This window comes from Lindgomyces ingoldianus (genome assembly GCF_010093535.1).
Source record: "Lindgomyces ingoldianus strain ATCC 200398 unplaced genomic scaffold BDR25scaffold_37, whole genome shotgun sequence".
Classification (NCBI taxonomy): domain Eukaryota; kingdom Fungi; phylum Ascomycota; class Dothideomycetes; order Pleosporales; family Lindgomycetaceae; genus Lindgomyces; species Lindgomyces ingoldianus.
The window spans coordinates 1,524-73,612 of NW_022985198.1; the positions used below are offsets into that span (position 1 = coordinate 1,524).

Sequence of the window (72,089 nt, forward strand, 5' to 3'; positions counted from 1 at the left end):
AATTTTGTTATATAAAAGCGCGCTGTTTTTTAATGTTACCTGTTTTCTAAAGTTAATAAAGGTATAACTTTTACTGTAAAATTATAAATTAGTAACTTTAAACTAGCATTTTTTCTAGTGTCTATATGCTAAAGTTAGGCTGGCATCTATATGCTCTAGTTTAGTATTCTTTATGTGCATAAAAAGCGTTACGCTTTTAAATTAGCTAAGGCTAAAATTTTTTGTAATACTTTTAAGAATGCAGTTTTAAAGCAAGTCTAAATACTAAAGCTGCAGCGCATACTTTAGAAGCTGCTTTTTTGTAGAGACTTTTTAAAAAAAGCTTTTTACAGACTTTACAGTTAAGTCTAGGTTAGCAATGTAAGTAGAAGCAGAGTAGTGCTGTAAGATATTTAAGCATCTAATTATCTTCTTTAAGAAAAAGCTAAGGACTGTGTTATACTAAAGCTGCTAGGTCTTATTACTAAGGTATGTAGTATGCTTGTAGTTGCTTTCTGTATAAAAAGAAGAAAAAAAAATGTAGATAAAAAGTAACTTAAATCTAATAATAAAGCTAAAGTAATAATAAAAAATTTTATATAAAGAGACATACTTCTTAGTTAGCTCTTTACTATTGTTGTATGTAGGCACTTTTAAGCTAAAATATATGTCTACAGCTAGGTTTAAAAATAAATAGCATTATAGAAACTAATTAATTCCTTACTAAGCAATAGCTAGGCTGTTAAAAAATAAGTAGACACTATTAATATTAAATGTTATCTTTGCAGAACAGTCTTTGTTGCTGCAGGAGTAGTGTTATAATAGGCAAAAGTTTTTTAGCAGGCGCTTATTACTAGTTCTAATATTATTAAAAAAAGCTATAGTACTTGTCTTTTTAAAGGCGCCTTAGCAGTTAATGCTGCAGAAGTTTAAAAAATTTATAAATTTAAAGCTGCTAAGCATGTTTAAAAGAGATGTTCCTTTATTACATTCTCTATAAAGAAAAGTAGTAATTTAGTAGATAAAAGAGCATACAAAACAAACATTAAAGTGTTAATAGTGCTTTTAGTGTAGTCTATTTTTCTTGTTATAGTCTTTATAAGTGCAGCTTTAGAAATGCTAAAGCTGCTTAGCTAGCTTAAACAAAATTTGTTCTAACAGGTCTAGAGATGTAGAGAGGTTAGTAGCTATAGATAGTGCCGTGGATGGTGCTGTAGATGGTGCTGTGGGCGGTGCTGTGGATGCAGTATTAGGGTTACATTAGGCGGGATTAGAGGCTGCAAGGCGGGGTGCAGGTGTATAGATAGGTAAAGGCAAGGTAGTGTTTAAAGATCTTAGCACAACTAGCTAAAATAAAATACTATTAGCAAATAAGCTTTCTAGTAAAGGTTGTATTTAAAATAAAAAAGTATTACTCTAAGCTAAGAATTAAGTTCTATATTATCTACTTTTTTAATTTAATTGCTGTAAGGACTGTAAGCTTTGCTTATTAAGTGTCTACTATAACTTACTACCTGTAAAGTGCTTTGTACCTATTAATGTCCTTGCTAAAGCATAAGAGTTGTAAATACTATTATTATCCTTTATAATTATCTCTTTAACAAAAGCAACTAGCAGGTAGCAAAAATGTTGTAACTTATTATTACTTTTTTTACCTTTTTTGCCTACTTTGCTAGTAACTTTTAAACCCTTTCTAGTTGTTAGCTTAACTATATTACTTACTTCTACAACTTTTTCTACTTCTTTACTTAGCTGCATCTTAAGCAGAATTTTTGCAGTTGTTTTATTTATTTTATTTAATTATTTTAAAATTGTAATTTTATATTTATTTTACTTAATATTTGCTTTTTTTTTGCCTGCTTAAATCTGTTAAATCTGTCTAGCAACTTTAGCATTTTTACTAGTTATTAGATGTGCAGCTAGCAGTAGACAGTTTGTTTGCAGATTTTGTTGCTAAGTAGTTTATTAAAGTTTGTCTTTTTAAAAAATTAAAACCTAAACAGTTGTTTAAAGGCTAATTTTTATAAGTGTTTTAGTAAGTACATCTGCAGAAATTTAGAGCTTATATGCAATAAAATTAGCAAGCCCCTAAGGATAGTGTTGCTGCAGGTATTATTGTTAATTGCGTTTCTTTCTAGCATCTGCTGCTGCTGCTGTTGTAGGAAATTTCTTTAGCCTACTTAAAGGCTTTTTAGAGAGATTAATAAATAGCATAATGCAAATAATATTATAATAGTTAATAATTAAAAGGCTTTTACTACTTATTAACACTTTTAAATTCTAAAACTGCTTAAATCTAGTTAGTGTAGTAACAGCACACCCCTTATTACATTATCTTATGCGCTAATGCTTACACCCTTTGCTTAAATAGTAGGCTGTAATAGCTTAGCGCAGCAGGCAAATGCCTAATAACATAGTAAATTTAATAAAAAGAAAGAACAATCTTCTTGCTGTTAGATAAAGTTTAAAAGTACTTAACTAACTTATGTATAGTCTAAAAGCAGGGCTATTAATATTCTAGCATAGCGCTACTAGGTCTTACTCTGTTAGAAGAGGGGCCTAGAAAAAGGTTACTACAACCTTTTTCTAAACTACCTCTTCCCTAATTATCCTAGCTGCGTACTACAGTTTGCAGAGATATACTGTAGTTTGCAGTAATATGCTTCTACTTATACTACTAGTTAATTCTAGCTAACAATTTTAGGCACTAGCCTATTACACATGCATTCTATCTACGCTTATGTTCTAGGTATAGTATTCTATGCAATTATGTCACTCTAACAAGCAGCCTTAGCGTAAAATATAGCATATTATAGTTTTTACAGCTATAGATAAAGACTGTCTAATTTTATAAAAGGCCTTAATGCAGCTAGCACGCCTTACTAAGTGTGCAATGCTATTCCTAACTACCTACTATATATATGTATACTATATAACAGAATTTAGCTTGCAGGGCCTTTGTTAAATGTTTTTGTCTATTATCTATGTACTACTAACTGCTAGAGGTGGGTGCTGTTTAATTCTACTAAAAACCTAAATGCAGTAAGCGCTTAATGCTAGCTAAGTACTATAATGCTATTCCTAACTACCTACAAACTATATGTATGCATACTATATTACAGAATCTAGCTTACAGAGCCTTTATAAAACAGTTCTATCTATTATCTATGTACTACTAACTGCTAAAGGTGGATAGTGTTTAATTCTACTAAAAACCTAAATGCAGCTAGCGCCTAATACTAGCTAAGTACTACAATGCTATTCTCAACTACCCACAAACTATATGTATGCATACTATATTACAGAATCTAGCTTTTAAAGCCTTTGCAAAACATTTCTGTCTATTATCTATGTACTACTAACAGCTAGAGGTGGATAGTGTTTAATTCTACTAAAAACCTAAATGCAGCTAGCGCCTAATGCTAGCTAAGTACTACAATGCTATTCCTAACTACCCACAAACTATACAGATGCATACAATATTACAGAATCTAGCTTGTAGAGCCTTTGCAAAACGTTTCTGTCTATTATCTACCTACTACTAACTGCTAGAGGTGGATGGTGTTCAATTCCACTAAAAACCTAAATGCAGCTAGCGCCTAATGCCAGCCAAGTACCATAATGCTATTCCCAACTACCCACAAACTATATAGATGCATACTATATTACAGAATCTAGCTTTTAGAGCCTTTGTAAAACGTTTCTGTCTATTATCTATGTACTACTAACAGCTAGAGGTGGATGGTGTTTAATTCCACTAAAAACCTAAATGCAGCTAGCGCCTAATGCCAGCCAAGTACTACAATGCTATTCTCGACTACCCACAAACCATATGGATGCATACAATATTACAGCATCTAGCTTGCAGAGCCTTTGCGAAACGTTTCTGTCTATTATCTATGTACTACTAACCGCTGGAGGTGGGTGCTGTTCAATTCCACCAAAAACCCGAATGCGGCTAGCACCTAATGCCAGCCAAGTACCATCCATAATGCTATTCCCAACTACCAACAAACTATATAGATGCATACAATATTACAGAATCTAGCCTACAAAGCCTTTGCAAAACGTTTTTATCTATTATCTATGTACTACTAACAGCTAGAGGTGGATGGTGTTCGATTCCACCAAAAACCCAAATGCGGCTAGCGCTCAATGCCAGCCAAGTACCATAATGCTATTCCCGACTACCCACAAACTATATAGATGCATACAAAATTACAGAATCTGGCTTGCAGAGCCTTTGCAAAACGTTTCTGTCTATTATCTACGTACTACTGACAGCTAGAGGTGGATGGCGTTTAATTCCACCAAAAACCCAAATGCGGCTAGCGCTCAATGCCAGCCAAGTACTACAATGCCATTCCCGACTACCCACAAACTGTATGGAAGCATACAAAATTACAGAATCTAGCTTGTAGAGCCTTTACAAAACGTTTCTGTCTATTATCTATGTACTACTAACAGCTAGAGGTGGATGGTGTTCAATTCCACTAAAACCCCAAATGCAGCTAGCGCCCCTTGCTGCCTCGCTAAACAATCCTCTTACCAAAAACGGTCAAGACCTCTCCGATGCCTACCTTTCAACCACTCTCTCTTCTGCCACAACGCCTATATAGCTTAACCGCTGCCTGCCTGTAGCTTTTGAACCTGTTTTCGTCCCTTTGCGCGAAAAAAACCCTACTGTCCCAGGTCTAACCTTATGCCTGTTTCTGCGGTTCATTTATTACTCTTACTAATTTATAGTTAATTAAATTAACTACTAATTAGTGTTAAATAGGCTCTTCTAGCTAGCTGCCTATAGAATAAGCACCTAAGTAGTAAGAGTAAGAGTAGTGTATAGTGTGCACAGTGTACAGGGTAGGTAAGGTAAGAGCAACATGTTTCTAGTTCTATTACTCTTGTCTTTCCTTTATATAGAGGAAAAAGGGGATATCTAGATGTTCGCGCACAGAGGTTTGCGCACAGGCATTATGTGACATAGATACGTGATCCTGCTTGTGCGCGAGGGAATTTGGGTTGTGTAGTACAAAGTTCAAAAGTGAAAAGCGAAAAATCTATCAACTTTTGGCGAATTGAGGAAGACCGGAGCTGCGGCGACTGAGGGGGTTGCAAGATAAGTACCGGTACCTAACCCTAAACCCCCCCTCTCTCCTAGAGAACTGGGGATAAGTACTGGAGGACAAGACAACTGCGCGGGACCCAGGGGAGTCGTGAATTGATGGAATTGGAGGTGGAGGACACGCGTCAGGGGCGGCAATTAACCTGCACACGCGTTAGAACGCGCAAGGCAACTAAGGCAAAGAATACAAGGAGACAACAGGGAAACTTAAGTAATAAAAGCAGAACAGATAAAGTAATTAATATTAACTAAAAGGCCCCTAAAGCCCTACAACTAACCTGCACTTAAGGCTAACTAAGAATAAGACATAACAAAGGAACAGGTATACCTAAAAGAAGCGCAGAAGTAAGATAAAAGAAAGACCTATTAGCTGTAGTGCTTATAGCACTTAAAAAGACCTAAGACAAGATAGTAGCTATAATAAAGTAGATAAAAAGAGAACATGTAACCTAGATTAAGACAATAAGAGCACTTACCTAAAAGGTAGAGGCACTAAAGGCAGAGAACAAAGTAATAGTAGACAAATTTAAGACCCTTCTAGCTAGATCTTATACGCTGCCTAGTAGATTGCTATCCTACGCTGCTGTGGCATAATTGCCCCTAAGTAGCTAGCCTAGTAACTTACAGACCCTTTTTACTAACACAGCACCCTTAACAATAATAGACACACTCTACTGCACAATTAACACATCTAGGATTAAGAAGGTAGACAAGGAGAAGGTAAAACTAGGCAAGATTAAATAAGCTATTAAAAAGAAGATGTAGACAAACTATAAGCGCATAGAATAGTAATGTGCAGTAGTAGTTAAAGACCTAAGGAACACTAATTAAATTAGAGTTACACATAGGGACAAAAGTAAGCTCTAGGCAGTTAAAGAGGCAGCCTGTAAGACAGCAGCTAGGGGAGTTAGAATACTGCGCAACTAGCTCTTCCTAATTAGAGTAGATAACGCTAACTAGCTAGTAGTGCTGTTAGAGAAAGAACAAATCTAACTAGAAGCCCTAAAGGCCCTTAGGGCTAAAAATAGAGTGCAGGTAGTAAAAGTTAGCTAGCTAAGTAAAAAGAATTTAGAAAAAGCATATAAATTAATAGTAGTGTATGTTACTAAAGGCAGCAATGCAGCTTAGCTGCTATAAGAATAGTACTTCTACATTAACAGAGAGTCTGCATACACAAGACTATTTAAACTGCAAAATAGACTATTATAGTGCTACTAATGCTAACAGCTAGAGCACAAGGCATTTACATGCACAAGGCAGCAGGTTTGTGCTAGGTGCGCTAGCAAAGGACACCACTATAGCAAATGCTAAGTAATAGTCCCTAAATGTGTACTTTGTAGGGGCCTCTATAAATCTTTTTTTAAAAACTATTAAGTGCTATATCTTAGTTAGAATGCCTAGGACGCTTAAGATATTCTAACTTAATGCAGAAAAGAGACATAAAGTACTACACAGTGTAATAAATTGTTACGGTCTACGGTTGGACCAGCGTAACTCCACCAGCAGTGCTCCACAAACTAGCTGGATTGGGACAGGGCTCGCTTATGGACCAGTCGGACGACACGGAGGCAGCACAGCTGCCTGCAGCAATGGAGGAATGCGTCGTCCAATAAGGAAGTAGGACGCGAGTCTGAGGAAGTCTTGGCGAGTTCAGCGAGTTTGAACGAGTTGGCAGTACAGCCAGTACAGCCAAACTCGGAGAACTCGCCCAAACTCGCCTTGGCACTCCCCGCACATGTATATAGTTCCCGCATTGAACAACCTTTAGAAGGCGTGTTCAACGTTTAGTTTATTCTCTACATAGACTGAGTAGCATTGAGCTTTCCGAAGAGCTGCAATACTATTTGTATATCTTGCACCATATATACCTCCAATCCTGTCCAACAGGACCGTTTGACCCGGCCTCCCTACTGCCGCATTAAGGGCAAACCACGATCCGGTCACTCTACTCCCCTCCAATAGCCCATTAGCCTGTACGTAGGACTGTACACCCTACCGGTTGGCCCCTATCATCCGCCCTACTTCCCCCGTAGGAATATCACAAGACCCGAGTGCTTCTAGGAAGCAAGGATTGTAACATTGAACACCACCCCTCTGAAAAGTATGGATACCTCTCGACACGATTTGGATTCCAACATGGCCCACGCGGCCCCGTCGGGATCCACGGAAGTTCCCACCCAAAGCGAAGCCGTCTTGGCAGAACAGATCAATTCGATCCAGGACGACATTAAGGAACTCCAGCGGATCGGCAAGGAACTCGGCGAACTAACAAGCCTTCGACAAGAAGTCGCAAGCCTTCGCCAGAAAGCAATGGAATCACAAACACCCCCTAGACCCTCGAGCCTCCAGGAAGCCACCAACCACGCCCATCAAATTCACGAACTACGAGTAGAGTTAGCAAAAGTACAAAACATCTCCACTGAGAAAGCAAGCATTGCAGCCAAGAAAGCTTTGAGGCTGGCCCCCCCAAGGCCTTTCGGAGGATCACCAAAGGACCTCCGCCCGTTTTTTACAAGATGTCACCTCTACATGCAATACAACAAAGGAGCATTTCAGACCGACGCAGAAATGATATCCTAGATGGGACTACACCTGGAAGGCCCCCCCGCGATTTGGTTCCAGCCCCACGCAGACAACTGGATGGACTTTAGAGCGAACGGCGCAACACTCACCCCCAAAACAGAAGAAGTGTTTAGCAGCGTCGAAAACTTCAAGGAAGCCCTAACAGCCATCTATAGGACCCTAGATGAGAAGAAGATCGCGGCCGACAAATTAGACACCATGAAACAGGGCAGTGGCCCAGTCCAGAACTATGCAGCACGCTTCAGGGAGCAGCTGGCCATCTGTGGATGGACAGACCCGAAAGCCCTCTGCCGCATGTTCTATAACGGACTAAGCGAATTGGTAAAAGATGAGTTCATGCACAGTGACAAGCCGACCACCCTCGAAAACTTTATCACGCAAGCGACAACCTATGATAACCGTCACAGGGAGCGTGAAAGAGAAAAGAAACGAAAAGGAACTCCATGGAGACCGGAGTTCGTTCCTAAAAAGAAAGAGCTTCCACGATATGACGGGGAACCGATGGACCTCAGTCATGCGAAGCATACACGGAGCCCCCCCTCTAAGAAGAGCCAAGTTCCGGGACGCGATAGGCCGCCCCTGACAAAGGAACAACGAAAGTGGCTAGAGGACAAGGCCTGCCTAAACTGTGGAAAAGTGGGACATTTCCGCCGAAATTGCCCAGACTCCCAGAAGGGGGAGAATAAAGATACCACTGCAACAATAAAAGCCATCACCACTGAATGTGGCCTCACGAACGAGGACATATCGGAAAGACTGGACGACGGACTCTGCTGGCGATGCGGAGGAAACCATTCTTCAAACAGCTGTCCCAAAGCATACTGGGAAGTAGCTATTCAAAACTTCAGGGGCCTAGATACAGTGTTGCAGGACCTCGCGATCCTTGAGGGATATAGAGAAGAGACTCAGATCCAAGGATATATTATGAACGTTCGAAAGGGAGAAGAACGGTTCCCCCTTCGAGATCAAACCCCCGGCACTTCAGCAAGAGAGCTTTCCCGACGGTTTTGGGAATGCAAATGCTGGAAATGCGGCCTGCGCCACGACTATCCAAGTCACTGTATAGTCTTACTCCACCAGATGAATATTGGTAACGACTATCTCACATTCGACATAATACGGCGAATAGCCAGAGTCAAGTACGACATCATGGACGAAGAAGAGCAATGGCAATTCTTCGTTAAAATCAGAGATCAAAAACTAGAAGGACTAGGTAGACCCGCCAGATTCGAGGTACCAGAGCCAGTACCCGGAAAACCCGAAACACCACTACCAAGCCTAGCGATCTCTAGAAAAGCTTTAGCAATGCGACAGAACCACGGACAGTGCGTTCTCTGCGGAAACAGCGCCCATGGCACCGACGACTGCCAATGGAAAGGGCACCCTGTACAGTTGGTACGAACACGAGAATACCCACGGTGGACCCAAGAAAGTCCCCTCAACACGTTACATGGACCCGACGATTGTCCATACCCCTGGTACCAATGTACACGGCGTTACTGTGTAAAACATTGGGACGACAAACACCAGACAGGCTGGTGGCCCACATGGGAGAAAAACCACGATGGATGCCCATGGCAAGGGACGGCCTCCGCCTGCGAAACCACGAACTGCTACACTTGTCAGACAGCCCCCCCCCCATGAACAGGAAGGGTGGACGAAGTGTGAAGAACGAGACAACTGCCGGTTCCACTATTTCCAATGGAAGGCAGCAAGGAAGGAAGACCATCTGACGTCACACCACTTGGTTGAAGATTATGAGTGCGAAGCAGCCGACTGCTGCGATCGGGAACACCAAATCTACAAAGAAGGGAAGGACGAGTTTGACGACGACCTATGGGACATTGACCTATACCCCCTTCCGGATGAAGAAGTCCTCTATAACATATCAGCTCTAGTCGCAGTAGGACAAGGGGCTGGGCACAGCCTAACCACCGCCTTTACGTACAAAGGACGATCAGGGCTAGCCCTCGTAGATAGCGGATGCACCTTCACCGCAATAGACAAAGACTGGGTGGAACAACAAGACATTCTGTTCTGAATCAAGACAGACCTCTTTAAGGTAACCCTAGCCGACGCATCCTCAATCGAGTACGGCAAAGGATGGATTAACCTGGAAACATATGAGGAAGACCTCAAAACCCCAAATACCAGAGATTGGAGGTCTATGAACATACTACCACTAGGAGGCAAGTACGACGCAATCCTAGGCTACGACTGGCTCAGAACACACAACCCTGCCATCAATTGGAGAACGATGACGATAGAAAGCCCAGAAGACCATGCGCGCATAACCTGGTCGGCATGCCACAACGATAGATGTTTAGTCCATGAACAAGCAAAACAGGGTAGCAGTTACTACCCTAAGAAAAGAAAACCTAAGAAGTTTCCTTGCTAAGAGCTAGAAGCTTAGGCTATTAGGATGATGAAGGAAGAACTTGAAGAAGTCCCCTACAAAGAAATGGAGGCTGACAGCGATGTAGAATGGATCAGGATTTTCAGGATACAGGACAAAGGCGGCATCCCCGCCGAATACAAGGATTATAAGGATATGTTTAAAACACCAGAAGATCCAGGAGAACTACCGCCACACCAACCTTAGGACCATGCTATCAACCTAGTAAAGGACCACAACCTAAAGACCCACAGACTTCGCCCCCTAACAAGGACACAAAAGGAAGCCTTACAGGAGTACGTTAACTAAATGCTGGCACAAGGCCACATCTAGGAAAGCCACAGCCTAGTTGCCTCAGCTGTAGTCTTTACAAAAAAGAAAGGGGGAAAGATCTGTGTATGCTAGGACTATAGAACCCTGAACAACAACACAATCTAAGACTAATTTCCCCTGCTAATTATACAAGACATTATAAATTAATTAAAAGGAACCTAGTACTTTACAACGTTTAATGTACAGGATAGATTTAACAAAATAAGGATAAGGGAAGGAGACAAGTGGCTCACAGTGTTTAGAACCCTATAGGGACTCTACAAATTATTAGTGATGCTGTTTAGCTTAACAAATGCCCTGGCAACGTTCCAGCAAATCATCAGCACAGCTCTCAACCTATACCTCAATGTCTTCACCCTGGTATACCTAGATGACGTCCTCATCTACTTAAAAGATACCCTGGAAGACCACGTACAGAAGGTACAAAAAGTCCTAGAGCAGCTAAGAAAGTACAGACTTTATCTACAGCTCTCTAAATGCAAATTCTACGTTACTAAAATAGAATATCTAGGATTTATAATTAACAGAGAAGAAATAAAAATTAACCTAGCTAAAGTACAGAAAGTACTTAAATAGCTAGAACCTATAACAGTTAAGGAAGTTAAAGGATTCCTTAGACTATTAGGATACGTTAGACAAATAATTAAGGACTACTTAAAGATTACTATACCTCTAACTAACGCTACTACTAAGGAGCAGGCAATAGCAAAATTTGTCTAGACCCTATAAATAAACAAGGCATTTGTAGCGCTAAAGCAGGCTATAACAGCAAAACTAGTGCTAAGAATGTATAACCCACAGTTAGATACTAAAATGCACACAGACGCATTCCTAGGAGCTAGCAGAGCCGCATTTTACTAAAAACAAGAAGACAAGAAGTGGCACCTAGTAGCATACTACTCAGCTAAGTTCTTAGGACCTGAAGCTGGCTACAGCATACCTAATAAAGAACTAAAGACTATACTAAACGCAGTAAAGGTATAGGCTATAGAACTACATAGGATAGCAAAACCCTTCTACATTATAACAGACTATGTAAACTTAGTTACGTTTCTAACTGTAAAGAAACTTTTGCTAATGCACGTAAGATAGGCTATAGAACTTGCGCAATTTAACTATGTTATTAAGCACATTCTAGGAGCACAAAACTAGCAGGCTAACGCTCTTAGCTACAGACTAGATTACTTTAACAAAGAAAAGGAAAGAACTAAGAAGTTTACTCTTTTTAAGAAAACTAATAAAGGATAGATCTATAATAGGCCTTAACCTATAGAAGAACTCTGCATGCTCATAGCTATTAAGCAAGGATAGAAGAACCTAATCTAAGAATACTACAAATCTCTAATGTTTAGACATCTAGGAATAGGCACCCTCTAGAAGAAACTAAGGGCTGCTATACTATAAAGAATACTAAAGATAAAACAACTATGCACTAAGGTGCTTAGAGAATGCAATATCTGCAATAAGAATAACCTGCAAAGGCATAAGACTTATAGACACCTTTAACTAATTAAAGCACTAAAGTTACTATAGATAATAATTACAATAGACTTTATTACAGGACTGCCTCTGTCTAAGAAACTAGGCACAGAAAGAATGTGCAATATAATTATAGTAGCCCTTAACAAAACTACTAAATATTTGTACACCTAGCTATTAGAAAAAATAATAACAGCTAAGGAATTTATCTATAAATTAGAATAAAATGTAATATTAGTACACAGGTGCCCTAAGATTATTATATCTAACTAAGACAAACTGTTTACTAGCAGATTCTAGAAAGCAGCTATGCGGCATCTTAGTATAACACATAAGCTGTCTACAGCATACTATCTGTAGACAGACAGCTAGATAGAAAGAGTAAACGCTAAAGTAGAAAAGTATCTTAGAAAGTACATCTCCCACACCTAGTGTAATTAGGCAGAATAGCTTCTAATAGCATAGCTAGCTATTAACAACGTAGAATTAGCTATAATAAAAGAAACACTATATAAAGCCAATTTTAGGTACAACCCCTACTTTGTGCTATAAAGAAATTAACCTACAGACCTGCAAGAATTAATAGACTAGTTATTAAGCCTATAAAGCATACATAAAAAATTAGCACCAGAAGCTAAATCTAGCAGAGAAACAATAAAAAGGTATGCAAACAAATTACAACAACTAGAACTAAGAATCTACCTAAGAGACTACATATATCTTAATACTAAGAACCTAAAAATATCTAGACCCTTAAGGAAGCTAGCAGAAAAAAGAATAAGACTATATAAAGTCTTGTAAGCTTAACAAGATAATTACAAACTTAAGCTTCCCCTATAAATAAAGATACACCTGTAGTTCTACATTTCTAGATTAGAAAAAGCACCTAAAGAGATTCCCTTATCTACACAAAGATAAAAGGATAAAGAAATAGAATATAAAGTTAAACACATTATTAGTAATTAAAAAAACAAAAAAGAGTTCTTAGTAAAATAAAAAAAGTAGCTTACTAGTAAAAACACATAGAAACTAGCTAAGAATTTGCAGAACGCGCAGCTGTTAGTACAAAGGTACCTTTAGACTTGCCTAAAAGAAACTAGCTAGGCAACAAGGCACCTATATTAAAAGGAACAGCTATGTTATTACTAGATAGCAGCAGCCTTTAGAGACAAGTTCTAGCTAACAAAGGTTGTAGTAGAGAACAACTCTCTACTTTAGCTTCTAGAGCTTCTATTTTGTCTAAAGAGAAGAGGTCCCTTTTTAAGTATTTTACGCGCTAAACCTTTAGTAGATCTATTAATTTTTAGATATAATCTTATTTAGAACGCTTTTTATCTCTTACCTCTAGAGTTTCTTAGCTCTAATGTAACATTTTTTCTTATAAATAGAGTTGCTTTTAATTTTAAATTAGTTGTTTATCTAATAACACGCAGTCCTAGGCCTAGAAGGCTTTAGTAGACTAAAGGAGCTCTTCTCTCTCTCTCTTTAAGCGCTTCTATGCAGCATTAGATATAAAGGTGTTGCATTTATTATTCTTTTTTACACACTTAACACACTTGTCTAATAATAAAGTTAACACATAAGACAACCTTAATAATTAGTAAGTGCTATAGAGTTTTATCTTTGTCTAGTAAAGAAGATTAAAGCGCAAAGCAGTATAAGGATAATAAGATAAGTAAAACTAACAAGCTATTTAGCTTAAGAAAGATAAATGTTAAGAACACCTTCTAGTAAGTAGGCGCTTACTTTATAAATAAACCTTTACTAACACAGTTGTGTAAGCAGAGCGGCAAGGACGCTACTAGGGAGAAGGGGCAGCGTGTTATAGTCTACAGTTAGACTAGCGTAACTCCACCAGCAGTGCTCCACAAACTAGCTAGATTGGGACAGGGCTCGCTTATAGACTAGTTAGACGACACAGAGGCAGCACAGCTGCCTGCAGTAATAAAGGAATGTGTTGTCTAATAAGAAAGTAAAACGCAAGTCTAAGAAAGTCTTAGCAAGTTTAGCAAGTTTAAATAAGTTAGCAGTACAGCTAGTATAGCTAAACTTAGAGAACTTGCCTAAACTTGCCTTAGCACTCCCTGCATATGTATATAGTTCCTGCATTAAATAACTTTTAAAAGGTGTGTTTAACATTTAGTTTATTCTCTATATAGACTAAGTAGCATTAAGCTTTCTAAAGAGCTATAATACTATTTATATATCTTACACTATATATACCTCTTATCCTGTCTAACAGGACTGTTTAACCTAGCCTCCCTACTGCTGCATTAAGGGCAAACTACAATCTAGTTACTCTACTCCCCTCTAATAGCCTATTAGCCTGTACGTAGGACTGTACACCCTACCGGTTGGCCCCTATCATCCGCCCTACTTCCCCTGTAGGAATATCACAAGACCCGAGTGCTTCTAGGAAGCAAGGATTGTAACATAAATAATAAGTAACTATAAGACTTTGCTATATTAGCTATTTAAAAACTTTATGCATAAAGGAATAAAAAAGAGAGGATTATTACAACACTAGCTAGACACGCTTACTAGGCTAAATTTACGCTAACTGCATGTAGAGACAGGAGGTGGCCCTTCTAGAGTATGCTCTAGATATAGAAAGACATTAAGGCTAAACAGCTGCTAGTACAGTTGCTAGACCTTACAGCAGCAACGCTACAACTACCTAGTTAAACAGTCCTAGTAGTGTTAGTCTATGTTAAGATAAGAGATAAGTAAGCACTAAAAAAGATAATAAATTACATCTAAACTCTAATCTAAACTACACACAACTAAACTAAGACGCAGGTAGATGTAGTCTTAGCAGGTAATTTTAACTAACATAACTAATTATAAGAAGAAGAAAATGTGTTAAACACTTACTAAAGTAAAGTAGACTCTATTATACACCTTATAGTAGACTATTTACTCTATAGCCTACTTTCTAAGGGCATAAAAACATAGCAGTAAGAAATAAGTAAGAGCACTATTAATTTAATGTTAACTTTAGATAACTTAGTAGCTACAGCACTATGCTGTAAAGTCTATAAAACAGAACATAGGTTAGATTATAAAGTAATTAAAACAACCTTTAATGTAGACACTTTAGAATAGTAAGTAAAAGTAAGACTATTATTTAAAAATGCACTATAAAAAGTAATATAAATAAGAGTTAAGAAGACGCTTAAAGCTAAACTAATAAAAGGCAGTGTACAGTAATAGATAGATAGGCTAATAGAAGCAGTAATAGAGGTAGTCTATAAGCTAACCCTAAGAGCTAGGCCCTTACTATATGCAAAAAGATAGTAGACTGCAGACCTTACACAGTTACAAAGAGTATATACACACTAAAGAAATAAAGCAAAAGCAGAATAGTAAGTAAAAAGAATAAGTATAAAGATAGAATAATAAGTAAAGGCAGCAGTAAAGAAATTTCACAACGCAACATAGCAGCAGCGCAGAACCTACTAAGAGGACTTTTTAGTAGATAATGCTAATATTTAGAAAGCTACAAGATACCTTAAGCTAGATAGTGCTGTAATGTTTAATAAAATACCCCCTCTAAAAAAAACTAATAGATTAAGCATAGAAGAAAATCTAGAGATAGTAGATAAGTTACTATAGTTATTCTTTTTACTACTTCTAGACACTATTAAGAATAAGGGCAAACACTAGCAATATAGCCTAGTTAGAATGCCTAACCTAACTATAGATAAAATAAAATGCTGTCTATTTACAGCTAAGCTATAGAAAGCACTAGGCAATAATAGGCTCTTAGTTATAGTATAAAGGCAGCTATAGCTAGTTGTAAAAGAGAGGATCCTACTTTTATTTTAAACATTACTAAAGAAGAGGGTTATTCTAGCACAGTAGAGAAACGCTTAGATTATCCTGCTTAAAAAGCTAAAAAAAAGCAACTATAAAGTAGTAAAGTTATAAAGACTTATTTCTTTACTATTAACTCTTAGCAAGATCTTTAAAGCTGTTGTAGTAAAAAAAATCTTATATATAATAAAAACATATAGGTTACTTTTTATAAACTACTTTAGTAGAAGAAAATAGTAATTAGTAAAATAAGCGCTATTAATGTTATAAAAACACATCTATAATGCATAAAGATCTAGAAGAGTGCTAAGTCTAGTAAGCTTTAACATAAAAGAGGCATATAATAGAGTATGCAAAGACAGGCTAACCTAGAGGCTCTGTGCTAGAGGGATACTACTAGGCCTAGTACAATAGATAAACGCCTTTTGCTCTAATTATATAGCAACTATTACAGTTAACAGCTACACGTCTAAGAAGAAACCACTGCCCTAGGCAGAGCTTCTATAAGAATTCTTTCTTTCTCTAATTCTGTTTCTCTTCTTTAACGCTAATTTAGTCTAACACTAGATTAATGCTTATAGCAGTTTATTTACCTTTATAAATAACTATAATACTTAAGTAATAAAACTCTTAGCTAAAAAAAATTACATAAAACTCTAAAACATTATTAAAAAAGTAATAAAGTAAAAAAAAAAAAGTAAAGCAACTTTTAAAAAAAATATAACTACTTTAATACACTTTATAAAAAATAAAGGTAAAACAAGTGTAAAACTAGTAAGTGTTAAAAAATAGCTAGTTAAACTAATAACAAAAGCTAAAATCCTAGGCGTTATTATAGATGTAAGGCTAAGATATAAGCAGCACATAGTAAAGGCAGCAGTAAGGGGCCTAAAGGCAGCCCTAGCGCTAAGGCGGTTACAGATAGTCTTCTCTGCTACAGCCTAGCAGCTTTTTAAGTTAACAGTAGCACTAGTAGTAGACTATGCATTAAGTGTATAGATGCACGCGTGCAGCATAATTTTAATAAGAGTAATAAATAGAATATAAAAAATAAAAGCTTAAGCTGTTACAGGCTGCTTTTAGACAGTTACTGTAGCTGTAGCAGAGGCAGAAGTAAGTCTACAGACAGTGCATAAACGCTACATAGTAAGAGCTATTAAGATGTAGATTAATGTCTACACACTGCTAAAAATAAACTCTATGTTAAAATTCTATATTATAGGCTTTTAATAGTTTTAATTACTGCTATAGAAAATTATAGAATAGCTAAAAAAGCTTAATACTAACTAGATAAAAATAATTAATCTACATAGTATACAGCTATAAAACTATTACATTTTAGTAATAATTAAACTAGACTAAGTAAAGGCTATAACACTAGCTAACTAGGGTAATAGTATTAGAATTATAATAAGCGCATCTGTCTAGCTTAGTATAGTAGGGATAGAAGGGGCAATAGACAACATGTAAAGAGGAGCGCCTGCTTAAGCTACTACTTTATCCTTTACCTTAGAACCTAGGACAGAGCAAAACCCCTACACAGCAGAGCTAGCAGCAATGGTGGCAGCGCTAACCTCCCTTCTAACATGCTAGACAGTAGACTAGGTTATTATTCTTACTAGCAGCTAAGCAGCTATACAGGTAATACGCTAACTATAAGATTAGTCTAGCTAAGCTAGCATTAAACAGATCTACAACACAACTTAGGCACTAAAAAAAAGGTAGTGCTTTGTACATATAGTATAGTGCCTAGCAGGAAGCAATAATTTAGTAAAGAAGGCTAAGAAAGCAGTAAGAAAAGCTATAGTAGACAGCAGTGTGCTAACTAGACTCTTTTACTAAGCAAGGTTAACAGTAACTAGGACTATAGTAAGAAACTAAGAACAGAGAAAAGACTTACTAATAAAAGTAAAGAGATACTTGCGCAAGATAGATATAGCTTTACTAAAGAAATATACTAAGAAGCTCTATAACACTTTAACCTAGCAAGAAGTAAAGATACTAGCATAATTATAAACTAAAATAACATAGCTAAATACATACCTGTACTAAATAGAAGCTGTAGACTTAAACATGTGCATATATAGTTAAGTAAAAGAAACTATTTAGCACTTTTTTTTCTAATGCTAAAGATAGGACACACTTTAAATATAAATGCTTTAGCAAATAGAGACTAGAAAAGGAAACCTCCCCTTCTTTCTAAAAGAAAAGGCACTAGTAGACTTAGCAGAATAGTTGCTAGACATTAACATAGTAAAAATAATAGTTAGGTACGCAATAGCAACAAGCTGCCTAGAGCAAAAAAAAAGATAGAAACCTAGAACTATAGAGATAATAGTAGAAAAAAGACGCTTAATACTAACCCTATATAACAGCAGGCTTTACTTTACTTACTAACAAAAAGACTTTAAACACTTAAAGAAGAGACTTTAAAAACACTTACTATAAATTATAATTAGAGGGATATGTAACAACTACGCTAGATAGCAGAGCAGAAGGCATGTAAGGGCTACAAGGAGTTAAGCTATCACTAAGGAAGCGCTTAGGTAATAACGTACTAGTGCCCTCTAGGCTAGAGCCGGGCGTAATAAAGACATCATCATCATCATCTGCTTGTGCGCGATAGCTTGTATCTAAACTGTAACGCTGCTACTGTGTACAGACATCTAAAGTATTTTATTTCTTATATGTTAAATTTACATTTACTTAGATATAGGTGTAGTCTGTACTTTTAAAGTCTTTTAAGTACTAGCTTAACTTCCTAGATGTAGTCTGTAAGGACAGAGCTCTGTACCACTACGCTAATACAACTAAAAAGGTGCGAATAATTAACTAACAGTTAATTATTGCGTACAGAATAGTATATATACCTGTCGCACGTAAGCACCATCTCAGCCTTACATTATCCCCCTTCTTAGCAGACGCATGTCCCAGGCGTCACATGACCTACCCGCAGCTCAGAGGCGCCTATGCGCATGTCTCAGTTACCGGCCAGAGGCTGACCACCTGCGGCCCAGAGGCGCGGGATAAATAACGACGCTTAGTGGCCCACGCCAGCTAAGCCATATACACTAGACCTTCCAGCAGCAACAACGTGGCGCTAGAAGAGGCCGCCTCACGTTTCAGTCTAAAAACTAGCTTAAAGCTGACTAAGGTGGGGATCAAACACTAACTGTACCCCGCTGTTAGTTAATTATTATGTAAGGACAGAGCTCTGTACCACTACGCTAATACAACTAAAAAGGTGTAAATAATTAACCAACAGTTAATTATTGCGTACAGAATAGTATATATACCTGTCGCACGTAAGCACCATCTCAGCCTTACATAGTCTAGCTTATCTTTCTTAGTATAGATTAGTATATTATCTAAGTATACTAGTATAAAGATCTCTAGGTACTTGTTAAGTGCTATGTTTATAACTTACTAGAATATTGCTAGAGCATTAGTTAATCTAAAGCGTATAACTATTATTTTATATAGTCTCTATAGTGTTTTAAAGGCTGTAAGTAGTTTATATTCTACTTTTATCTAAATTTTATTAAAGCTATCTTGTATATTAAACTTAGTAAAGTGCTTAGTTTTTTAGAGTTAATCTATTATATTCTAGATTATAAAAAAAAGTCTTAGTTTTTAATTATATTATTATTTATGTCTTTAAAGTCTTAACAGACTCTTAGTTTTCTATTTTTCTTTAGCGTAAATACTAGAGTAGTTGTATAGTTAGCTTTACTAGCTTATATATGTTTTTTTAACAACATTGTTTTAACACACAGTTTTAAGGCTTCTTTTTAGGTTCTTATTAGAGCTTTTACTTTATAAGTTTTTAAATGTAATTCTGTTTTTAAGTTTATTACATAGTTCTAGAGTTAATGTAGGGGAAGTTCTTCTAGATCTTCTAGTGTCTTAAACATGTCCTTATATTCTTAGTATTTAACAGAAAGTTCTCTAGTTTCTAGAGTAAAGCAGATTATTTTTATTTAACGTACTTTACAATCAAGTTGCTTCTACACCTAAGTTGCTTACTTTTACTAAGACCCTACTAAACTACTTTTTTTATACTAATGTATTTTTAATAACACTACTTAAACATGCTAAAAATGTTAAATATAGCTTACACTCTAAGCTTTTAAATAAAACATAAAACTTTTAAAAAAACATGCTGCAGCTATATATAAAGTCCTTTAAAAAATAATAAATAACTATAGCACTAGACAACCTTTATAAGCTAATTCTATTACTAACTTATAAAGGCTAGGTAATAATAAAAAGTAAGTAATTATTAAGACTATACTTAAGCTATATACGTAGGAATTTTTCTTTTAAATAGCATTTATAGCTAATATAGCTAATTCTTTATGTGCTAAGTGTAATCTAGGCTATGTTAGTGTAAACTAGCTTAGTATGTTTAAAAAGTGTTATCTAGAGCTTAAGGTAACATTTAAGTGTAGTATAGTAATAAAAAAGCTTTTTATAAAAGTTCTAGAGTAATTTAAAGCAGGTTTAGCCTTATATAGAATATTAAAGCTAAGTATAGCATTTAGAATAATAACATGTATAACTTTAGTAAGATAGGCTTTATTATAAGTTAAATATTTATTAACTATACTTATACTTAAAACTTTACTTTAAGCTTTAAATAACACTTTATAAACATACTAGGCTATTTTATGCTAATATAGCCTAGATTACACTTAGCGCGCAAAAAATTAGCTATATTAGCTATAAATACTATTTAAGAGGAAAATCCTTACGTATATAGCTTAAGTATAGTCTTAATAATTACCTACTTTTTATTATTACCTAGCCTTTGTAAGTTAGCTATAGAATTAGCTTATAAAGGTTATCTAGCGCTATAGTTATTTATTATTTTTTAAGAGACTTTATACATAGCTATAGCATGTTTCTTTAAAAGTTTTATGTTTTATTTAAAAGCTTAGAGTGTAAGCTATATCTAACATTTTTTTTTAGCATGTCTAAGTAGTATTGTTAGGAATGCATTAGTGTAAAAAAAGTAGTTTAGTAGAGTCTTAGCAAAAGTAAGCAGCTTAGGTGTGTAAGCAACTTGCCTGTAAAGTACGTTATTATAGTCTAGGACTTTTTTCTTAACATATTTTATAAAGCCTACATTTTCTAGGTTAGATTATAGTAATTTGTTTTCCTACCTAAACTATTAGTGTTCTAGGATTACATAATTACTATGTACGTAGTCTTTGTTTTCTATTCTAGTGTAGAATAGTAGTTAGTTACGTTATTAGTAGTCTCTTTATTAAAAGTAGTAAAAGGCGTATTCTTATCTATGTTTACATTCTGTCTAGGGTGTTTATTTATGTAATAGGGATACCTTACAGTAGGTGCAGTCTAGGTTTTTGTAGGTAGTTGCCTATTCTTCTATAGCATTAGTTAAACTGCCTTAGAAAGTACTTCTAATTAGCTACTACCTAGCTTAATGCTTAGTAGTCTAGTAGCTGCAGCAATACTTATTAGTACATAGATACTAGGTTGCTACGCATTCTATGTTATTAGTTTCTACTGCTATTAGTTATTATTATGTCTATTTTAGGTATTCTTAAGTTCTTATTATTTATAAAGAATATTCTTTATATTAGTAATTTCTTTCTAAGTAACATTTACTTTTATAGAAGATGCATTTATTTTTATTATTTTACAAAATCTGCTGCTTTCTAGGAATTGCTATAGCTAGTAGTAGAGTATTTACTTATTTCTAGCTTAGTTGTAGAACCTTAAATTAGTTAAATATACATTTAAATATTTAGTCTTAGTGTACTATATTTTAAAAAAACTTTTATTATTTTTTTATTAATAGGTTATACTAGACTCTAGCTATTATAGAAATAACAGTATATATTTCTATGTTATTTCCTGCTATTGCTTAGAAGTAAGAGACGCTATAGTTTCTTAGATTATGTTCCTCTAAGCATATCTAACAGGTTCTTTATAGAAATCTCTATGCTAGCGTCTTAAGCTAGAGTCTTATATATTTAGTTATTAAAAAAGAACTTTTTTTTAACATGCTTTTATTGTATTCTATAGTTTAGGCTGTTATTTTGTATCCTTTATAGACTGCAGCTTATGTTAAAGCTTAGTATAGCTTTTAGCTATTACAGACCTCTACTTTCTAATACTTCTATAGGCATTATTTTAATTTGTAATTTCCTCTGCATCTTTAGCAAAGTCTATAGTTAAGTTAGTTCTTAATGTCTTTTAAAGTCAAGACTATTTCTATATCACAGCCCGCGAACAAGAGAGATCTAGAGCTATCTGAACTGTCTCGCAGATGAAGCATCAAGTGTAATGAGGTAGGCGCCCCGCCTGCCAAGCCGATACTATACGACTTTCCCCACTGTACCAAAAGGTACGCACGACAATACTTAAGCTAAGTATTCTCGCATAGTATAATATATATATAGGTAATGCTAGGGTAAGCACTAGCACTAGCGGTTGTCTCTAGCCTAGCCTAAACCTCTATGAGCGAGAGAAGGCCACGTGGTTGACCGTGCCGACCTCGTTACATCAAGTAGGGAAGCAGAAAAGTTGTTATGATACTGTCTAGTGTCCTATAAAGAACAAATGCATTGCGAACCAGAAAATTGTAGTACAGTCAGCTTCCGCAAGAGCATCCAGGCTCAAATCCGGCACTTTTCTTCCTTGAAACATTCTAACTTCTGAAATACATAAGTAGCAGCTCTTAGAGAATTTATGGACAAGTAGTCATTCCAGATCCAATTTCAATGAGCGTTAAAATAAGAACAGAATACAGAGAAGTGAAAGATGCTTATGGATTGAGTGAAATTGTTAGACTAATGTAATGTATCTTGAAGAGCTAAGGTCGGATATTTTTATAGTAAGAAAGACAAGAAATAGAAGGGGTACCGTGAATACATAGTAGAGGTTATTATGCACCTTCTTTGCGAATGGCGCATGGATATTTGCTGGCACATGTTCCAAGTGGCCCTGATTGACCGTTACCGTCACGTAGAGCGGTTCAAGATAGTGGGCGACAGCATCTGCTTTATAACTCCGGGCCAATTGCAATGGATTCATTCCATGCAAATCCAAAGCAGTCAAGTCCACTACAGAGCCAAGGTTAAGAAGTCTCTTGACAGCGTCAAGGTTGCCTTTCGAAGCCGCGTAATGTAATGCCGTTCGGCCGTCTTGATCTGTCTCGTGGAGGTCGAAACCAGACAAACGCAGCATTTCAATCGTCTGAGTTCTTCTACTTTCGACCGCGTAATGCAGCACCGTACGCCCATGCCAATCTGGTAGCATTGCCGGCCGGTTCTGCATTTTGAGGAAGTAATCCACCAGGGCAAGATTGCCTCTGTATAATGCAAGATGCATGACTGATCGGCCGTCTTGATCAAGAGTCTCTACACAACATTGGCTGCCTCTTGAGCAGCGAAGGTAGTCTGCAAGTGTTGCGCTTTTGGACCAGGCAACATAGTGGGCTATTGTCATGCCCCTAAAGTCTTCTGATGTAAAGTCGACATCATCCTGGTGATATTCGATGATTTTCTGAATCGTCCGGTTGAAAAAGTAGTGCAGCGGCGTTCGTCCCATTTGATCTTGCTGCATCAAGTCTGCGCCGCAGCTGAGGAGTAGAGGTGCAACGTCGAAACTGTCTCTCTCGGTCGCAATGTGAAGTGCAGTTCTGATGATGCATCAGTCTCATATGCACGTATGTTTCGGTAAGATTGGGAAGTTGTCCGTACTTACTCGCCAAAATCATTGGTTGCGCTGACGTCGGCCTTTAGGCCGAGAAGTGTACTTACCAAGCGCGAGTTATTAGATCGCGCGGCTATCTGCGATGAGTTAGTGTCATCCGCTGGAGGGTTCATCCTACTATATGCTCACATGTAATACCGTGTCCCCAAAGATAGTCGAGTCTGATAGGCTGGCCTTGCCCTGGACCAATAGCCTTTTTAGCAACGCCCAATCCCCCCTTTCGCAAGCACTGTAAGCAGGACTATCAAACTCCAGGATTCTGGAAGCTTTCATGTGCCACTCCAGACTGACCTGAAAGGGATTATATGATCTATAGGTGATGAATACAGTCATGGACAAATTACCAGGGATTACTCGCCGCAATCGAATCGAACTGGACATGCAGTACCCTTCTCTTTTGGAAAGGACTTTAGTGTACAGAGCACGACGCTCTTCACACCAAAATCTAGCTACTACAAATCCTAACCGCAGGTCGACTTTCATGAAGCCCTGCTCAAAATTGCTCCAGTGTTGGGCTTTGAGGCCGTAAGGCTCAAATACAGTGGAGAGAAAATTTGAAACTCGATTACTAATTGGTAGACTCTGAGAAGCAGGAAGAAGGAGGTGCGGATTTTTCGTTTTTGTTTCCGTTCGACCTTGCCCAACTTCGTCGATGGGGCTATCCTTGTACTTGTCCTTCAGATAAGTGTTTTCCAAATGTCGAAACCCAATGGCGGCGTCCGCACAGATTGTCTGAGATGGCCGCGCTCTAAGCTCGGCAGTGTCACGATGAATGGTCATTAAAAGATTCCTAAAGACTATCAGCATACATCCACAAAATTTCAAATACCCGAAAAGGACAGCGTACATTGTGGTTCCCGATGCAGTATTCCGGAATATTGTATCCCAGTTATCCAAAGAGATATAGAATTTACGCAATTCCCGATCGGACGAAAGCCATATGAGCCTCTCCCATGCATGATGTCTTCTATTCTTATCCAGTGTTCCTCCCCTTTTTTGGATCTTCGTCTTGAATGCACCTATGGTGTCTATGAAGCGTAAGAGATTCGCGCGCAAGTCCGAATCCAGCTGCAGCTCTGGTGGAAGATCCGGACTTTCGTAGAATCGAATGAGACCTAAAAAGGTCCGGTGCAGAGAGCGTAGCTTGATGTTCTGCGAATAAATTTCTGATGGTGCATCTGAGATGTCGAGAATGAAGTTATAGAGGAACTTGCAGGATCCGCTGGCGGCTGCAAGAAGCGTTAGCAGACCGGCGGTGAATGATATTGGGTCCATCGCATGGACTTCGATTGTATGTTTCAGTTGAGCTGAACGGCGGCTGCATCGAAATCCTAAAGTGGCGAGGCGGTCAAAATTCGGGAAGAGAGATATACTAGAAATACATTTTGAATGGAATGAAGGTCCGAATCAGGCTATCCAAAAATCATGGAGGAGTCGTGCTAGCCCTTTTGACTTTGGAAAGGTAACAAGTCACCGCTATCCTTGTGTGAGCCTAGGCGCTTTCGTCCACTTGTATGCCTCGTGAAACGATTGGGAGGCTGGGCGGCAAGGCTGCAACGCAACAAATGCTAGGCAGCAGGCAGCAGGCAGCAGCCACGAGGCTCTCACAAAATCGAGTCCAGGCACGGAATAGGGTAATCTTGTAGCTTTGAAAGTGTCTGGTGCTCCCACCGCGGCCTTCGAACCCAACATTATCTCGCCCTCGCTGATGTTTCAGGATTGAATCGGAACTCCAGTCGTTTGTATAAGTCGATTTCGCACTACCGATGGATGCCTCAGAAAGTCAGATATTCAACGTAGGCGACGACGTATGGGTCTTGTACAACAGTAAGTATCTACCATAGTTCGACGAACACTCGATTTAACACAGTCGATAGACAAATGGTGGGAAGGAAAAGTCTTAGGATTAGAAGGATCGAGTGAACAGCACTATAGGGTGGAAGTGAATAGCATGAAAAGAGCATTGAATTTTGACAAGGACAAAGAGATGAAGGTGCGGGTGTGATGTCTCTGTATTGACGGGGCGCTGGCAGCGAGTCAAATGCTCCAGATGTGCCCGCAACGAAGGACTTCAGTGTTCGTACGTACAGAAGATAGATGCGGCAGGAGACCAGGGACGAATGAGCACATATCGCTATATCTTCTTCCGAAAGCCCTAGATAAAAGCCTGTGAGAGGGGGAAAATAACTCTGATCTCAGCCGGGTGCGCTAGCAACTTTGTATATGAAGACCTGTCTTGAGGACTCGGTAGACCACGTTGGGATATAAATTTCCATTGTAATGCGCGCGCTATTCGCTCGCAGAGGATTGCCATGTTTCGACAATTGTCTCTTGGTTCCCCTGTTTTGGCCCCATTCCCCGCTGGCTTAGCAAGGTCGGATGATGTAATGCCTAGTCGTAGCTCCTGGACCCCTCTGTGGAGCGGTTCCTTCTCAGCAGCACGACCCTTGCAGCTACTCCACGGATTCGCAACGTAGCTCTGTGTATAGCTTTTGCACGGCGTATAGTTACCGCTACAACAGCCATCGGCATATGCATCATCTGGTTCTGCACCCAACCAGGCTAGCCGTGTTGTTAGTATGTTGAAGGACACGCACGGTCCCCTTCCAAGCACTGCCTGTCTCCAGCACCCGTCACGCTCAATGCTCCCGCTCCAACCCCTCTGCCTCTGAGCTCCACCGACTGGCGACAACACCTGGCTCCCCGACACTGGCGAAGCCTTGTAACTCCCCAAGTGAAACAGGAGCTTCATACCAGCCAACATGCCGGTTACCGTTCGTGGTATTCGGTCATGGATCGATCGCACCGAAAGCCCCTCTGCGCACCTCGACATGGCCCGCCCCTCTGCTCTCGACCTGCTTCAACATATGTCCAATCATCTTTTTCACAAGCAGTCCCCGACCCCAAAATACCTCCTCGGGATATCTGGCTTCTGTGCATTGCTGCCGAGCGCTGCTGGCATGAGTCTTGTCGACGTTCTAGTCTCTAGTGTGTAAGTAATGAGGCCCCGAAGCTTGCAAGGTGCCCATTCTTACGTCGAGTAGAGCTCACGCGCAACACCAACTGCAACCAGAGGCTCCACGAAACTGTCCAGACGTGGATGGCGTGTGGGGAGACTTTGCGCTAAGAAGGAGCCTCAGCTCCACATTGTCGGAATGGATGCCGGACACATCGATGCCCAGCCCACGTAAGTTGCCCGTCTGTCTCTGCTGAACTTCGGGTTCTAATGCCGAAGTTCAGAACTCTGGTAGATTAATCCTACGGTCTTCGGCACCTGTTGCCTAACCAAGAACCCTGTCAGGCTCGTGGCACCTTGCGAATTACAATATAAGGATACAAAGGCGTTAATGGGAATGGTATAACATAGCGGACGGAAAAACCATCGATATACCCTATAATGATTTGGTTCGCATATTTGAAATGGAAAAAGTGGATTAGATATAAGGCGCCTATAAGTTTATACGAGAGTCCGAAAGTTATTCCCTCAGCTTGCTACCGATGTTTGCGGTATAAACTACTATTGTCTTAGAATGAGAAGCATTTATTTTTAAAAGAAGCACCACGCTACTATATGAAATCCAGCCCAAACTGCTCTCATACGACTCCACGTCCAGCCATCCTCTTTCGTACGTCCAAGAACCCCAGATCACTGACTAAGCCGCAGGAATTGCACAGATAAAGCAGCATCGAACCAAATAAGACGTATTCAACAATCGTCCAGAGTGACAGCTTCCCATTTTCGTTGCCATCATCCAGGAATGGATCTTCGAAATTCACCATATTCAGTTCATATATTTTCTGCAACTCTTTGGCTCTCTGGGAGTCAGTTCTGCTAATTACATCTCTCAGATGATAAGCGCAAGTACGTGTATGATCGTTTTTAGGGCCGTAACATTTCTCGTAGTGTTGGAGGGCTTCTTCAAGTCTCTTCACGGCCGCGTCTGCTGATACCGTGAAACCTGTCTTGAGCCACACAGCGGCCGTTCTACATCGGACATCCCATAACTTCTTCTGGCTCAATGAGCGCTCGGGGGCGTTGAATTCTTTTTCAAGTCGAGAGTTCAGTTTCCGAAAAATGTCGTCTGCCTTCCTCAGGTCCTCCTGCGTTCCACACTCACAGAAGACACTGCCCAGCCCTTCTTCTATTTGAATCCATTCGGCTTGATCACGGAACCAGTCACTAACAGCTGTTTTCGCCTCTTCGAACGCATTTTCGGCCTTCTTGAGATAATCAGTTCTCTTGCCGCCAGCATGATCTGCTTTCAAGAGCCTAGCATGCAGTAAGAATGCCTTAGCTTCTCCAATGCGCCGATTCACTGCAAGAATGCGCGCTGTATCCTCGTCCAATTTCGGGTTTCCACGCTTGATTATTTCTGGGACACCTCTCTTGATAGTCAACGAGCAGTCTTGCAACGATTTGAGCTGATTCAGAGCTTTCGCGGGGTGTCGCGCTCGTGCGTATAAATCGGACAAGGCGAGCGCGCATAACCATCTTTCTTTGCTCATGTGCTCTTGTTCACACTCTTGAATCGAGTCTTTCAAAAGTGTCTCGGACTTTAACCACTCGCTCTTCCTGGCCCTGGCGAGGGGTGGAAGAGTATGTGCTTGCACGAGCAGACGGATAAGTTCGTACCGATAGGTCCGTTGTCTATACAACCTGTGAGTGAATTCCAATACGCATGATGCATCCTCATAGCGACCCTCTTCCATGAAGACTTGAGCAAAAGTAATAACAGACGCAACCATCCTATCTTGAAGTTCAAATCCAGCAAAACTCTTGCTCTTTGGATGCTCCTTCACAAAGTCCAAGAAACGTTCGAAATGTGGTATGAATCGCAGCTTCAGATGATACGTGCGTTGGTGATTGTCGTCTAACTCTTTCCATTGAGCTTTGTCATCGCGATAGCGGACATAGAGCATGCAGAGAGCAGATCCATGGAGTCTTATCAGGGTCGCAACATCCCATTGTTTCTTAATTCTCCTCCGAACTTCGCGCTGCACGAATTCATGCATGAAATAATTTCTGTCGTTGTCTTTCCCTATGAAGGAACAGTTCTCCAACCTACCAAGCATTACTGCGAGCTTGTCACGGTCTTTCTCCTCGAATTGTGTCTCTATCAGCTCGGACTCTATACGAGCATTGTTGAGGCACGAAAGCTCGCCTAGTAACTTCAGGGTCGGGTTCGTCAATCCTCTGATCGGTCTCTTCTCGTCACAGCGTGCAGTAACAAGAGGCCTAAAAATGTCGTGATTTTCATCGAATAGTTGGTTCACGAGATCTGGAAATTCTGCTCGCTTAGTGGTCAAATGCTGATACATGTCTGACATAGGTATTTTAAACTCGAGCATATGATTAGCAAGCATCTTGATGAAAACCGGTAGTGCGACCTTGGAAAGAAACTTGCTCATCTCTTCATCGGTGAGCACATCTTCGTTGTACCAACGGAAGAGATCCAGAGATTCTTGTTCCCTCAAGTTGTCAACCTCGATACATTGGCCTTCAGAGGGCTTGAGCTTGACGAAGTGTTTCAAAAGACCTCGGTTCGTCGTAGTAATTAGTATCTGACCTGCATGGCTCGGTTCAAGTACAGGCATGAATGCTTTAATAGACGATGCGAACTCTTCACTGTTAAGACCGTCGAGTACGATAAGCCAGGGACCGTTGTCCTTATTCAAAAGCCACGTTCTTACGATATCGATCGCTGAGTCGGGTTCGAAGACCGCGCCGTGCACCTTTTCAGCAATCTTGCGCAACGATTCTAGTAGCTTGTGACGATTTCCGGCTTCAACCCAGAATGTGTGGATTCTGTGCTCAGCCACCTTGGTATTTCTGAAGTGTGACGCATAATGGTGCGCCAGGTGTGATTTCCTTGAAGAGAAGATCAGTACAGTCAACAGCATTCCGGGCGCCACTTACCCAATTCCGCTGATTCCATGAAGTCCGATGATTTTCGATCTCGCGAAACCGGCTGCAATCTTCTTGTCGACATTGTGTCGACCGTACAAAGGATTCTGCACGTAGTCCTGGGTATACGCAAAATCACCCAGAGTAGAATAACACCGTTCGGCCATTTTTGAACCTGGTCGCGTTTTAACCATCGCCTCGGGTTTCCAATTGGACCACATCATCCGTTTGAGAATACTAATCTTCCAGTACTGTTTTTTTCTCACTGCCCTCTGCAGTGGATTATGCTTGTTATCAATCAAACTGAGAGAAGTTTTAGATGCTTGCACAACATGCTCGAGCCGCTCACGAAATCCCTTCTCGCCTACGCAGGGATTCAACAGCACGAAAATATCGACATCAACCTCCCACGAGAAAATTCGCTGGTCCTTTTCTTGTAGCATTTCCTCAATAATTTCCAGAAGTCCATAGAAGCGTTGATCGTTTTCTCCCTTTTTCAGACCCTCGATCCAAGACGCGACTACTGCGGGGTTGTTGTGGAATGAATAGTCAGTCATAACGGTTTTTGGAACTTTCAAAGGGTGGTCTTCATTAGCACCTCTGCGCCGCTCGAATTCTCTATACCCATCGTCAGTCCAGCCATGTTTCGCTACGGTCATCAGGTTGAGGAAGATGCAGGCTAGCGAATAAATATCGAACGTTCGACCATGCTTGCTTGGTCCTACAAAATACTCTGGTGGTCGATAAACGTAAGAGCCAAATCTGTTCTCATCAGTATGAGCTGTTCCACTTGTACCTTCGGAATCCTTGAGAGCTGCATGCCCAAAATCACATATCTTCCATGTCGACTCTTGAGGGTTCCGCTCGAAGAGTAAGATGTTGCTGGGTTTGAGATCATGGTGGTATGCTATTTGAGTCTTGATCTCACGATGAATGAAGGCGACTGCTGATGCAAGGTTCTGAATCGATCTGTAAATGAACTTTTGACGGATTTTGTCTTCAGAGAGCCCATCGGGTGGCTTCCGCAAGTCGAGCCATGATTTCATGTCTCCTGCGTCCGTATGAGGAAAGAAAAGATGCAGGTACTCTGTGGTATCGTCCTCGACTGGTGGATCTTCTGCTCCTGCAGAGAAGCTAGCAAACAATTGGATGATGCCATCGTGTCGCCTCGAGCGGACCGTTTCTCTCTCGCTCAGCATTCTGTCCCATCTCGTTTCATGCCCTTTTTTGACTGCCTTGTAAGCTATGACTTGACCCTGAAGATATTACGTCGTCAAATCAGCTTCCTCGTCCAAATCAACTCGCCAAATAACATAAGCTCACCGGAATATAGCCCTCTGCGTCTAGATGCTCATCCGCAACTTGAACTTTGAACACCTCGCCAAAACTTCCTCCTCCAATCCTCTTAGGCTCAGTTAGAAAAGGGAACCGTAGGTCCCATGCCGCTTCATATTTCCCGTGAGCTTCTGGTCGAAAGATAGGAGGTATGCACCATTGGTGTTTGAAAACATCTTCCGCAATATGGTGAAGGTCTGGACAATTCTGCAGGAACTCTAAAGAGCAATATGGTCCAAAATCACCGTGCATTTTGTCGAATATATCGTCCGTTATGGGAGGATTTGCGTGTGAAAGAGCTACAATCAGTTGAGACCGGTCGAGTAAAAGTAGCACACAGTAGAGCTTGGCTGCTCTACCACTGACAAATTTTTCGAGATTCGTCACATCTATATGTGATAGCGCATCATCGTCTTTGCTTGCTGCGATATCTGCTCGAAGACTATTACGCAACTTTGGAGGGCTATTCTCGCTGAATAGCGACTCGATAAAACTTCGCTTTACGAAACGAGTGTCCCGGTGTTGTCGCTGATAGCTGATGTTGTTCATCTCGGCTTCAATCTCATCTTTTAATTGCTTTTGTTGATTTAAGCCCTTTGCACCTTTCTTCCTAGCCATGTAGAGGTCTGTCGAGCTAGTCAGCCTGCGAGGTACATATATCTTCCCATCGTATCTACAGGGGATAGTGGGACCGGGCCCCTTTTTTTTCCCTGAGCTGGGAGGTACTGACGTTTGACGTCTTTCGAATGGTTATCCCAATTGAAAAATGAAACAGCACAATCCCGTTACGAGAATGAAAATTTTCGAGCATGGTGGGATGTCCTTGCTTAAAAGAACATGAAGAACCTGACCGCCTCGAGCCTCAGCCTTGTCAGATGGGGGGTGGACTCCATTGCTTATTGGGTTGATTAAGGGTGAAATATTGCGTGCAGGAAAACATGGAGGTCCTGCATGACAAACAATTGGCCCGCACAAGCCACAACATGCTTAGCACCTTCATTCCGCAAAACAAATGATAGCCTCGAAGCCAGCTCTCTGACCGAAGGCATACCAGCCTTTTTAAGGCTCCGTGAAGCAGCTCGCTCTGATACTTAAGGCTTGATTAGCGGTGAAGCTTAGGGTGAAGCAAAGGATGCAGCTCACCCTGCCGTAGTAGGACAACAAATGCTGTGTTTCGTGTTATGTGGTACGAGGCTATTGGTGAGATAATTGAACAATAAAATAAAAAGGGGTTATTAAGGTCATTCTAAGAATATCACTTAGGGTTGCATAGAAGATCTAAATATTGTTTCGCACTATTTTCTTAAGCGTTTATAGGAAGCTTAAGAGAGTCGAGCTAATTCTGCAGAGGCAAAATAGGAGATGAAGTAAAAAGCCTCAGGGCTGGCCTAACGTGAGTTGGAGCAAGAATTTAACGGCACCCTAATGATCCTATGACCTTTAACACATACGAATTATATGATATTGTCCCTCGACTGTGGCCACATTTCCCTATAGATTCGAATTAAGTATCTCACAAAGTTAGCCAGTCTTTACTGTACTTTATATTCTGCTTGATTATGTTACGCTGTGTCTAAGGCTTAGCTGCTGTTAAAGATGTGAAAATGACATCAGAAAGCTTCAAACAAATGCTGCAAGGACGTTATCAGAGAGTTGCAAGATTGACCGACAAGGTTTGTGACCGGTGAGCCTGCGAGCTATAAGGCGAGCTGGGGAATTGCGTCATTCTGTCTGATTCGCTACTGTGGTTGTGCAAGGGCGCGCACGCTGGATTACGCCTGGCCAGGCTTGTCAAGGTCAGTCTACTTTCTGGGGCAGAGTCTAGAATTTGGGCGATGAAAAATTTCTAAAAAAATTTCAATTTTCGCATTTGCACTTCGTCTAAACTGTCTTCATCTATAATAGCTTGTAACTCAATCACGAGTTACTTAGAAGCAGGTAGTAGTACTGTAATATTACTTAAAAGAAGCTGCAAAAGGCTGTATGACTCGCAACAGGATATGCTCTCCATTTTATATACAGAATCTCGTATTTCAGCTATAAGGGCTCTTTCGCGATATTAGTAGACCACGTCGTGCTATATCTCTTCCCGTCAATGGAGCATCGGAAGAGGGCGTAACATACGACAAACCACTCAGCCACGCAGCACTGTGCAAAGCCTCTAGCGATCTCCATGAATCTCAGGTCTGTAATTAGACCTTCGTAAACCTGATTTGACTCTATCCTCTCAACATGAAACTGCCTTTAATTGTTGTTTTCTGTTCATGAGCTAGAAGGTGCCTCTGCGTGCCCAGAGTCAAGCAGGCGAACTACGAATCTAGATGCATCTATGTGGATCGAATGACTTTATCAAAATAAGTAATTAAATGCGAAACGAGTACGAGCTGAAAAGCAAGTTGTTTCGTGAGCTAACCGACGATGGCTGGACAGCGTAACACGAGAAGCAATCAGACGAAGGTATAAGTAAAAAAGTGCGAAAGCACGACAGAAAGGCGAAGAGACTACAGGGTTAAAACAGAACGGATGGAATCCGTCACCCATCCCGTGCCTAGACTCTATTATAATGGTAGGCAAACTTTTAGGTTTTAACCTAAACTTGCCCCCGCTAGTGTTTTTTTTACAAAAATGTACAGGTGCGGTGGTGTTTTGTTGTAACCCTAACTGCGCGATAGATTTTGATTTTCCTGCGCGCAGGCATCGCCCGCACCGGGCTCCTCTGCAGGTTTGCCGCACCAGCTACCAGCGCCGCCAGCAAACCACCACCTTAGCGACCACAACAGCAACCACAACTGCTAACACAACACAGTTCTCTACTTCCTAGCTGTGCTTAGGGCATTAATGCTCTAGCGCAGCGACAGCGCAGCTAATTTTATTATTCCTTTTGCAGGGAAACGCGCACAGGCTCTGCAGTTCGTGCAGCAGCGACAAGCCCGCGCCCGCAGACTACAACTACAACCACAACGACTACAACAACCACTAACACAATAGGTTTCTCCACCTTCTAGCTGTGCCTGGGACATTAATACCTTAGCCTAGCAACTGTGCATTAGATTTTGATTTTCCTTTGCAGCGACGCGCGCACAGACTCTGCAGTTCACACAGCAGCTACCAGCCCCCGCCGGCAGACCACGACTACGACCACGAACGACTACAACTACCACATCCTCCTCAACAGGTTTCTCTAATTTCTGGCCGTGCTTAGGGCATCAATACTTCAGCCCAGCGACGGTGCAGTTGATTGTAAGTTTTCCTTTGCAGGGTTCTGCGCACCAGCTTTGCAGTTCGCGCAGCAGCTACCAGCCCCGACTGACTGTAGACCACGACCACAACCACAACCACCGCCACCTCAACAGGTTTCTCTACTTTCTGGCTGTGCTTAAGGTATTAACACCCTAGCCTAGAAATTGCGCAGTTGATTTAGACTTTTCCTTTGCAGGGACGCGCGCACAAGGTCTGCATTTCGCGCAGCAAGCTACCGGCTGTCGACCACGACTACAACTACCACCATCACCGCAACTACGACTACCAACACCACCACCACCACCACCACTACCAACGCAGCAGGTTTCCCCACTTCCTAGCTCTGCTTAGGGCATCGACACTTCAGCCCAGCGACTGTGCAGTTGATTGTAAGTTTTCCTTTGCAGGGATGCGCGCACTGGCTCGCTGTTGGCGCAGCAGCTACCAGCCCTGGCTGTCGACCACAACTACCACCATCACCACCACCACCACTAACGCAATAGGTTCCTCCACTTCCTAGCTGTGCTCAGGGCATTGATGCCCTAGCCTAGCAACTGCGCAATTGATTTTGATTTTCCTTTACAGGGATGAGCGCACAGGCTCTGCAGTTCCGCCGTTGGCCACGACTACAATCACGACTACAACCACCACCACTACCACTACTAACGCACTAGGTTTCTCCACTTTCTAGCTGTGCTTGAGATATCGATGCCCTGGCCTATCGACTGCGCAGGGCGAAGCACTACTCGTACATGCTCGCTAGGGTCGCATACTGCATACGCGTGTTAGGGGTTAAGAAGCTACTTTAGTTAGGTAAGCGCAAAAAGCAGATAGGTAAAAGAATTCCTAAGCATTTCTTAGTAAAGTATCTCTTTCTTGTTTATATAGTCTAATAAGTTAAATATTTATTTTGCAAGTGTATAGAAAGTGTTAGGCGTTAGCAGACAGCAACCTAGATCTAGAGGAGACAGCACTTGTAGTAGGCTCACTGCGGCAGTTGTTACTGCTAGCAACACAAGAGAAGCGCGCAGTAGTGTACTATCGCAGCAAAGAATAGTGTTAGAAGATAGTAGAAGATTTTAGCTGTAAATACTATTGCATAGACGTTTCTACTTGCGCTAAGCGGGTAGAGTTGTAGCTTGGCAATATTAGGCTAATTATAGCTCTGTAAGCGCTAGGGACAGGAGTTAATTGCTCTAGGGTAGTGTATATATACTACTTGTAGAGATCCTGTAGAGTATAATTAACTTTGTATAAGAGAAGAGGTGTAAAGAGCGAGCTAGAGAGAACATATACTAAGTTGTTATCTATAGTAGATAATAGTTTTATAGAATAAGAGTTGCTTAAGCACAGTAACAGCTTCTATGTATAGAGAATAGAGATATTTTTAATTAGCAGCAGAGAGAAACATACGTTAACAAACATAGTATATGTAAGGTTAGCAGAAGCTAAGCTTTTAACGCTGCTAGATTAGAAAGAGGTACTTTGCAATAGTTACATACAAACGTCTATAATTAGTGCTAGTGTAAAAAAATGCTTTACGCTTTAGTAGATTATAGCAAGTTGTAGCAAATTACTGTAATTTCTAGTATATTACAGCAATTTACAGCAACCTGCAGCAAATTACAGCAAATTACAGTAAATTACAGTAAATTACAGTAAATTACAGTAAATTACAGAAAAGTATAGCAAATTGCAGCAAATTACAGCAAATTATTGTAACGTATAGTAAATTATAGTAAGTTGCAGCAAATTCCTATAAAGTGCAGCAAATACTAGTAGACTATAATATATTATAATAGTATAACTCTAGTAACGTTTAGTAAACTGTTACAATCCTTGCTTTGTAGAAGCACACGGGTTAATATTACTTCCTATGGGAGTATAGGGCGGGGGGTAGGGGCCGACGGTAGGGTGTACAGTCCTACGTAATGGCTACTAGGCTTATGGAGGATAGTAGAGTGACCGGATCGTGGTTTGTCCCTATGGCGGCAGTATGGTGGCCGGGTCAAACGGTCCTGTTGGACAGAATTAGAGGTATATATAGTGCAAGATATACAAATAGTATTGCAGCTCTTTAGAAAGCTAGAATGCTACTTAGTCTATGTAAAGAATAAACTAAACGTTAAACACACCTTCTAAAGATTATTTAAGGTTAAACTATATACATGTCTAGAGGTGCTAAGAACAAGTTAGACAAGTTTCTTAAGTTAGTAGCACAGCTAACTTGCTTAACTTGCTTAACTTGTTAGGGCTCGCAGCCTTCTTCCTTACTAGATGACGCATTCATCCATAACTGCAGGCAGCTGCGCTGCCTCCGCGTCTTCTGATTGGTCCGTAAGCGAGCCCTGCCCCAACCTAGCTAGATTGTGGAGCACTGTCGGTGGAGTTACGTTGGTCCAACCATAGACCGTAACACGCTGCCCCTCCTCCCTAGCGGCGTCCTCGCCGCTCTGCTCACACAACTGCGTTAGTAAGAGTTTGTTTATAAGGTAGGCGTTTACCTGCTAGAAGGCGTCCTTAACATCCATCTTTCTTAAGCTAAATAGCTTGCTAGTCCTGCTTATCCTGTTGTCCTTACGCTGCCCTCTGTTTTAATCTGCTTTATTAGATAAAGATAAGGCCCTGCAACACTTACTAGTTATTAAGGTTATTTTACATGCTAACCTTGTCCTTAGACAGGTGCATAGAGTGTGTAAAAAAGAATAATTAGTGCAACACTTTTGTCTCTAACGCTGTGTAGGACTAGTTAGAGAAGGAAAGGGAGAAACTTCTGCGTTCTACTAAGGCTTTAAGGGTCTAGGACTAAGAGCTTTTTAAGGAGTAGTTAGCGCAGCTCTAGAAGCAAATCTGTCTACTAGAGGAGATAACAGAGGTAAGGGATAGAGAGCGTTTTAAACAGAATTGTATCTAAAAATTGCTAAATCTGTTAGAGGCTTAGTGTGCAAGGTATTTAAAAAGAGACCTCTTCTTCTTAGACAAGATAGAAGCTCTTAAGGCTAAGGTAAAGGGCTGCTTACCTCCTTAGCCCTTATTAGTAAAGACTTGTCTTTAAAGGCTGCTGCTATCTAGTAATAACTTAGCTATTTCTTTTAAGATAGGTGCCTTGTTGCCTAGCTAGTTTCTTTTAGACAAGTCTAGAGGTACTCCTGTACTAACTGCTGCGTATTCTGCAAGTTTTTAGTAGGTTCCTAGGTGTTTTTACTAGCAGGCTATCCTTTCTATTTTACTAGAAATTCTTTTCTGTTTCTGCAGTTGCTAATAATTTATTTTACTTTATACTTATTTTCTGTCTCTTCTTATTCTTATGTGAAAAAAAGGGATTTCTTTAGATACTTTCTCTAGTTTAGAAACATAAAACTATAGATGTATCTTTATGTGTAAGAGAAGCTTTAGCTTGTAGTTGTTTTATTAGGTTTATAAAACTTTATAGAGTTTTATTCTTCTTTCTGCTAGCTCCCTTGAGGGTCTAGGTATTTTAAGGTTTTTAGTTTTAAGGTACATGTAGTCTCTTAGGTGAATTTCTAGTCTAGGTTGTTGTAATTTATTTGCATATTATTCTATTATTTTCTAGCTAGATTTAGTGTTAATTACTAACTTTTTATATATGCTTTATAGATTTAATAGTTAATTAATTAATTTAGGTAGATTTATAGGCTAATTTCTGTGTAGCGTAAAATAGGAATTATAGCTAAAGTTAGCTTTATATAGCGTTTCTTTTATTATAGCAGATTCTACTGTGTTAATAGCTAGTTATGCTATTAAAAGCTATTCTGTCTAGTTGTTCTAACTATAGAAGACATATTTTCTTAAGTATTTTTCTACTTTAGCATTTACCTATTTAGTTTGTCTGTCTGTTTGTAGGTAATATGCTGTAGATAACTTATATGTTATGCTAAGATGTTTTATAGCTGCCTTCTAGAAGTTACTAGTAAACAGCTTGTCTCTGTTAGAGATAATTGTAACGATTCTCGTTCCATCTCGGGTCGCCTAGAACCTATCCGAAGGGTCCCCGTATCAGCTCTGACCCTGACTCGATTCTCATGAATCGTCAGGTCGCCCGGAACCTCCGGAAGGCCCCCGTATCGGTCCCGACCTCGACCTGGCCCCGACTCTGCCCTGCCCCCTGCTGTACCTCTATTCCCTCATGTATTTAGTCGCACCTCGCCCCTGTAGCTAGCTTAGTAGTTTTCTGATATCCTTTTGTACAAGGCCTATAGGTGTTAATGGCATTCCTAGGTTCAGAGTCCCCACGCACTCCCATATGCCTCTAAGTGGATTCCCTTCGCATTCGGACCTATTGTCTTGCCTGCGCCGTTACAATAATAGCTTTAAGGCATCTATGCACTAATATCACATTTTATTTAAGTTTATAAATAAATTTTTTAGCTATAATAGTTTTTTCTAATAGCTATGTATGTAAGTACTTTATAGTTTTATTAAAAGCTATTATTATTATATTGCACATTCTCTCTATTCCTAGTTCTTTAGACAGGGGAAGTCTTGTAATAAAGTCTATAGTAATTATTATCTATAGCTGCTTTAAGGCTTTAATTAGTTAAAGGTATTTATATGTTTTATGTCTTTAAGGATTATTTTTATTACACGTGTTACATTCTCTAAGTATCTTTATACATAATTGCTTTATCTTAGGTATGTGTTAAAGTATAGCAGCTTGCAGTTTTTTCTATAGAGTGCCTATTCTAGAGCGTCTAAACATTAGAGAGTTATAGTATTTACAGATTAGGTTTTTTTATCCTTATTTGCTTATAGTAAGCGCGTAAAGCTTCTTAATAAGTCTAAGTCTATTATATACCTATTCTTCTTTTGTTTTCTTAAAGAGGGTAAATTTTTTAGTTTTTTTTTTTCTATTAAAATAATCTAGTCTACAGCTAAGAGCGTTAGCCTGTTAGTTCTGTGCTTCTAAGACATGCTTAATAATATAATTAAACTAGGCAAGCTTTATTGCTTATCTTATGTGCATTAGTAAAAGTTTCTTTATAGTTAGAAACATAACTAGATTTATGTAATCTGTTATAATGTTAAAGAGTTTAGCTATTTTATATAATTTAGTTGCCTATACTTATACTACGTTTAGTATTGCTTTTAATTCTTTATTAGGTACACTGTAGCCTACTTTAGGTTCTAAGAATTTAGCAGAATAGTATGCTACTAGGGGCTATTTCTTGTTTTTTTGTTTTTAGTAGAGTGTAGCGCTACTTCCTTCTAGAGATGCGTTTGTGTGGATTTTTATGTCTAGCTATAGGTTATACATCCTTAGTACTAGCTTAGCTATTATGCTATGCTTAAGTGTTTTAAACACTTTATTTATTAGTAAAGTCTAAATAAATTTTATAGTTACTTATTCTTTTATAGTTATGTCTATTAAAAGTAAGGTAATTTTTAAGTAATCTTTAATTATTTATCTAACATAGCTTAATAGTCTAAGGAATTCTTTTACCTTTTTAACTGTTATAAGTTTTAGCTATTTTAGGACTTTTTATATCTTAGCTACGTTAATCTTTATTTTATTGCTATTAATTATAAATCTTAAGTATTTTATTTTAGTAACATAAAATTTACATTTTAAGAGCTGTAGGTAGAGTTTATATTCTTATAGTTTTTCTAATAACTACTTTTTATACTTTTTATACATAATCTTCTAAGCTGTCTTTTAAATAGATAAGAACGTTGTCTAGATATACTAGAGTAAAGACATTAAGATATAAGTTAAAAGCTATGTTAATAATTCTTTAAAATGTTACTAAGGCGTTTATTAAGCTAAACAGCATTACTAGTAGCTTATATAGTCTTTATAGAGTTTAAAAGGCTGTAAGCTATTTATTTTTTTCTTTTATTTATATTTTATTAAATCTATCCTGTATGTTTAACTTTATAAAGTACTAAGTTTCTTTTAGTTAGTTTATAATATCTTATATAATTAGAAAAGTGTGACGGCGTGTACCGCCTCACATGCTCTGCGGCATCAGCTCCCTCGCTTGCGCAACGAGTAGCACGCTAGTGCTACGAGTAGCGCCTTAGCAGGGGGCACACATGTATATTTAAACTCGCAGAGCAGCTCCTCTGCTCCTTAGTTTAATCTAGTTGAGTTACACCACCTCTTGCTTGTAGCTTGAGCATGCCGACCGTGACACCTAGTATATTTGTAAAGTGTTATTTAAAGCTTAAAGTAAAGTTTTAAGCGTAAGTATAGTTAAGAAATATTTAGCTAATTATAAACCCTATCTTGCTAAAGTTGTACATGTTATTATCCTAGATGCTATACTTAGCTTTAATATTCTTTACAAGGCTAAACCTGCTCTAAATTACCTTAGAACTCTTATAAAAGGCTTTCTTATAGTTATACTTACGCTTAAACATTACTTTAAGCTCTAAATAACGCTTTACAAACATACTAGGCTAGTTTATATAAACATAGCCTAGATTACGCTTAGCGCGCAAAGAATTAGCTATATTAGCTATAAATGCTATCTAAGGGGAAATTTGTTGCGCATATAGCTTAAGTATAGTCTTAATAATTACCTGCTTTTTTTTATTACCTAGCTTTTATAATTTAGCTATAGAATTAGCTTATAAAGGTTATCTAGCGCTATAGTTATTTATTATCTTTTATAAGACTTTACATATAGCTATAGCATATTTTTTTAAAAGTTTTATGTCTTATTTAAAAGCTTAGAGCGTAAGCTGTATCTAACATTCTTTTAGCGCGTCTAAGTAGTGTTGTAGGGAATGCATTAGTGTAGGAAGGGTAGTTTAGTAGGGTCTTAGTAAAAGTAAGCAACTTAGGTGTGTGAGCAACTCGCCTGTAAAGTACGTTATATTATACTATGTTAAACATAAGATAGTGTGAAGCTATGTAGAGCACTAAAGACATGAGGAACTGGATTGTATTGCTAAAGAAGAGCAACTACAGGTTTATATAGTACTAGATGAACCCATCATGTGACTTAAGGCCACCAATAGCTCTAGGCTGCAGCAGATGGCATTGCTAGGCAGCAGTACGCTAAAGGAGTTTTGGTGGCTAGCGCATGGAGAGCTCTGTAACTGCAAACAGATAGTTATTACTAATATTTATTTAGTAAAGCGCAACTATGCATTTATTAGAATAGTTATATTATTAACTACACTTTTAGCATTTACACTTTTAGAATCTTCTAGAGAGTTTTTTTACTAAAGTGCTAAGGGTTTAATTATAAAAAGAAAACTTTTTTTTAATGTTTATTATATATCTTTAGATCTAAGTCTTTTCTTTATATTTTTTAAAAATTATAAGGTTCTGCAACACCTAATTAAGGCTACTAAAGTCTTTAATAACTACTTTTTAGTATGCTTTACAGTAGTTTCTTAAAAAATAGTTTTCTTTATATTACTAGTAGAGTTTATTATTTAATCTTTCTAATATTTTCTTATTTATAAGGCTGTATTTAGTAGTAATAGCTTTTATTATTATAGTAGTATTTTTATTCTCTTCTTTTTAGAAGTCTAGGTAATTTTAGCAGAAATGTCTTACTTTTCTACAGTTTAGGTAGGCTTTATCCTTTAACTACTTTTTTTATTCCTTAGTTAAGAGCAGATTATTACATTTAAAAACTTAGCTTTTTTTTAAAAAGAGGCTTTATATATGTTTTATGTAACTAAGGTCTATTTGTTTTTTATTATACTAAGAGGACTTTTTTTTTCTAGGAATAAACTTTAGTTTCTAAGAAGTTTTTTTTTACTACTTTTCTCTCTTACACTTTTTATATTTGTTATTATAAGTTATAGCTTACATAATAAAGCTTTTAAAAGTAGTTAGTTTATTATTATATATAAATTTATCTTTAATTATGTTGCTTAGTTTATTATAGAACATCTAGTAAAGGGCTTTTTAATCTGTCTAGCTATAGATAGCTAGCTGCTCTCTAATGCGCACTGTATAATTTTAGGCTGTGCCTTTTTTTTATCTTAAAGTGTCTAATTTATTAGCTGCAATTTTCTATTTATTTATAGTTTTATAAACAGCTGTTAGGGCTTTTTTAAAGGCCTTAACGCTACTAAATACTTTTTTAGTCTTAAAAGTTAGTGTAGTGCTATTAGCTCTAAAGTCTATCTAATTATCTGCATGTAGCTAAAACTAAATTATAAAGAGGCCTTTTAGGTGTAATCCTATCTAAGATATTATTTCTGCATTAGTCTAAAGTGCTTCTTTATTATACTGCATATAAAGGTAGTATCTAGTAAAGAAGAGGCAAAGGTCTTTTAGAAATTCTTTAAAAGGCTTTAGAGAGGCTAGTCTTAAAGTCTTTTTAGCTATAATACTTATTTTCTTAGTTAAGATGTTCTAGAGTTTAGCTAGCTCTACTTATAGTGCGTGTATCTAGTGCGCGGAGGTAGTAGCTTGCTAAAGGTTTAGTAGTAAAAAATTATTAAATTTTACTACTTTCTAGTAAAGGTTCTTAACTTTCTTTTAAAAGTTTATTAGTTTATTAATTTTGTTACTAATTTGCTAGAGTTTCTTAATGTTAACTTAAATTATGTTAATCTGTTCTGCTAGAACAGCTTTACTTTATATTAAAACTTCTATAGATCCTAATAAAGCTGCATAGGCTATGTTAGAATCTAAATTATGTTAAGTAGTTATACTTTTTAAAGAGAGGTTAGTGTTTAATGTTACAATTCCTGCTTTAAAGAAGCACGCAGGTTAATGTTGTTCCTAGATAAAGGAGGACAGGGGAAGAGAGGCTAACAGCAGGGTGTACAGTCCTATATAATAGCTATTAGGCTTATAGAGAGGGGCAGGGTGACTAGATTATAGTTTGTCTCTATAGCAGCAGTATAGTAGCCAGGTTAAACAGTCCTGTTAGACAGGATTAGAGGTATATATAGTGTAAGATATACAAATAGTATTACAGCTCTTTATAAAGCTAAATGCTACTTAGTTTATGTAAAAAATAAACTAAACATTAAACACGCCTTCTAAAAGATTGTTTAAGGTAGGACTCTATACATGTCTAGAAGTGCTATAAACAAGTTAGGCAAGTTTATGCAAGCCTGCTAAGCGCTGCTCTATAGACTCTCTTAGACTTGTTAGACTTGCGGCCTTTCTTCTTATTAGATAATGCATTCTTCTATAACTGCAGGCAGCTGCGCTGCTTCTGTATCCTCTAATTAGTCTGTGAGCGAGCCCTGCCCCAACCTAACTAGATTGTGGAGCACTAGTGGTGGAGTTACGTTAGTCTAACTATAGACTGTAACAAATCTATATACTAGGCCTTTAGTATAAAACAAGATTTAATATTAAAAGAGATTATATATTATTATCTTTTAAGCATAGTAAGTTCTATGAATAGAGCTACTATATAGTTAATGTTTAATTCACATGCTACAGCTCTTCTAAGTATGCTGTTAGTTAACGTTTTTCTACTGCAGCTAGTTAGTTAGGTCTAAAACTTTAGTGCTATTTTTTATAATAAAGGTACTATTAAGAGGACATATAAGGTTTATAACAACATCTAAATTAAGCAGTTTAGGCTTAGTAAAGACTTTTTATTTAATACTTCTACTATGTTTTTTAATTATCTTTAGCTAATATAGAGCAATTAAAAAACAGCAGGGTATATTTAAAGTGTCTGTTATAAGCAGCAGCTTGCTTGCTGTCTATATAATTGCTATAACTAAATAGTTAGCTTTCCTGCATATTTCTATATTCTTTAGGCTCTAACTTATATAATTATGAGAACTTATTAGAGTAGTCTTAATAGTGTTAAGTGTTTTTTAAATATACTTTATAATATTACTTACTAGAAGTAAACTAGTATTAACTATAATACTGTTAAGTATTATGTAGTTACTCTACTTATCTAGTTAAGTTAGAATACTTAGATTCTTTTCTTTTTCTATACTAAAATAGCTTATTAAAGTTATTTTACTAAAATAATTAGCAACTTTAATACATTTACTTATAAGAAATTACTAGGCCTAGTTAATAATGCTATTTATTGCCTTACACTAGTGCAGTATGAAGAGGTTTTTAATAGTATCTAGCTAAGCATTTTTACATACTAGGCTTAGAAGGGCAGTGCTTTTATTACTAGTAATCTTATAACACTTTATTAATACTTTTAAGAAATTTAGGTATTCTTTACGCTTAAGCGCGCTATTAAGTTTAGTAATATTAGCTTAATTTACTAAATAGTTAATCTATTAATTATCTTATTTTATAGCAGCAACTAATAGCGCTATAGTCTTAAGATGCTACACCTACAGTAGCTTCTTATAGATAAAGTGTCTAACTTAGAACTTCAGTGTGCTATTCTAGCCTCTAGTGTAGTAAATATTACTAAGTAAAAAGATATATTTAAATCTATTAACCTTACACTTAAGCATGTAAACTGTATGTATAAGCTAAATATGCAAAACCTAAAGAATAGAACATATAATGTAAACTTAACATTTAACTGCCTAGCACTAACTAGTAAACATACTACCTATCTTTAAGCTAGCCTAAAGTATAGTTTTAGTAAAAAGCTAAAAAATAATTATACTTATTAGTCTGTTACCTAAGAGGTTTTTACACTAGTAAGTTAGCTTTAAAAGAAGAAAGAGATATATTCTTACTTATTTAATGCTTAGTATAATGTAGCAGTAATAAGTTTTAATATTATTTAAATAAGTCTTAATAAGCTTAATAAGAAAGTTATAAAATTTAACTAGAATATTATTTAACTAGCTTAAAGTATTTTGCTAAGTCTTATTATTATTAACCTAGAGTTAATTAACCCTAATAAGGCTAAGTTTATCTACACTGCTGTATATGCTAAGGCAGTTAACAATATCTTCTATGCGCCTTTAGACTCTAAAGATACTAACTAGTCTAATATAGACATGTTATAGCTATCTTAGTTACATAATATTAAAGGTGTATAGTGTACTTATAAGTTAGTCTAATTTATCTATTTATTCTAGCTATGTAATGCTATAATATAGCTTTATAGAAGTTTATGTATATAGAAACTACTATAAGAAACTTAACCTAAGCTAACTGCCTTTACCTTTAAACTAGTCTATTTACCTGCGCTGCAGCTTAACAAGGACACTAGCCTAGGCATAATTTGCATAGAATAAGATAGAAAGTAACATTTTCTAGAGGAACTAACTTATAAGGCTAGCTGCTGCATTCTGCAGGCCCTCTACAAGCGCACAGAGCTGCCTAGAGCCCTAGAGGAGGGCAATGTTAGGATCCTTAGCCTCTACTATAGCCTAGTAGAGGCAACTGCAGCATTAGAGCTTACTTATTTTATGTGCAGCCTCTTAGGCCTAGAGCTGTTAAGCGCTTATCTAGCGTAACTTCTTTAGTAGCAGAGATAAAAGCATATGCTTTAGACTAAATATGTTGCTCTTACTAATATTACTATATTACTTAACATATATTTAAACTATTGCAGCTGTGTTTTTTACTTACTTACACCTCTTAGCTTAGATAAAGTTTAGTAAGATTTAAGTAGTAATAACAACTTTAAGTTAGGCTACTAGCTTTTTTTTAGTAAGCAGCTAAAGCAGATCTTTTAAATTATACTTAATAATAAAGACATATTTAAAGACCTTAGTAGTGTTAGGTTTAAACTGTGTAGTAAAATTATAAAAAAAGTAAAGGAATATAGTAAAGATAAGGTAGCTACTAGGCGCTAGCATCTTTTTCTAGGTCTAGAGAGCTTGTTAATAATAGGTAAGCATAATAGTGTTAAAAAGGTAGATAGTAAAAATAATGTTAAACTTAATAAAGCAGCTAACACACACTATAATAAAGTTTAGAAGGTCTCTTTATATAACACTAGCTTTAAAAAGAAACACCTTCTAGTTGTTCTAGCTAGCTAGAGCGCACGTAAGCTTTTTATGTGTAAGGTAGGTAAAAATGTTAATGTTAAGAAAGCTTTATACTATATTTACACCTATATAGACGCTGTTACCTACTATAAGCTTTATAGCAATAATAGCTCTTCTAGTGCTAGTGCTAAGGTTAAGTATATTCTTATTAGCTTTTAGGCAGGCTATTACTAGCGCAGTAGAGGTATTATAGGCTTATAGTATACTAGTAAGGTCTACCTTACTAATAAGTAGTTAGTACTTCTTACAAACTTTATAGACATTTTTGTAGTAGACTATAGTTATAGCTAGCACATGTAAGGTAGATAGTAGTTAAAATAGATAGCTTAAAAAAGTAAAAAGTAAAGTTAAAAAGTAAGTTAATGCCTTATTTACTTTACTTTATTAGTTTTAGACATGTATAGATTATAAGTAGTAGCTTACTATTAGATAAAAAAGTAAAAAGTAAGTTGTTGCGTTTACTAAAAGGTTAACCTTCTAGCTAGCACAGCAGAAGAATATATATAGACAGATAGCTGTACGCGACACACCCCCTAGCTTAAACTGTGGAACAAGAGAGGTGAAACATAGTAAAACAACCTTAACACACCCTTCCTCTAGCCTAAGCAACAGAACTTAGAGACAGATCTAAATACAAGGTAGCCTCTGTAATAGGCGCACTGCCTAAATGCTCTTTGCTAAGCGTGGGAATTAAACACGCAGTGCTCTAGGATAATGCAATTCTATTAGTAGAGCAGGGGTGCGCAAATTTTTTAAGCGCTAACTATCTACACTATGCTGCAAACTAGGCTTATAACTGTTGCGTTTGCTAAAAGGTTAACCTTTCAGCTAGCACAGCAGAAGGATATATATAGATGGATAGCTGTACGCAACATAAGTAGTAAAAAGTAAAAAGTAAAAAGTAAAAAGCTATTAAGTAAGTTAATGCTAAAAGTAAAGCACAGAAGGTTAGTGCTAGAGGTAATGCTAAGAGTAAAGAAGAGTAGAAGGTAGAGAAACAGCCTGCCTTTATATGCTGTAAAACGCTAGCTGTTAAAAGCAGTTACTATTATGTGTATAGCAGGTGCTAGCTTAATTAGTAGGCGCAACTTATGTTAAGATAATATAATTTATAAAACACCTTAAATAAGTAAAAGAAGAATAAAATTAGCTTAAAAAGAGTAAATAAAGTAAATATTATAACTATAGCTATGTCTATAGTTATAAATAAAGTAAATATTATAACTATAGCTATGTCTATAGTTATAAATAAAGTTATAAGCGCAGTAACACTTATAAAAAAAGTAGTAGTTATAAAAGTAAATATAAATATAACTATAAAGGAAAAATAAAATTAGCTTAAAAAAATAAATAAAGTAAAAAAAGCTATAATTATAATAAAAACTACGCGTAAAGTTATAATAATAAGTGTAATTATAAATGTAAGGATAGACATTAGCTACAATATACACGCTTAATATTATAAACTGCCTAATCTAGAAAGGTTGCAGCCCTTACTATAAAACACTAGACCTAGTGCGCTTAACTGTCCTCTATCCTCTTATGCTCTTTACTACTAACCTCTACTATAGTGTAAGTTACTTAGTAGAACTTACTAATTAGATTACTACACTTAATTACTTTTACTACTTTTTTTTACTTTAAATAATAAACTATGTTGTGTTTTAAATTAAGACTAACCTACACTATTTATTACTGCTAGCGCTAGCTAACGTGCTTCTAGTGTGCCTAGACAAGCTCTATAACCTGCATAACAACTTTTATTACTCTCCCCTCTAAAATAACTACTAAAATAGCCCTAAATGCTGTGCTTTTAGAGTTAGTAATATACTTCTCTATGCTCTACTATTACTATAATCCTTTATCTAATACAGCTGCACTAGTCTTTCTCTAACTTTACTCTTAGTAAGCTAAAACCTACACTGCTTTTATAATATACTATTAAATTAAACTCTATATAACTATATATTTATAGCTAAGAAAGTAATATTAGATAACACTTATCTACATAATAAAGTTCTAATAAATAAAAATAAAAGAGAGGCGCTTTTAGTTATAAGTGCTAGACTAGGTTAGCTACTATTATTATACTACATAGTAACATTAAGTAAAGACAAAAGATTTAATAGTATATGTGCTAATAAAAACAATATATCTATAGTTATAAAACATAACATTGTAGACAACTCTAATGTAGATAGCAGACATAGACCTGTAGGGCTAATAGAGACAGGCGCCTCCTCTACAGACAAGACGCCTACAGAGACAGCAGTAACTGCTGCTTGCCTATAAATGCGCTTATAATAGGCTATATGTAATTAAAAAGCGTGTGTAGCTTATAATATAACTTAGTTATCTTTATCTCTTAAAGTAAGTCTTAAAAGGAGTAGAGAGAGTGCTACTTTACTAAAAAGTAGTTAAATTTAATAATAGTCTTTATTACTTTTTTTTTATATATGTTGCTTAAGGAACTGCTACTAATAAAGCGCATAAACACTATTTATAATACTATAAAAAAAGGCGTAAAAGCTTAGCCTATATGTGTTAAGATATTACTACTGTAGTAAAACACTAGTATTAAAAAAGTGTTTTTAAGTAAATGCTATACTAAACTTTATAGCATTTTAAGCTTTTTTAACCTTTATAGGCTAGTTTTTATTAGAACTTAACTAGTATAAAAAGAGATCTAAGTAGTAGAATAAAGACTTTATTAACTATAAATATAAAAGAACTAGGCTTTTATAATATGTTCTTATTATTAATATAAATAAAAAGTGCTACTTTACTACATTTAACCTAAATTTACTTAAGGGTAACTCTAGCCTTAGCCTTTAGTAAAGGCGCAGTAAGCTGTGTAACTAGACTTAGCTTTTAGGTATTTATAACTAGGAGTAAATTATAGCTAGTACAGCACTTTTCTAGTAGTAAAGGTAGACTTTAAGTTAATAAAATTATAAGGTTATTTTAAAAATACTAAAAAATAAACTTTTAGTAGCACTTTAATGTAATTAAATTTAACTACTTAGGGTAGATACTTTTACATAACTAGAGCTCTGCTTTTAACTATTTTAGCACTATTAATATGCTTAGTAGTTTATAATAAGCTAACTAGACCTACTTTTACACATCTTAACTAGCTAATATTCCTTTCTTTACCTAGTTTATTACTATCCCTGCTAGTGTGCTAGTATAGTTAGAGTAATTACCCTTAGACAAGTTTAATATAGTAAACATAGTATAAAGCGCACATAATAAACACTAACTTATTTTATATTAACTTTTTTTTTTACTAGCCTACTAACTTTATAACTACTTTAATCTAAAGCAGTCTACTAGCCCTTTCTTAAGGTAGTTAAAGGCATAATATAAAATAAATAGTAGAGTAGTTGTATATTATTTAAGTCTTTTTACTTTATAACTAAACGGCTAGATTAAGTCTTTAATATTATTTATAATTAAGATTAACTACTAATAAACACACTAGACATTAGACAGATTTATACTTATTTTAAGCATAGTTATAGTAATAGCAACTTAGATTAGAGACTTATTTATTAAGAAATTAGCATATATTTAAGCTTAGTTAAACTTTAATATATGCTTTATATATACTGCTAACACTAATTAAATATTTATAAGTAGATAGCTCTTTTTTAAAAGTTAACTTTAAAAAAGCTAAGCTAAAGTAGTAATTTTATGTTTTTTATTTAAAAATATAATTACCTTTAGAATGTGTAAAAAGATAATTTATAATGTTTTTACATTAATTTCTATATTTATAACGTACCTAACGGGTTGGCCGGCCACACGGGTTAGCCGGCCACTTTTGCCAAGCCCCTACTAAAACCACCCTATTCTAGCGCAAAACAGCCTACTTTAGCCCTATATAGAGCAATACAACACAAGATATTATTTAGAGTCTACTTCTACTACTTTTTTACATGTACGCAAGTTATGCCTAGTCTAATTGCACTGCCTATATTGCCTTTAACTTAGCTTACTTTTTTTAGCGCGCACTTATGTTTTTAGCTTCTTCTTATTACTACGCGCTGTAAACTTCTTTAAAGTAGTTAGACAAGCTTTATTCTTAACTATTAAAGTCTTTTTTGCCTAAATCTGCTTTCTTTTATATAATCTATATTATGTAGCAATCTTATTTGCTGCTTAAAGCTTCATAATCTTCTTTTACACTAACACTAGCTTATGCGCAATAATTAATGCCTCTTTTAAGACCTTTTTAAAGGCCTTTACTATAGACATTAGTAAGCTATTTACAAGCCTCTAAATTTTTACATTTATAAGCATTAATTATAACTTAAATTTAAAAGTATTGCTTAGGGTTTATAACTGCTAGAGCTTATTATTAATAGGTAGTAGTAGTAATAAAGTATATAACTAGATGTTAAAAGCTATTTTAACTTATTCTAAGTTAAATAAGACTAAACTAGCGCTTTAAAACCTTTCTTAAATATTACTAGAAGTAATTACTATATTATAAGCGTATATAAAGCATAGTAGGAACTTAAGTTTTATAATATAAGTAATTTAGTTATATATAAAATCTTTAGTTTAGCACCTATACACCTTTTTTAAAGAGGTAAAACAACCTATATTAAGAGGCTGTAAGAGGTGTAATAAGTGTAGAAGTATATAAATAGTAATAATCTTATTTTTTTTATAGTACTACTAAAAATTAAGCAAGTCATAGCTTTTATAGCTATTAATAATAAAAAGCTAATAAGCGCTTATAACTTTTTTTTATATGCTTATTAAAGTGCTTTAACTACTGCAGGCTAAGCTTATTTATTATCTAGCTTGTAACGGCGCAGGCAAGACAATGGGTCCGAATGCGGTGGGAATCCACTCAGAGGCATATGGGAGTGCGTGGGGACTCTGAACCTGGGAATGCCATTGACACCTATAGGCCTTGTACGAAAGGATATCAGAAAACTACCGAGCTAGCTACGGGGGCGAGGTGCGACTAAATACATGAGGGAATAGGGGTAACAGCAGGGGTCGGGGCCGATACGAGGGCCTTCCGGAGGTTCCGGGCGACTCGAGATGGAACGATTCATGAGGATCGTTACATAGCTGTTCTTAGAGACTATAATAACCTAGTTCTAAAGTAAATTCTTCTTCTTGTACTAGGCAAAGAGGTAATAGCAGCTTTTAAAGATAATAAAGAGTAAAATAGCTTACCTTATTATGTTAATACTTTAAATAACTGTTGTCTACTTTTTATTACTTTACTATATTACCTTTCGCTGTTTTTATTTCTTTAAAGCTATAATAACTGCTCTAGTTAATATTTAGCTTATTATAAAGCTTAACTTATTAAAGTTATACATGTTTTTATCCTAGATACTATACTTAGCTTTTATATTAGCTACTAAGTAAAACTAGCCTTAGATAACTTCTAGATTTTTATAAAGCGCTTTTTTATAATTATACTTGTAATTAAACTTTATTATAAACTTAGAGTAGTGCTTAACCTGCATACTAGGCTAGTTTAAGCTAACTTAGCCTAGTTTGCGCTCTATGCGTAAGTAATTAGCTATATTAGCTATAGCTGTAAGCCTAGAAGAAAATTTATGTGTAATAAGCTTAAGTATATACTTAATAACTACTTTTTTTTTAAGCTTAGTTAGATTTTTTAATTTAGGCTAGCATTCTGCTTCTAAAGGCTGTCTAGCGCGTTAATTACTTAGTGTTGTGTAAGAGACATTATAGATAGCTGTAGTGTGTTGTAAAGAGAGTTTTAAGTCTTATTTAAAAGCCTAAAGAGTAAGCTATATCTAATATTCTTTAGAAAATTTAATCTAGTGTTGTTGTTAAGGCATTATGTAGATAGGTAGAGTGTGGTAGGGGCTTAGCAAAAGTGGCTAGCTAACCTGTGTAGCTAGCTAACCTGTTAGGTACGTTATAGTTTAGAAGCTAGTTATATAACATCTAGCAGCTAGTTAGAATTAAGATAATTCTAATAGCAATCTCTAGCCTATTAACAGAGGTGCGTATAATTTTTAGCTATATAGAAGTGTTATTATTACTAGTTACTAGCACTTAAAAATATTTACTCTTAAAAAGCTAGACCTTAGTTGCAGCATCTAAGGTTACTATATATATAAAGAAAAGAGTTGCAGAACATATTATTTAATAAAGCTTATAAAACTAGATATATGCTGTTTAGAATTTACACTACTGCTAAATAACATAGCACTTATTAATTACAACTAGTTAGACTTAGTTTATAAAGCTACTTATAAAGAAAAAATAATAAAACTGTTAAATAGGCTCTAACAGCTAGCTGCTTATAGTATAAGCACTTAAGTAGCAAGAGTAAGAGTGGTGTACAGTGTGCACAGTGTATAAAGTAGGTAAAGTAAGGGCAACATGTTTCTAGTTCTATTGCTCTTATCTTTCCTTTATATAAAGAAAAAGGGGGATATTTAAATGTTTACGCATAAAGGTTTACACACAAGCATTATGTAACATAGATACATAGTCCTGCTTATGCGTGATTACTTATATCTAGACTGTAACACTGCTACTATGTATAGACACTAGCAACTTTTTTTTTTATCTAAAAAGTTACCTTTTGTACGCGTTACCTCCCTTTTATTTATGTAGGTCTATCTAATTATGTTCTGCCTTTACTCCACCCTATTTGTTAGGACTTGCCCCTAGTAATGCTGTGCGTTAGGATAGGCTAGTTGCGCTATGTAGATAGCTTTTTTCTTTTTTATTCTTTACTTTTTAAGCCCTACTGTATAATTCTTTAGCTCTTTTCTCTTTTTATATAGTGCTAGTAGTAATAGATCTTTATAATAAGAAAGATAAGTGCGTATAATATAAAAAAAAAAAATAAAAAAAAATAGGCCTTATATAAAAGTGTTGTTAGTTTAGTTAGTCTAAGGCATCTTTACACATAAGATCTAGCTAGTCTACAGATGCTTCTATCTAGACAGAAAGGTAGTTAGTTAGGACTAATAATTAAAAAGCTTAGTTTAGTGTTTTTTTTATATATATATCTACTAAGTTATCTTTACTATTAATTTACTTTATTTTAGTAATTTCTCTTTTTTTATATAATTTATAAAGTAATATAATATTAATTATAAGTTACTTTTTACTAGTAGTGCTTAGCTTAATAAAGTAATTATATAAAGACTTTAAATCTATGTAGATTACTACTAGAATTAGTAGTAGTTTAAGTGTTTATATAATTTACTATAAAGTTATACTAAAAGTAATTATATTATTAAACTTTTTAACTATTTTATACAGTTTACTAGTAAAAACACTTCTAGTTACTTTTTTACACTTAGTAGAATTCTAGTGTATAATGTTGCCTAGTATTTTAAAGTAGTTACTTTACTTTATATAGTTTTTATTACTTAATATAATTAAAAATTCTAGCTATAAGCTAAAGTTTTTATTATTAGTAAATAATTTATTTATAAAGATAAACAGCTTTGCACTATTAAGCTATAATAGTAAAAAAGTAAGACTGTGCTTACTATTATCTATCTACTATTAAATTTATGTGTTAAGAGTGTTAATATTATTATATAAAGAGTTTATAGTTTATGTAGTAATAAAAAGGTTAAATGCTACCTCTAGTTAACATATAGATATAATGTATACCCTTTTTACACATTACTTAATATATTATTATGCAGCATCTTTATTCTTTAGGTTAATTATATAAAGGTAGCTTACTTATTTTTTTAAGTAAGAACTACTATGTTGTGTGTAAGTTTAATTCTTCTACTATTAAACTTAATAAGTTGCTTTTTTACTAAAATAGTTTTACTTTTTATGTAAAACTTTACTTTTTATAGTTTTTTTTTTCTTTTTATGTAAAATTTTTTATTATAATGCTTAAAGTATTATTTCTTTATAAGCTAGTAATACTAAAAGTGTGCTCTTCTTTATTAGTAATTAAAAGGTAGAGGTTGTATAAAAAAATGTGCATGCGCAGCTTTTTTTTATAGTAGTTATAGTATGTTTTAAACTAATACAGTCCTAATTTAGTAGCTCTATATAAGGGTTATATAACCTAGAGTATTATATTTAGTAGAAAGCTCTAGCGTATCTTCTTTAGTAGCTTTGTGTACAGCGTGCGCATAAGCTTATTTATTAATTAGATGTATACTTATGTAATATTACATAGTGTAAAATGCATTTTATATATAGCTTTTAGGCATACTTTTATAGCTAAAAGTAGTCTTTAGCTTATTCTCTAGATAGTTAGTAACTAAGTAAGAATTTTTTCTTTTTTTTTATCTAAGTAGCTAGTAAACACTAGGCAGGATTTCTTATATAGTTAGGTTATTTTGCCTTTTACTTTTTATATAAGGTAGAGGTTAAAAATTTAACTCTTATACCTTATTAAGTTATATGCTATAACTTTAAAAGTGCTATTAGTAATTAAAGTGTCTATCTTTATATAGTCTAATTCTTTAAATAGTTTTTTAGGTGTAGTAATTACACTATTTATATAAAGCTTAATAGATAAGGCCTAATTATCTTTTTTTTTTAGGTTAGAAATACCTAGTCTAGACTTTATATAAGTTTTCTTTGCCTTTTGCTTCTTCTAGTGTCTATATCTTCTTTTTACACTAGTGCAGCATTACTACTCTAAGGGGCTTAGTTTATAGTAGGCTTTAGTTCTGCCTCTGTAATATTCTTATAAACCTGTTCTTTTTTCCTCTTCTTTAGAAAATCTTTTTATATAGAGATTAGTTTATTTAGGTTATTTGTTATAAGTAAGTTGTCTGTTTTTTTTTATAGTATAGTTTAACTTATGTATATTAAAGCTTTAGTAAGCTATTTTTTCTTTTAATAATAATGTCTCTTTTTTTAATGCTTTTAATCTTATATAGGCTAGTCTAGCCTTTTTTCTCTCTTTATGCTATAATCTCTAAGCTAAAAGGAAGGTTAAGAACTTTATATGTTATAAAGCTATTATAAGTGTTAATTATATAATTAATATTTACTTTTACATAGTTCTTTTAAAGTATTTTTATTACCTTTTATATAGCACTTGCTTATGTAATAATGTTTAGTAATAGTAAAAAGTCTAGGTTAATTTTTAAGTATACCCTAAAGACTAGCAGCGTGGGTACTAGACTGTGTAGGCTAGCTGTGTTGTTTAAAGCCTTAACTGCTATCTGCAGGATAGCCTTATTATCTGTATAGTTACCTAGCTTAGTCTTTAGGATGTTAAACACTTATTAGAGAGGTGTGTGTGCGCGCTTAACTTTTTTAACTGCCTAATATGCTTTTATAGGCATCTGCCTACATGTAGCTCTTATAATCTTTGCATAAGCTTAAAAATCCTTTAAAGTAAAGTTTATACTAGAGTTATGCATAATATAGTCTAGAGGTTTTTAATAAGTGTTAATCTAGCATTTACATAGTGCATCCTAGGTATCTTATGTAGACATAGATTTTAGAAATGTAGCAGCCTAAAATAATGTATTTATATTAATAATATATAAAACATTTTTATTATTAATTTATATAACATTAATAATAACTTTATAGTTAAAGTAGGTGTTATTTTTAATTATAAACATAAATTTTTATAAGGCCTAGTTATATAATTAGTAGAAGTAGTAGAACTTCTTAATCTCTTCTAGCACTGCAGCATTAATGTTATAGCTAGCGCTAGTTAGCATCTTCTAGAGTCTTTCTATGCACAGGTGTCTAAATTAGTAGTAGAGGCAGTAAAGTTCTAATTTAGTAAAGAAAGACATAAATTCTTTCTTACTAATGTTAAAAAAAAAGTGTCTTTATTTTTATATAATAAATATAGTAGTTTTATCTTTATATATAATAATATTTAAAATGTTATTAAAGTATACTCTAAGTTAGTTAGCATCTACTAGTAATAGCAGGAATAGTGTTAAAGTCTTTAGGATGTAGTATATAACTAGACTAATTAAGTTCTAAATTTATATAGTACTAATTAATTTTTTTAGTGTCTAGCTTTTAAAGCTAATATTTATTTAGCTAGGTGTCTAATTAATTTCTATATATAAGTTTTTTTATATATACACCTTAAGTTAGAACTTGCTAATAGTAAAGATCTTTACTACACCTATATTTTATAGTTTGCTTTAGTATACTGTATAGTATTAGTTATTAAAAATAAACTGCTTAGCATACTTCTTAGGTTTAATGCTATAGATGTCCTCTTGTGTTGCACAGTATAAATAGGCAGTAAAGGTAAGATAGTTAATAGCTTTTTTAGTATTTTTACTTTTCTATTTTATTTTTTTTATATTATGCAAATTATTTTTTTTCTTAAAGTAACCTTTAAAGTCTTAAATGTATAAGGTAATAGCTTTATATAATAAGGTCTTATTATAGAAATCTTTATATAAGGCAATGTACTAGTTTTTTAATTATGTATAGTTATTATAAGAGTAGTTTAATAACTAACATTCTTTCTTATAGTAGACAAAGCACTTCTTTATCTATATATAGTTGTCTCTAGATTATAGCCTAAACCTAGATAAAGATTTTTTATGTTGTTTTTTTTTATATAAAGAGAAGCTTTCTTCTTATTATGCAGACTCTTATTATGCAGAGTTGTATTAGTAGTCTATGTAGTATGCATTAGGCAGTTTTTAGAGGTATTAGTTTACCCTTTAGTTTATAGTAACTTAGAGTAATGCCTATAGGTTACTAAATAGAGCTTTATATAAAGGCTTAATAGTAAACATAGCATGTTCTAGTTTTAGTTATCCTTAATAAGCTTATATAATAATAGTGTGTAGTAAAACATCTTTTTAAAATTTTATTTTTAGTGCTTTTTATATAAGTGTAAGCTTGTTAATAATTATTTTAAAGACTTTATATAAACTCTTATTAAAGTTCTTTTATTAGCATTATATAAAAGTTATTATTATTTAGTCTGTCTAGTACTAGCTATAGTTTATATTAGTGTTAAAGTAACTACTTAAAGTGTTATATAAATGCTTCTAGTTATATCTAGAGCCTATGTTATGTATATAGTACATATTTACCTAACCTTTTAGAATATCTAAAAAGATGTCTGTGTACTAAGTTTTTTAAATATCTAGCTATTAACATAAATTAATAAAAAATTTTATTTTATTTATAAAAATGTTATATAGTTAACTTATGTAGTTAGTATTATTTTTTATGCTTTTTAAAATTATATAATTTTATTTACTAAAAGTTTTTTTTTAGTAGTTTCTCTTTAAGGTAGAAGTTTATACAGGTTGTAATATAGTATAGATTGTGCAGGTAGTATTAGTAGTGCATACACTACTGCAGGCGGTGGTGTGTACAATTAAGGGTGTGGAGCAGGCGTTAAGTAGAGTGGCATGTATTGTTTATACAGTAATTAGTGTAGTGCTAGCTAAAGTGTAGAAGTAAGTAATGCTAGTATATTTAGTGTTAATAGCAGCATTATGTTTAGTCTACTTCTATATAGAGCCTTATATAGTAATAAGAGTTATGTATAAAGCCTTTTTAGTGCAATTACTTTCTTTTATGCTATATTATATAGCTTCTAGGCTTAGGTACTTTTAGTGCCTAGCTATAGTGTAATTCTCTTGTCCTTTAGCACTTATATAAGCTCTTTTTTAAACATGCAGCTAAGTGCTAAAAAGTCTTATAGTATTTATTTTTTAAAATCCTTTATATATAAACTTAGAAAAGTAGCGCTCTTTTAAGTTATTATATATAAATTAGTAATTATATAATTTATGTATAATTAAGTTTATAAGCTTATTAAAGCTTTTAATATATTAATTTTATTATTCTAGTACTCTAGGCTAGTTTTATTTTGTAGTGTTGCCTCTAATATCTGTATGTTTTTTATAAGTTATTTATATAATAAAATTTTTTTTTTATTTTTTTTATTATTACACAGAGTTATTAGTTGCTAATAGAATTTTATTATAATAGTATAGTTAATTACTTTTTTAGTAAATTACGCAGGTACTGCTATTGTCTAGCTGCTAGGTTGTGCAGCTTTAATAGCTTTAGTATGCGCCTTACACTATCTTTTTTTTACTTTGTACAGTAGCAGAGCTTACTGTATAATGTAAAGGATTAATCTACTATTCTAAAAGATAAGTAACTAAATAAAGTACTTTATAAAGTGTAAGTGCTTTATTATTACTTTTTCTAAGAAATAAGTAATAAAATAAAGTGCCTTATAAGGCGTAAAGTTAATTGCTTGTGCAGTAGATTGCGTAGGTACTGCTGTTGTCTAGCTGCTAAGTTGTGCAGCTTTAATAGCTTTAGTGTGTGTCTTACACTATCTCCTTCTTACTTTATACAGTAGCAGAGCTTACTATATAATGTAAAAGATTAATCTGCTATTGTCTAGCTACTAAGTTGTGCAGCTTTAGTAGCTTTAGTATGCGTCTTACACTATCTTCTTCTTACTTTGTACAGTAGCAGGGCTTACTGTATAATGTAAAGGATTAATCTACTATTCTAAAGAATAAGTAACTAAATAAAGTACTTTATAAGGCGTAAGTGCTTTGTTGTTACTTTTTCTAAGAAATAAGTAACAAAACAAAGTATCTTATAAAGTATAAGCACTTTATTATTACTTTTACTAATTTATAGTTAATTAAATTAACTACTAATTAGTATTAAATAGGCTCTAATAGCTAGCTGCTTATAGTATAAGCACTTAAGTAGTAAAAGTAAGAGTAGTATATAGTGTGCATAGTGTATAAGGTAGGTAAGGTAAAAGTAACATGTTTTTAGTTCTATTACTCTTGTCTTTCCTCTGTACAGAGGAAAAAGGGGATATCTAGATGTTCGCGCACAGAGGTTCGCGCACAAGCATTATGTGACATAGATACGTGGTCCTGCTTGTGCGCGATTGCTCGTATCCAGACTGTGACGCTGCTGCTGCGTACAGATAAAAACACTAGAAAAATTACCTGCTTAGAGCTTAAAAAAATATATATATAACATCTCTTAACGTACTTCACAGGCAAGTTGCTCACACACCTAAGTTACTTACTTTTGCTAAGACTCTACTAAACTACCCTTTCTACACTAATGTATTCTCTACAACACTACTTAAACGTGCTAAAAGAATGTTAGATACAGCTTACACTTTAAGCTTTTAAATAAGACATAAAACTTTTAAAGAAATGTGCTATAGCTATAAGTAAAGTTTTATAAAAAATAATAAATAACTATAGCACTAGATAACCTTTATAAGCTAATTCTATAGCTAAATTATAAAGGCTAAGTAATAAAAAGAAGCAGGTAATTATTAAGACTATACTTAAGCTATATACACAAGGAATTTCCCCTTAGATAGCATTTATAGCTAATATAGCTAATTCTTTATACGCTAAGCATAATCTAGGCTATGTTTACATAAACTAGCTTAGTATGTTTATAAAGTGTTATTTAGAGCTTAAAGTAAAGTTTTAAGCATAAGTATAGTTAAAAGATATTTAGCGAATTATAAACTTTATCTTACTAAAGTTGTATATGTTATTATTCTAGATGCTATACTTAGCTTTAATATTCTTTATAAAGCTAAACCTGCTCTAAATTACTCTAGAACTCTTATAAAAAGCTTTTTTATAGTTATACTTACACTTAAATGTTACTTTAAGCCTTAAATAACGCTTTATAAATGTACTAGGCTAGTTTATATAAACATAGCCTAGATTACGCTTAGCGCGCAAAAAATTAGCTATATTAGCTATAAATGCTATCTAAGGGGAAATTTCTTACGCATATAGCTTAAGTATAGTCTTAATAATCACCTGCTTTTTTTTATTGCCTAGCCTTTATAATTTAGCTGTAGAATTAGCTTGTAGTTATTTAGCGCTATAGTTATTTATTATTTTTTATAAGACTTTATATATAGCTATAGCACATTTTTTTAAAAGTTTTATGTCTTGTTTAAAAGCTTAGAGTGTAAGCTATATCTAATGTTCTTTTAGCACATCTAAGTAGTGTTGTAGAGAATGCATTAGTGTAGAAAGGGTAGTTTAGTAGGGTCTTAGCAAAAGTAAGCAACTTAGATGTGTAAGCAACTTGCCTGTAAAGTACGTTAAAAATTTTACTAAAAAGTTTAAAAATAAAAATATTTATTTTTATAGTAATAAAGTATAAATAAGCTTTAAAATATTTTATAATTTTTTTTTACTTCTTTTTAAGCTTTAACAACAGGATAATTTAAAGTGTTATATACTTTATTATTACTAAATACATATGTAGTATAATACTTTTACTAAACCTAGTTTTTATAACTAGAATTATATTACCTAAACTAAAGACAAGGCGTTAGACAACATTAACCTGCTTAGTATGTAGTTCTCTTCTACTAAGTAAGAAAAAAAAAGTATTTTAAATAAAAGGCTTTTATAAGCTAATACTATATAGTTTCTAACATTAAACTATAACTATATAAATAGTTATAAAGATATTATTATCTTTATTAAATAAAAGAATATGCGTAATTTTTTTTATACAGCTTAAATTTCTGTAAGTATAGCGCTCTTTAGTGTTCTAGTAAAGAACCTAGGGTCTTATTAATAAAGTGCCTAGTAACACTTAATAAGTAATACTTAATTATAATAGGCGCACTTTTTACTATAATTTACTAGACTAGGTAACACTTATGCATCCACTAAATAACTTAATTATAGATTAGAACTATTTTACTTATACTATATATTACTATTTTAAATCTATGCAGTAGCTTTTAAACCTAGTATGCTTTATTTAAGACAAAGAGCGTGTTCTAGAGGCTAAATTAAGGTAAGTTAGTTAATCTTAGCTATTATTAATAGTTAAACATAAGTAGATAGACTAGTAAAGGATAAGGTTAAAAAGAATAGTTACATGTTAGAATGTGTGCAATGCTAAGCCTATAATTTTTATAGTTAAAATATTAGAAATTTATTTAAAAATAGTTTAAAGTAGATTATATATACTCTTTAAGTAATTAATTTTAATTATAGGTGCTATAATAAGCTGTGTGTAATAATATCTTATATAGAAGTTTTTAGTAAGTTAATAGACAAAGCTTTGCACACGTCGCGCTGCACTAAAGTCCCTTAGACGGCAGCCAAGAAGGAAGAAGCCCCAGCAGGGGTCTGAAAGTATCTATACTATTTGTGTACTAGTGTCTTCTTGGCATGCCGTCTGAGCTAGCTGAGATAACGCGAACCCTCTTCTAATCTTAGAGGGTAAGATTAGTTAGAGTATGCTTATACCCTTACTACGCACATAATACAGCTAGAGATAGGTTAGCTTAGTTGCTGCGCTCTAGCTTATACGCACATGTTTCTTTTTGTCTCTCCTCACGACCGACCTCCCCGCACCTCTCGCGTCGTCCGACCCCTACGATGTCGATAACCAGCTGCTCCGCCAGCAGTCGTTCCTCACAGGCAGGCTCCGCTCGCTGCCTTGACAACTAGCTGCACCGCCAGCAGCTATTCGAACCACAGGCAGGCTCTGCTCGCTGCCTTGACAACTAGCTGCACCGCCAGCAGCTATTCGAACCACAGGCAGGCTCCGCTCGCTGCCTTGACAACCAGCTGCTCCGCTAGCAGCTATTCAATCTGTCTGCAGTCCCGCGAGCTGCACCGACAACTCTTGCATGAGCTGAGGAGGGGACATATGGCAAACGACTCGACAAGGGAGCGAGATCCAAACAAGGTGGAATGAGTGTATTGTAAGGTCTGAGGAGCTCGATAGAGCTCTGGGCTGACTATATACTGTACAAGATAGGAGCTATGCCTAATGAGTGAATAGTGCAGTACATGGGTATGATATCGCGTGAGACACGTGCGACAACAACTAGCTGCACCGCCAGCAGCTCGACAACCAGCTGCTCCGCCAGTAGCTACTCAATCTACGGGCAGGCTCTGCGAACTGCCTCGACAACCAGCTGCTCCGCCAGCAGCTACTCAATCTACCTGCAGCCCCCGCGAGCTGCACCGACAACTAGCTGCCCCCCCCAGCAGCTACCTGTTCAACTGGCAGTCTTCGCTAGCTGCCTTGATAATCAGCTGCTCTGCCTGCAGCTATCCTAGACTAGCTATGCGTCTAGTTTTTCGCTTCACCCAACAATGAACAACCTTCTGCCAGGGTCTCAATGCCTTAATTCAGCGCGCGCTGGACGGCCAGCTCACGCTGCCGGACGAATATCCACAGTTCCTCTAGTTAGTTCAACGCCTCGCCACACAGTTAACTACCTACTTGCAAATGCCTACCTAGCTGAAGCTAGATAAGATGGATCTTAGCATAGTCAACGCCATTAGCATTAACACTATTAAATATGCTAAGGTCGCACCTAGCGCTTAAGCTAGGTCAGTCTCTCCGTACTAAAGAGATTAATGGCGGAAGGCAGGCAAGGAGATGCGTACAATGTGGCTCGCAGACTCACTAGGTGCAGGACTGCTACAAGCTCCCGGCAGTTGACAAACGAGCGTTAGTTGCAGCTGTATTGACAATAGCTCAGCCACAGCCAGCTCGGCAGCTCTACGTGCCTGACGCATGGCCCGCTTTGACAATAGCTACAGCCGCAGCGGCTGCGACAGCGACGACGACCTGGATGACAAAATCACGGTATAGGCAGGCTATTAGGTTTGTTCTCTTCTTTTTCTCTTCTTTAGCTTAACTTTAAGCTCCCTTTTGTACATGAAAATTAAGATTTGGAGGGGGGTAATGTGACGGCGTGTACAGTCATTCCAAAAAGTCTGTCCCATGGCCTGAGCACTCGCTTATTGTCGTGTGCGAAAGTCTCAGGATTCTTGGCAATGCCAAGTAACAACTTTCCCCTCACAAATCTCATAGACATGCAGGTCACTGCACATATCGCTCCATATAATCCGCCTCATGGGAGAAGGACGTTGTATAGTAAGTAAGGCTTTTTAATAGGCCCTATCCGCCCTATCTAACTGTTTTTAGAGTAGTTACTGCTAATTGTACCCTAAATTGCTTACCTCTGTTATTAACATAAACAGATAGCTAGAAACGCTCCTACTACTTATTAGTTAACTTGTAATAAACAAGGAGGTAACAGTTAGAGTATTATTGCGTTTAAAAAGCGCGCTGCGAGTACTCTAGCACCAGCTCCGCGCGGTAGGAACGCTGCACGCGGTGGGAGGGCTGGTAGAGTTGCGCAAGGTAGCAGGCGTGCTGCGTTAACTCTAGCTCCTCTAAAAGCCTACTTTATCTTACCCTGGTACATCTAGCTGTGCGCGACGAGCTTATTAAACAGATCCTCTCTGTCAGCTAGGGTGAGTCTTAGAGGACGCCCTAACCGCTGCACCTGCGGGGCTGTAATAGTACTATACTTTATAAGGTTCTAATTGATCGCATAGACAGTACTACAGCTAGCACGCGAGCGAGTAATGACCTCTAGGATAGGGACGCTGAGCATAAGGAGATGATACGCGATAGAACAACTATAAGCAGTCTTCTAGCTGTGCTTTAAGTAGGAGGAGGCTAGTAGCAAGGCCTCTAGATTAAGGATGCGCGCTTCTATAAGACGCGTCCCCTAGGGGGCCCGCGAGAGGCCTACAGTTAGATCTATGATCTAAAACTCTGTTAAATTAGTGGGATAGGCCCTATCCATACATTTGAAAAGCTTCACCTACAGTAGAAAGCGTTGTGGTTGATTATATAGAGCGATATGTGCAGTGACCTGCATTTCTATGAGATTTGTGAGGGGAAAGTTGTTACTTGGCATTGCCAAGAATCCAGAGAATTTCGCACACGACAATATGAGCTCAGGGGACTCGGAAAAATCCCCCCCACCTAAATTAGTACTGCAGGCCTTTCCCTGACCCCCAACCACGCATCTAGAGCTCTAGAAAAGCCTAAAAAATCCTTTATTATTTAATTTTAACGCTGTAGCTTCTTCTTAATTAGGTAATTAACAACAGCTTACTAAAATAAGCTAGTCTTTTTATAATAGTTAAAAACACTCTCTTACTGCTACTGCTAGCTAATTAGTCTAAAAATATCCTCCTCTTTAGTTAATAGCTACTGCTGCTTTTAAAAAGGTCTCTTTATTAGCTTAGCCCTCTTAGTCTCTTTAACTCTTATAATTTATTTATTTTATACAGCTAGCTAAGGTTAATAAAGACTCTATTAAATTAAAGGATAAAAAGCTAGCTAAGTTAAGTATAAATAATTCTATTATATTATTAGTAAAGGTTACATAGAGAGAGGTTACAGTAGAGGTATAATAACCTTATAACACAGAGGTGTTACAGAGGTTGCGTTTATTGTTAATAGATAACTAGGTATAGAAAAACGCTAGGGATCTGCTAGCACTAAAGTATACAGCTTAATAGTAGGCGTACATCTTAAGGGGCTGCATTAAGAAGATATTACCTAGCTCTTATACCTATTATCTCTCTACTAAAGAAAGTAATACTACTACTTTTTAGCTACAGCTTTAACAGTAGAAGAAAAGGACACTTTAGAACGCCTAAGCAGCTAGTCCTAGTGTTTGTAAAGCAACTATAGTAACTAGTAAGGCTATGTACAGTAGTAAAGCTACTGCTAATATAGTAGTAATAGAAATCTCTAGTAAAGCTAATATAAAGTCTTTAGTAAAAATGTTAAAGAATTATTCTAAAAACTACTATTTTTACTGCAAAATAAAGAAAAAGTAGTTTATAAACATTAAGATAGTTATAACTAAAGCAGTAAAGCTTCTTATTGCTACAGTAATACTATTATTCTAAGCTAAGGCTAAAAAATTAATGTTATCTGTTACCTAACTCTAGCTTAATAGCCTTAACAAGCATTTAGCCTAGTAGAAGATTAGTATAACTTATTAAATTACCTTAACTAATAAATAGCTCTATTGTAATTCTCTCTGTAAGAATAAGAGTAATAAGACTTACTGCTAAGTGTAAGGTAATAAAAATTATGTTAATATGCACTACTCTCTAGATAGTAATAACTTATAATAATAAATAGCTAATATATAGGCTACTTTACTAAAAGTAACTTATAATAAACTATTTAAATAAGTTATTATATTTCTTTATAAGCAGAGAAAGCAGAAACTAAAGGTAAAATAGTAAAAAAAGTAAGCATAATCTTCTCTTCTATCTACTAGTGTTGCTCTATTGCTAATTACACAGCTAATTAAGCTAGAGACGCTCTAACTACTGTGTAGTATGTGTTAATTATTACTACTATTACTAACATCCTTTTAACCTTCTTGCTCTTCTTAGCCTACCTTACACACTAGGCAGCCTTTAAGTCCTCTTAAGATGCTTAATTATAACTATACTAACATCCTTAAGCGCTTTTTTAAGTAGTAGAAGGCTTAGCTCTTAACCTTTACTTATATAGTAGATGTGCTTAAGTAAATAAGTTACATATTAGTAAAAAATAACTAAAATCTTAATACACTTAAGAACTTAAGTATAATAATAAAAAAGTAATAAAGAAAGTACTATAATAAATATAACTACTTTAAGCTAGAAACTCTTTTTAAGCTAAAAAAAAAGCTGCTTTTTTTTAAAAAAGAACTAAAGGCTGCCTAAAAGTAGTATAGAGATAGGTTTAATAGAGAGGACTTAGATAAGATGTAATTATATAGACTATTTATTCTTTATATCTAGCAGCTTTAAATATTGCTTTAAATTCTTAGTAGTAACACTATTATATAGCATGCTTAAGAAAGTTTTTATAGTTATTAAAGTTATCTACTAACTAATAGTTCCTTTTAAGCTATAATTTTAATATAGTAAAGGATAACTTAATTAGGTTAAAATTAAGTAAATATAGAAGCAAAAACGCTAGTATTACACTAACTCTGTTGCAAATGTCCCTTACATAGTTTAATTAATAGATACTTGCGTTATTAAGTACTAAACCTAACTTTAACCCTAGGTACAGGCTACAGAGAGGTAGCACTTAATGCTTAAAAAAATTCTTAAAAATTTGCAATACGCTACTACTTTAAAACATTATATAAGTTATATAACTATGTCGCGTATACTGAGAGCCTTGGCTGGGGCTCGGAGCCTGGGACTGGGGGCTCAGAGCCTGGGACGCAGCTCGGGATCTGGAGATATTATGTTCCGAAGCTCGGTGTATATAAGGAGAGCCTTCGGCTCTCTTAGATAGCAGAGTCACTTCATCCGATCTTCTGAACAGCTACTGCCAGGCTATTTTATCCTCCACAAACTATCTATAGTATAGGCTAGAAGAAGACTTTATCTCTATAATTAGATAATTAAGCTGTAAACTTTATAGTCTTTACTAATAAAACTCTACCTATGTCTTTTATCTCTAGTATAAGAGTTATATCTAGATTTGTTAAGGCATAAAATTTAGTCTATATGCTAGCCTTACTAACGGAGATACTAGGCATCTCTTAGCTCTAAACTGCGCTTTAAAAAATAATAGTAAACAACTTTTTTAAACTATTGCACATTTAATAGCTAATTATATATTGTACTAGCTAACACTTTTATGTTATAACGTACTTCACAGGCGAGTTGCTTACACACCTAAGTTGCTTACTTTTGCTAAGACCCTACTAAACTACTCTTCCTACACTAATGCATTCCCCACAACACTACTTAGACGCGCTAAAAGAATGTTAGATACAGCTTACACTCTAAGCTTTTAAACAAGACATAAAACTCTTAAAGAAATGTGCTATAGCTATGTGTAGAGTTTTATAAAAGACAATAAATAACTACAGCGCTAGATAACCTTTACAAGCTAATTCTACAGCTAAATTATAAAGGCTAGGCAATAAAAAGAAGCAGGTGATTGTTAAGACTATACTTAAGCTATATGCGCAAGGAATTTCCCCTTAGATAGCATTTATAGCTAATATAGCTAATTCTTTGCGCGCTAAGCGTAATCTAGGCTATGTTTACATAAACTAGCCTAGTACGTTTGTAAAGTGTTATTTAGAGCTTAAAGTAACATTTAAGCGTAAGTATAACTATAAAAAAGCTCTCTACAAGAGTCCTAGAGTAATTTAGAGCAGGTTTAGCCTTATAGAGAATATTAAAGCTAAGTATAGCATCTAGGATAATAACACGTACAACTTTAGCAAGATAGAGTTTATAATTAGCTAAATATCTTTTAACTATACTTACGCTTAAAACTTTACTTTAAGCTCTAAATAACACTTTATAAACATACTAGGCTAGTTTATGTAAATATAGCCTAGATTACGCTTAGCGCGCAAAGAATTAGCTATATTAGCTATAAATGCTATCTAAGGGGAAATTCCTTGCGCATATAGCTTAAGTATAGTCTTAACAATTACCTACTTCTTTTTATTACCTAGCCTTTATAATTTAGCTGTAGAATTAGCTTATAAAGGTTGTCTAGCGCTATAGTTATTTATTGTCTTTTATAAAACTCTGCACATAGCTATAGCACATTTCTTTAAAAGTTTTATGTCTTATTTAAAAGCTTAGAGCGTAAGCTGTATCTAACATTCTTTTAGCGCGTCTAAGTAGTGTTGTGGGGAATACATTAGTGTAGGAAGAGTAGTTTAGTGGGGTCTTAGCAAAAGTAAGCAACTTAGGTGTGTGAGCAACTCGCCCGTGAAGTACGTTACTTATTAAGTAGAAAGTCTTACATTTTATTAAGATAAGCAGTAAGGTAATCCTTAAAAAAGGTAAGTAGGCCTTATAAAAGCATTAGCACAACACTAAGAGAAGAACTAAGATAGTTGCTACTTACCTAGAGCTAGCCTTCACATATTACCCTAGGTCTTCCCTGTCTCAGTGTTGACAGGGGATACAGGCAGCCCCATAGATCTAAGCTGGTACAGATCCTGTAAACAGGCTTATAAGAGATGCTTAGGTCCCTCGCAATTTAAGGAACTAACATCTTAATATTAAGACAGGTTTGTATACAAGCAACAATAGCCTTACTAAATTAAGCAGGCATAGTTTATAGATAGAGAGACAGCAGGTAAATGATTGTACTACTAAATTAGGTGGGGGAAATTTTTTTAAGGTCTAGGGGACCACAGCCGAGCGCTCAGGCCATGGGACAGACTTTTTAGAATGACTGTACCGCGTCACATGCTCTGCGGCATCGGCTCCCTCGCTTGCGCGACAAGTAGCGCCTTGGCAAGAAGCACACATGTATATTTAAACTCGCAGAGCAGCTCCTCTGCTCCTTAGTTTAATCTAGTTGAGTTACACTACCTCTTGCTTGTAGCTTGAGCATGCCGACCGTGACAACTAGAAACATGCTGCCCCCACCCTACCTACTTTGTACGCTGTGCACACTGTACACTACTCTTGCTCTTACTACTTAAGTGCTTATACTATAAGCAGCTAGCTAAAAAAGCTTATTTAATACTAATTAGTAGTTAATTTAATTAACTATAAATTAGTAAAAGTAATAATAAAGTACTTACACTTTTTAAGGTACTTTATTTTATTACTTATTTTTAAAGATAGCAAATTAATTTTTTACATTATATAGTAAGCTCTGCTACTGTATTAAGTAAGAAAAAAATAGTGTAAGACGCACACTAAAATAAATAATAAAGCTATATACCTAGCAGCTAAATAATAACAGGAGTACCTATATAATTTACTAGAAAAGTAATTAACTATACTACTATAATAAAATCTTACTAGTAACTAACAACTTTATATAATAATAATAAAAATAAGAAATAATTTTTATTATACAAATAACTTATAAAAGACATAAAAATATTAAAGGCAACACTATAAAATAAAACTAGCTTAAAGTACTAGAATAATAAAATTAACATTTTAAAAGCTTTAATAAGCTTATAAATTTAATTATATATAAGTTATATAATTACTAATTTATATATAATAACTTAGAAAAGTGCTAATTTTCTAAGTTTATGTATAAAAAATTTTAACAAATAAACACTATAAAACTTTTTAGCACTTAGCTGCGCGTTTAAAAGAAAGCTTATATAAGTGCTAAAAAATAGAAAAATTACACTATAGCTAAGTAATAAAAGTACCTAAGCCTAAAAGCTATATAATATAGCATAAAAAAATAATTATACTTAAAAAGCTTTATACATAACTTTTATTACTATATAAGGCTCTATATAGAAGTATGCTAAATATAATGTAGCTAATACTACTAAATATACTAGCATTACCTACTCTTATACTTTAGCTAGCACTACACTAATTACTGTATAAACAATACATGCTACTCTATCTAACGCCTGTCCTACACCCCTAATTGTACACACTAACGTACTTCATAGGCGAGTTGCTCACACACCTAAGTTGCTTACTTTTGCTAAGACCCTACTATACTACTTTTTTACACTAATGTATTTCTAACAACACTACTTAGACATGTTAAAGAAATGTTAGATATAGCTTATACTTTAAGCTTTTAAATAAAACATAACACTTTCTAAGCAACATGCTGCAGCTATCTATAAAGTCTTTTAAAAGATAATAAGTAACTAACATGCTAAATAACTTTCTTAAGCTAATTATATAGCTAACTTATAAAAGCTAGATAATAATAAAAAGTAAGTAATTATTTAGTACATACTTAAGCTAAATGCGTAAGGATTTCCCCCCTAGCTAGTAGCTATAGCTAATATAGCTAATTCTTTACACACTAAGTATAATATAGCCTATATTAGTATAAACTAGTGTAATATGTTTATTAAGTGTTACTTAAAGCTTAAAGTAAAGTTTAAGCGCAAGTATAACTATAAAAAAGCTTTTTATAAAATTTTTATAGTAATTTAAAGCTAGTTTAACTTTATAAAGAATATTAAAGCTAAGTATAGCATTTAAGATAATAATATATATAACTTTAATAAGATAAGGTTTATAATAGGCTAAATATCTACTAAAGTAGTTATTATAAGTTTAGAGGAATAAGGACAGCTAAAAGCAGTCTAGCTAGGTAACTAGAAGTAGACAACAGCTATCTAGAGCATTAATGCTAAAAAGTAGGCTATTTTACTTTTTATTATTTTTTAAGGTAGCAACTACTTTTTAAACTAGTATAAAAAAATCTACTTTAGAATTAAGTTATTATAATCTCTAAGCATAGCTAGACTACTAATTAGCTTAGTCTAGACTAGTTAAAGCACTTTAACATGCATATAAAGAAGTGTACTGTTAGCAGCTACTGTCTGCTAGTTATTAATAGCTATAAAAGCTATAACTTACTTTATTTTTAGTAATACTATAAAAATAATAAGATTATTACTATTTATATACTTTTTTACTTATTACACCTTTTATAGCTACTTAATATAGGTTGTTTTACTTTTTTAAAAAAAGTGTATAAGCGCTAAGCTAAAAACCTTATACACAACTAAATTACTTATATTATAAAAATAAAGTTTCTACTATGCTTTAAAGTAGCTTATAATGCTATAATTACTTTTAGTAATATCTAAAAAAAGTTTTAAAGCGCTAGATTAGTTCCTTTTAACCTATAATAAGTTATAATAGGCCTTAATCTAAAGTTGCGCACTTAATTACTACTACTACCTATATATAATAAGCCCTAGTAGTTATAAACTCTAAGTAATACTTTAAAACTTAGGTTATAATTAATGCTTATAAAAATAAAAATTTAGAAGTATATAAATAGTTTACTAACTTTTATAGTTAAGGTGTTTAAAAAGGTCTTAAAAAAGGCAGCAATAATTACACATAAGCTAGTGTTAGTGTAATAGAAAATTACTAAGCTTTAAGTAGCTAATAAGGCTGCTATATAACATAAATTACATAAAAAAAGTAGATTAAAGTAAAAAAGACCTTAATAATTTAAAAAGGCCTGCGCTTAACAGCTCTAAAGAAGTTTAAAGCGCGCAGTAATAGAAAGAAGGCAAAGAAGTAGGTGCAAGCTAAAGTAAGTAAGCTATTCTAAAGGCGCTGCAGACAGTGCAATTAGACTAGGCATAACACACAAACATGTAAGTAAGAAGCAGAAGTAGTATCTAAATAATATTCTAAGCTGTACTATACTATATAGTGCTAGAGCAGGTTGTTATAGGCTATAATAGAGTTTGTTAGGGTGGGGTCTTGGCAAAAGTGAGCGACTCGGGTGTGTAAGCAACTCGCCCATGAAGTACGTTACTGCCTGCTGTAGTGTATGCACTACTAATACAACTTATATAATCTTTACTATATTACAACGTGTATAAACTTCTACTTTAAAAAAAAACTACTAAAGAAAAACTCTTAGTAAAGAAAATTATATAATTTTAAAAAGTATAAAAAAAATAATAACTATATAAGTTAACTGTTAAATAGACTCTTTTAGCTAGCTGCTTATAGTATAAGCGCTTAAGTAGCAAGAGTAAGAGTAGTGTACAGTGTGCACAGCGTACAGGGTAGGTAAAGTAAGGGCAACATGTTTCTAGTTCTATTGCTCTTATCTTTTCTCTATATAAAGGAAAAGAGGGATATCTAAATGTTTACACATAGAGGTTTACACACAAGCATTATGTAACATAGATATGTAATTCTGCTTATGTGTAATAGCTAGTATCTAAACTATAACACTACTACTATGTATAGACACTAGCAACTTTTTTTTTATCTAAAAAATTGCCTTTTGTACGTGTTACTTCCTTCCTGTCTATATAAGTCCATTTAATTATATTCTGCCTATACTCTACCCTATTTATTAGGGTTTGCCCTAGTAATGCTATGCGTTAGGATAAGCTAGTTACGCTATGTAAATAGCTTTTCTTTTTTTTATCTTTTACTTTCTAAGCTCTGCTGTATAATCCCTTAGCTCTTTTTTTTGTATAGTGCTAGCAGTAACAAATCTTTATAATAAAAAAAATAAGTGTGTATAACATAAAAAAAATTAAAATAAAAAAAGTAAAAAAAATAAGCTTTATATAAAGGCGTTATTAGTCTAGTTAGTCTAAAGCATCTTTGCGCACAGAATCTAGCTAGTCTATAGATGCTTCTATCTAGACAGAGAGGCAGTTAGTTAGGACTAATAATTAAAAAGCTTAATTTAGTGTTTTCTTTATACATACATGTACTAAGTTATTTTTACTATTAATTTACTTAATTTTAGTAATTTCTCTTTTTTTCTATAATTTATAAAGTAATATAATATAAATTATAAGTTACTTTTTACTAGTAGTGCCTAGGTTAATAAAGTAATTATATAAAAACCTTAAATCTATATTAATTACTACTAGAATTAGTAATAGTTTAAGCATTTATATAATTTACTATAAAGTTATACTAAAAGTAATTATATTATTAAACCTTTTAACTATTTTATAT

At 35.2% G+C, this 72,089-nt stretch overlaps 4 protein-coding genes across 4 annotated transcripts; 1 reads left to right on the top strand and 3 right to left on the bottom strand.

The window, feature by feature from the left end:
• Positions 1–3,764: 3,764 nt before the first annotated feature.
• On the top strand, positions 3,765–4,598 carry BDR25DRAFT_360174 (uncharacterized protein; the record flags this gene model as incomplete). The annotated part of the gene is made up of 5 exons (XM_033696207.1): positions 3,765–3,861; positions 3,900–3,958; positions 4,085–4,231; positions 4,268–4,362; positions 4,451–4,598. 5 exons carry the CDS (start codon positions 3,765–3,767, stop codon positions 4,596–4,598), a joined length of 546 nt encoding a protein of 181 aa, XP_033542509.1.
• Positions 4,599–22,817: 18,219 nt separating this feature from the next.
• BDR25DRAFT_192205 (ankyrin repeat protein) lies at positions 22,818–23,081 on the bottom strand (the record flags this gene model as incomplete). The annotated part of the gene is made up of 1 exon (XM_033684293.1): positions 22,818–23,081. A coding segment is annotated over one exon (264 nt), but the record flags the coding sequence as incomplete, so codon positions are not given.
• Positions 23,082–23,123: 42 nt separating this feature from the next.
• On the bottom strand, positions 23,124–24,914 carry BDR25DRAFT_82110 (uncharacterized protein). The gene is made up of 4 exons (XM_033699099.1): positions 24,301–24,914; positions 23,583–24,243; positions 23,441–23,530; positions 23,124–23,379 (listed from the first exon to the last, which is right to left on the bottom strand). The coding sequence occupies exons 1-3, from the start codon at positions 24,726–24,728 to the stop codon at positions 23,441–23,443; spliced, it is 1,179 nt and encodes a 392-aa protein (XP_033542511.1). The 5' UTR covers positions 24,729–24,914; the 3' UTR covers positions 23,124–23,379.
• A 2,133-nt stretch (positions 24,915–27,047) lies between these two features.
• Positions 27,048–31,476, bottom strand: BDR25DRAFT_345891 (uncharacterized protein; the record flags this gene model as incomplete). The annotated part of the gene is made up of 4 exons (XM_033694091.1): positions 31,424–31,476; positions 30,682–31,319; positions 29,371–30,614; positions 27,048–29,322 (listed from the first exon to the last, which is right to left on the bottom strand). The coding sequence occupies exons 2-4, from the start codon at positions 31,309–31,311 to the stop codon at positions 27,048–27,050; spliced, it is 4,149 nt and encodes a 1,382-aa protein (XP_033542512.1). The 5' UTR covers positions 31,312–31,319; positions 31,424–31,476.
• Positions 31,477–72,089: the final 40,613 nt, after the last annotated feature.

Excerpts from the sequence above, each read along its gene's own strand:
- BDR25DRAFT_82110 (XM_033699099.1), bottom strand. The coding sequence starts at position 24,728 with ATGGACCCAATATCATTCACCGCCGGTCTGCTAACGCTTCTTGCAGCC. Across the intron at positions 24,244-24,300 it reads ACTGCATCGGGAACCACAAT|GAATCTTTTAATGACCATTC; the intron begins GTACGCTGTCCT and ends GATAGTCTTTAG. Across the intron at positions 23,531-23,582 it reads TTGGGGACACGGTATTACAT|ATAGCCGCGCGATCTAATAA; the intron begins GTGAGCATATAG and ends AACTCATCGCAG.